The sequence below is a fragment of the Octopus bimaculoides genome, chromosome 23, assembly GCF_046866305.1.
Source record: "Octopus bimaculoides isolate indiv1 chromosome 23, ASM4686630v1, whole genome shotgun sequence".
Taxonomy (NCBI): domain Eukaryota; kingdom Metazoa; phylum Mollusca; class Cephalopoda; order Octopoda; family Octopodidae; genus Octopus; species Octopus bimaculoides.
The window spans coordinates 34,376,341-34,436,340 of NC_142950.1; the positions used below are offsets into that span (position 1 = coordinate 34,376,341).

At 37.6% G+C, this 60,000-nt stretch overlaps 5 protein-coding genes across 5 annotated transcripts in view; 3 read left to right on the top strand and 2 right to left on the bottom strand.

The window, feature by feature from the left end:
• LOC106875494 (bone morphogenetic protein 7) overlaps positions 1-5,187 on the top strand; it is a 26,268-nt gene extending 21,081 nt beyond the window's left edge. The window contains exons 5-7 of the mRNA XM_052975888.2: positions 465-659; positions 1,146-1,213; positions 2,212-5,187. Of these exons, the coding sequence (XP_052831848.2) occupies positions 465-659; positions 1,146-1,213; positions 2,212-2,472 (524 nt within the window). The 3' untranslated portion in view covers positions 2,473-5,187. The remainder of the gene's footprint in view (positions 1-464; positions 660-1,145; positions 1,214-2,211) is intronic.
• Positions 5,188-8,343: 3,156 nt separating this feature from the next.
• On the top strand, positions 8,344-16,412 carry LOC106875493 (uncharacterized). Its single transcript, XM_014923662.3, has 7 exons — positions 8,344-8,712; positions 10,080-10,264; positions 11,144-11,391; positions 11,601-11,842; positions 12,498-12,728; positions 13,196-13,321; positions 14,418-16,412. Exons 1-7 carry the CDS (start codon positions 8,448-8,450, stop codon positions 14,696-14,698), a joined length of 1,578 nt encoding a protein of 525 aa, XP_014779148.1. The 5' UTR covers positions 8,344-8,447; the 3' UTR covers positions 14,699-16,412.
• Positions 16,413-18,736: 2,324 nt separating this feature from the next.
• On the top strand, positions 18,737-21,769 carry LOC128250596 (uncharacterized). The gene is made up of 2 exons (XM_089340523.1): positions 18,737-20,274; positions 21,511-21,769. The coding sequence occupies exon 1, from the start codon at positions 18,990-18,992 to the stop codon at positions 20,259-20,261; it is 1,272 nt and encodes a 423-aa protein (XP_089196649.1). The 5' UTR covers positions 18,737-18,989; the 3' UTR covers positions 20,262-20,274; positions 21,511-21,769.
• Positions 21,770-22,449: 680 nt separating this feature from the next.
• On the bottom strand, positions 22,450-37,456 carry LOC106875488 (bone morphogenetic protein 7). Its single transcript, XM_089340522.1, has 7 exons — positions 37,339-37,456; positions 34,444-34,900; positions 30,652-30,835; positions 25,493-25,644; positions 24,843-25,037; positions 23,767-23,834; positions 22,450-23,377 (listed from the first exon to the last, which is right to left on the bottom strand). Exons 2-7 carry the CDS (start codon positions 34,865-34,867, stop codon positions 23,117-23,119), a joined length of 1,284 nt encoding a protein of 427 aa, XP_089196648.1. The 5' UTR covers positions 34,868-34,900; positions 37,339-37,456; the 3' UTR covers positions 22,450-23,116.
• A 3,447-nt stretch (positions 37,457-40,903) lies between these two features.
• Positions 40,904-60,000, bottom strand: part of LOC106875491 (uncharacterized) — a 38,327-nt gene continuing 19,230 nt past the window's right edge. Inside the window, exons 3-4 of the mRNA XM_014923661.3 lie at positions 53,563-53,739; positions 40,904-45,657 (exon numbers count right to left, since the gene is read on the bottom strand). Of these exons, the coding sequence (XP_014779147.1) occupies positions 45,299-45,657; positions 53,563-53,739 (536 nt within the window). The 3' untranslated portion in view covers positions 40,904-45,298. The remainder of the gene's footprint in view (positions 45,658-53,562; positions 53,740-60,000) is intronic.

The window sequence follows — 60,000 nt, forward strand, 5'->3', positions numbered from 1 at the left end:
TTTTTTTTTTTTTGGTGTTGGGGGTGGTTCTTTTTATTGCTTCCTCAAGAGAACAGGTGGTGTTCATCACCTTTTTGCACTCTCCTACAGAGAATGATGCTTGAAGATCTGTTCAAATACACACACACACACACACACAAACACACACACACATTCATGGTTTTGCCTACACTAGTCAACATATAGAGACAGCTCAATAAGATCAAGGCAGATTGATAATTCGATGTTTAAAAACTAGTTTTATAGAAACTTTTTTCAAAATTCTCATGGGACTGAACCTGGAACCATATGGTTGGGAAGCAAGCTGCTTGCCACACAGCCATGCTTGTTGTTTAATTTTTTTTTTTTTTTCGGAGCTATTTTTTTTAGACCTTTTATTTAAAAAAAGAAATTGTCTTTTCCCTTTTTGATTTACATTTATTGACCCATATTTACTTTCTTTTCTTTTCTTTCCATTGTTGTAGGTCAAGAATTAAGACCCAACCATATCGGTATTGTAGGACATAGAGGAGACCCCGATAAACAGGCCTTTTTGGTCTGCTTTTTCAAGATGAGTCAACAGCTTCATGTACGACGAACACGTTCTGCACGCCGGCAAATGGATACTCGTACAGCAGTCTCACATCGGGATGATTCTCACTGGACGTGGAGACGAACACGTTAGTTATTTATTTTCTATGCCATGTTTTTCATTGAGGTTACAGTCATGTGACAAAAGTCATATGGTGGCCCATTATTTAGACCAGAGGTTCCCAACCTTATCTTGGGTTTTGTAATCTTGTGAGCTACATGGCACTCTCAATAGTGCCAGAGCACCAAAAAGCATCCAGTACATGGTGTAAAATGGTTGGTATTAGGAAGGGCATCAAGCCATAGAAACCATATCAAAGCAGACACTGGAGTGCGATGCAGTCCTAGAACCCAGCAGATCTTTGTCAAACTGTCCAACTCACGTCAGTACAGAACATGGATATTAAATGACAATGATGATGGTCTATTGAAATATTGGCAGTGGACAACAGAAGTGGATTGGTCAGTTGGTCATGTGAGCCTACCATCCTATGATAATAATAATAATATTGGTGATTATCAATGTCTTGTTCTACACGTTTCACTCTCTCTCTCTCTCTTCTCTTCTCTTCTAGGACGTTATGTACGACCAGTCTGTCGAAGAAAGACGATGTATGTTGACTTTGAAGATTTAGGCTGGCAGGTGAGATTAAAGATTTGTGTGTGTCTGTCATTAACCATTAGTCTTCTCTTTCAATATATCCAACCTTCTAGATAATTTGGTGCCTAGAGGAGTGATACCAATCCATTTTAGCTTGGCATCATGATCTTTTAGGTTTTATGGTTAAGACGTTTGCTTCCAAACCATTTGGTTTCTGGTTCAGTCCTGCTGTGCATCACCTTGGACATGTAGAAGTCAAGGCCATGGCTTCATCAGATATATCAAGGCTCGGGACTTAAGTACATGGTCAAATTGTCCTCCATAATTTAATGTACTGGGTGAGAATAATAATTTAAATGGTATGATAAATGAAATAATTGATATAACAAATAAAATGTAATAGAAACCATGCCACATGTGAATAACCACGCTGCATGTTAGTAACTGCGCCACATGTGAGTAACCAATCCATGTATGAGTAACCACGCCACGTGAGTAATCATGTTACATGTTAGTAACTATGCAGCTCTTCTTCAAAACCCTGCTCTGACTCCCTTCTTGTGTACTTTAATCTCTCATCCCCTAGCATAATGCTGACCCCCACCTCCCAATCTCCCCTGGGATTTGTAGATTTGTGAGATGCATGGTGATCTCAGTAGTGCTGGTGGCACAAAAAAAAAACCCCGATTCAATGCATGTTTCAAAGTGGTTGGTGTTAAGAAGGGTTTCCAACCGTAGAAACCCTGCCAGTGTTGACACCAGAGCATGATGCTGTCCTTGGACTCATGGGATTTGGTCAAACCATCCAACCCATTCCAGCATAGAATATGGACATAAAATAATGATGATGATGATGATGATGATAAAGAGATACACCTGTTATCAATATTGGAGATTGATTTTGTCAAGTATTTCTTTCCTTTCTTTCTCTGTCCACTACAAATTTCTGGCCCCTTTCCTATGTAAGGAATCAATTAAAAGACATAATTATTTCTTCATTTGCCTTTTTCTTTATTTTCTCCTTTTTTTTTCCCCCACAGAGTTGGATCATTGCACCTGAGGGTTACTCTGCATTCTACTGCGACGGCGACTGCATATTTCCACTCGGTCTGAATATGAACGCCACAAATCATGCCATTGTACAACTGTTGCTTCACACAGTGAAATCTCAGACAATGCCTAAGCCATGCTGTTCCCCTACCAAACTGAGTGCCATCTCTGTGCTCTACTTTGATGATAATTCCAATGTCATTCTCAAGAAATATCGAAGTATGAAGGTGAAGGCTTGTGGCTGTCACTAGTGTTCACCCCATACCTCTACGTCTTGTAACACTGTATTGCACACACACACACACACACACACACACACAGAGACACACACACACATTCATTGGACTCCTGCTAGCCGAAAGACATTGATGCATGTGTGCATGGGACGGCTGAGTGCACTTGCAATGCCACTGTCCTGCTTTTTATTTTTCTTTTGTGTTTTCAATTTGAGTGTGCAACAAATGTTGCACATTTGCAGGTATCAGGATTTAGTATTTTTTTATGTACAGTCTCTATGGACATATGATGAATGAATGTGTATGGCTGTGTGTGTGTGTGTGTATGGCTGTATGTGTGTGTGTGAGTATGGCTGTGTGTGTATGCTTGTATATATCTGTATACCCCTTTCAATTCATGTTACAGTTGGTAAGGTCTTCAAGAATACTGCTGAAAACAACTAAACAAGAACAAATTAGAAAATATACAGTGTGTGTTTGTAGCACAACATACACACGCATACATATACATACATACATACACACACACACATACATATATATATATATACACACACAGGGTAATGCATAATAAAGTAGCCCAGGTTTTGTAGCACAGTGTAAATACAGAAATAAATTTACACAGACACAAAAAAGTACCCAGCCTTTTCTTTGTGTCAACGAATTATTTCAAGCTCTTGCAACTGCTGTTCAGAAGCCATGTGCAGTAATTTACTTGTTTGCTTTTGTCATCCACTTTTAATTGCGGTACGCACGTGAAATGATATGGCTTCAATGTTAGACTTTCCAATACCTGTTGGCTCGACCTCCTGCGTCAATGTATGCATCAACGTTTTCTGGACTTCTAATAATCCTTTTGCGAATGTCCCAAATAACTTCCGATGTTTAAACTGGAGGATATCGTTGTTTTGGGGGCATTGTACAATAACCCCATAGCGTGCCACTTCTTAACCAACATCCGTATCGTTCTATTTGTAGGTAAGCCTTTCCTTGGAAACTTGACTTCAAAATTTTCACGCGTTTGCTTAACAGAACCCATTCTCACCTATGCTTCCATCATCTCCATCCTTTCCATTATTGAGTACATCATCTTACAGAAAAGACTAGAGATATTCACTCGATGCAATCTTATAATCAACTAATGTGGTGAGGACAATGTAGCCAACGATCGACTAGTGCACCACCTCCGTTCAGCAGTTACAAGAGGTCAAAATAACTCAATGATGCTTGCAAACGAAAGGCCGGGTACTTTTCTGTGTGTGTAAATTCATTTCTGTATTTACCCTATGCTACAGAAACCAGGCTACTTTTCCATGTACCACTGTATATATTACGTGTATGCATCACATCACACATTGTATACACAAACATGTATGTATGTATGTATATATACATATATATATATATATATATATATATATATATACAGTTGGACAAGAAATAGAAAGTCCTTGGTACAGTATTATATATTTGAAAAAATGAATAGAAAAGGCTTTTCTGGCAATGTTTCCATTTTCGTAATTAGGTGTTTATATCTAATTATTAAAATGGAAAAATTATCAGGAAAACCATTTTCATTAATTTTTTCAAATATACATACATACATACATACATACACACACATATATGCACATACATACACACACATATACATACATATATGTGTATGTGTGTACATAACACAGACAGACAATCTTCCCACTGAAAGCTATTTCTTCTTTCTCTTTACTAATCCAGAATTCTTCAAATGCTCACACACACATACCTTCATTTACACTCATACCTTCCCTCACACTCACACATACCTGTAATTCCCTCGTACAGTAACATAAGAACTTTGTCACATTATCACACACATGAAGGTGTGTTTAGTTTGCTGTACAGAACAATCTCAGTAGTGTGAATTAACAACTGCAACATGAACTACAACAGTTACAACAACAATAATACTAGTAGTAGTAGTAATAGTAGTAGCAATAGTAGTAGTAGTAACAACAATAGCAACGCTGAACAGCAGCAGCAACAGCAGCAGCAAGAACATTAACAACAGAATTTGATATTAAGGAGAATGCGTGTAAGATTGTTAATAATGTGTGGGTTGTCTGAGAGATTTCTAACATTGTGGGAATGTGTGGGAAATTGCTGATTCTGTGGGAAATGTGTTGGTGAGAACATCTGGAAGATTGCTAACACTATGAAGATAGTTTAGAAGTTTGTTAAAGCTGTGGAAATGTTTGGTAGTCAGTTATGCTCTATGGGAAAATATCTGGAAGGTTGCTAATGTCGCAGAGAATGTTTGAAAGGTTGCTAATGTCACAGAGAATGTTTGTAAGGTTGCTAATTTTGCAGAGAATGTTTGAAAGGTTGCTAATGCTACGACAAAAGTTTGGTAGGTTTTTAATGCCACAGAGAATATCTTGACAGTTGCTAATGCTGCAGAGAATGTTTGGAAGGTTGCTAACATTGGAGAATGAGTGCAAATGGAATATAAAAGGACTAGAGAGAAAAAAAAATCATTTAAAAATAAATAGTAAAGCTCACCCTACCAAAAAAACCCCCTCAAACAAATGACAATATTGTAATAGCAATACCAAAACATATTGATTTGTATATAATTATGACTCCTCTCTCTCTCTCTCTCTCTCTCTTATTTCCTCATCTTAACTGTTTCATATATTTTGTAACTTTTATGGTATAATATTAACAATAAAACAAACAACACCAATCAAAGACGATGATGTTTTATAATGATTATAAATACATTTACATCTATACAGCCACTGATAGTGCTATATCTGCGTTGTTATTATCACATCTTTGGATCTACTGTACAAATGGTAGCTTCAGTAGTGCGAAATGATATCACATTTTCTGAAAACACCCTGTATTGTTATTTCTGAAGAATGTTTGTAACTTTGTAGGCAGAAAGAATACTAAAGCGTGTTGTGAAATGTTTCTTTTACTTCTTTGAGTGCCATTAAAGGTTTGTAGATTCGTTTATCAAAGCGAAACTCAGCAGTAATTAATGGTGTGGGATGGGGCTTTCTTTCAGTTCCTGGAAAGCATCTTTTTATTGATTCAAGAAAAATATCAATTTTCCTCACTTACAACAGCTGAATCCAAGAGAGAAAAAAAAGTAACAGGAAAAAAAAATTGCAGAGAAATATTACAGGAAGTATATGTATACAAATGTATATATATATATATATATATATATATATATATATATATATATATATATATATATATATATATATCATCATCATCATCATCATCATCATCGTTTAACGTCCGCTTTCCATGCTAGCATGGGTTGGACGATTTGACTGAGGACTGGTGAAACCGGATGGCAACACCAGGCTCCAGTCTAATTTGGCAGAGTTTCTACAGCTGGATGCCCTTCCTAACGCCAACCACTCAGAGAGTGTAGTGGGTGCTTTTACGTGTCACCCGCACGAAAACGGCCACGCTCGAAATGGTGTCTTTTATGTGCCACCCGCACAAGCCAGTCCAGGGGCACTGGCAACGATCTCGCTCGAAAATCCTATGGGAGCCAGTCAGGCGGTACTGGCAACGGCCACGCTCAAAATGGTGCATCTCATGTGCCACCCGCACAAGAACCAGTCCAGGGGCACTGGCAACGATCTTACTTGGCTTGCCGGGTCTTCTCATATATATATATAGGTATGTATGTATGTATATATGTGTGTATATGTATGTATGTATGTATATATGTGTGTATATGTATGTATGTATGTATATATGAGTGTGTATGTATGTATGTATGTATATATGTGTGTATATGTATGTATGTATGTATATATATGTATGTATGTATGTGTGTATATATTTGTGTGTATGTGTATATATGTGTGTACAAAGTATGGAGGTTTAGTTCACAGGTGATCTAAACGATTAGGTACGCTAGGTAAGCAAAATAACACTGACATCTCATTTTAACAGATATATTTACCAAAATTACATAAGAATATCTGGAAATACTAAAAAGTAAATTTATTCAATAAAATCACCATTGGCTTCAACCACAGCCTCCAGACAACTTTCGAATCTCCGGCAACTCTTCTGGACAGTCTCCTTGTTTAAGTTGGTGAATGTTGCCAAAATCTTTGCCTTCAATTCATCTTTGGTATTACAAGGAGTTTTATTGGTCTCTCACTCAACTGCATCCCACACACAATAATCAAGGGGGTTGCAGTCTGGAGAGTTAGGTGGCCAAATGTTAGGGGTGATGTGCCAATGGTTGTTCTGTGTGTTCATCTGATCCTGGCTAAAATTTTTCTTGTCTGAGAAAAACCAATGCATGTTTGGTTGGAGGGGATGCTTGAGTTTGTTCAAATTCTTCATAGTGTGGTCTTTCTTGTTCTTGGTGGCTTGGGATAAAAAATGGCCCTTTAACCTCTCATCACCTAGCATAAAGCTACTTCTCTCAATACTACCCTCCCTCAGTTAAGGAGGTCAAGTTTTGCAAGTTACTTGATGATCTCACTAGTGCCAGTGTCTTGTTAAAAAAAAAACAACAAAAAAACCCACCTAGTGCACTCTGGGAAATGGTTGGCATTCGGAAAGACAGCCAACCATCCATAGAAATCAAGTCAAAGTAGACAGAAGAGTTGGGCATAGTCCACTGGCATGTCAGATCCTATCAAGCTGCCCAGCCCACACTCACATGGAAAACAGATGTTGAACAACGAAGATGCGGATGGAGGAAAGACGGATGGTGGAGAGTAGGATGTCAGTGTAAGATATTTTTATGGAATTAACTTTGCTTTAGCATCATTTTCGAAGGTAGGTTTTGAAGAATTCTGCAAATAAGGTGCAGGTATGGTAGGTATGGTAAAAAGCTTGCTTCCCAACCACATAGTCCCGGGTTCAGTTCCACTGCATGGCACCTTGGGCAGGTGTTTTCTACTATAGCCTTGGGCTGACCAAAGTCTTGTGAGTGGATTTGGTAGAGGGAAACTGAAAGAAGCCTGTCGTATATATATATATATGTGTGTGTGTGTGTGTGTATTTGTCCACCTGTCCGATGTGCTCATGTCCCCCATAACTTAGCAGTTCGGCAAAAGATACCGATAGAATAAGCCCTGGGGTCGATTTGTTCGACTAAAAACCCTTCAAAGCGATGCTCCAGCATGGCTGCAGTCAAATGATTGAAACAAATGAAAGACTAAAAGAATTGGGCAAATGAAGCAGAAAAGCGAAGGAGTAACAGAATATAACAAAGATATAGAATAGCTGTTCTTGTTTAACCCCATGTCGGGCTTGGTCTATATAAGTAAAGGTATCGAAACCATGATCATTCTGACTTTCATTTAGCCCCCTTGGCTGTCGTTAGTGAAATTAGCTTTGTTGCAAACATTCATGGTTCCAGTCTGAGACATTCTTCCTGTAATCTCTGGGGCAGTGACAGGAGGACTGCTCTTCTTTGCCGAGGTAAGTCATAAAATATCAAAAGAAAAGAAAGACTACGTTATTCTATGTATCTTTTTTTTTCTTTAAAGACGACAAAGTGTGATTTGGGGAAAATTTGGCTGCTATTTTTAGGTGGTGAAGGGACCGTATAGAGAGGTATAATTATTCGGCGCTGGAATAGAAGACATTGGGAGAGATGAGAGGGGAGAGAACTAGATCGATAGATAGAGACATGTAGGTAAAGAGAAACATAAAGAGAGGGGGAGGTAGGTAAAGAGAAACATAAAGAGAGAGGGAGGTAGGTAAAGAGAAACACAGATATAGACACAAAAAGAAAGAGAGAGAAGAAATAGAAGTAAAGAAAAACAAAGCGAGAGAGAAATTGAGAAATGCAAGGGAGTGAACTGTTGCCTGACTAATTCTCCCGCCAACAACTACTTCACCTGGTCAGGTGTCACATTTGTGTTTACCTTTACACGTCTTGACACTCTTCCTGTTTACCTTTACGTATCTCGACACTGGTCCCGTTTCAAGGTTGACGGTCACCTCCAGACAAAATGGTTGTCTCATTTACTGTGTTGTTACTATGTTTAGTCTGGTCACATGCAGTCGAAGGTTCGAAAACAGACAACGGCAAAAGACCACAAGAGGTTACCACGTCTCTCGGCTCTGTAGTGGTGGTCGGGGCTGGAGTTGCCGGATTAGCAGCGGCCAGGTCCCTCACCAACTCTGGCCAGTGGGATGTTACTGTGTTAGAAGCACGAAAGGAGCGCTATGGGGGTCGTGTGTGGACCGACCGCATCAACTTTGACCGTGCAAAAGGTAAGAAGAAATTGCTTCCGCTTCATGTTTGTTGGTCATTTGGTATTTTAATAGATTTAATTAAAGACAGTGAACTAATTATAACAACGGGCAAACAAATCTATACAACCTTCTTATGTAAAGCAGATATCGCTATTAAGGAAAACTACCATTCCAGTATCTTCCTATTTTAGCGGCGTAAAATCGTGTTACCTTTTAAGTGTTTTTCTTCTGTCACGGCCAGAAAATTACCTTTTTTTTAAAAAAGTTTGTTACTGTGTACTTTTTTCTAAAAAGTAAATTAGTCAATAAAATAAAATTGTACAAACAGTTCTTGTTTTCCATTTAATTTGTCTTTCTTCCCGTAAGTTTCTGAAAAATGGGTATTTTTAGATGAAATTTTCTACTGATACCTTTCCGATGGTTTGAATTAGGATTATATCGGAATTTAATGTGGTGGGGGAAAATAAAATTACTTTCTCTCCAGCTAGTAATCTAATAACTACTTAGTGCTGAACTTGCTAGAAATAACAGCCAAATTCTCACATCATATTCTACTAGCTTTAAAAAAAAGTAAGGTTTCTTTTAATAACCTAATCCTGGTGATCTTTGATTTTAACGTACCATTTTCACTTTAAAATTAAAGACTTCTTGTAATGTCAGATTGTTTCTGGGGGGAGGTAGGGGGAAAGGTGGGACGAGATGTCATAACAAAACGACCTTTAAATAAAGACAGTCAGTTTGACCTGGGATTTAATAATAATGACAACCCTATACAATAACGTCGGAAATTCTGTTCTGCCCAAAATGCTTATTCCTTCGAGTTTGCAGGTTTTGAACAGGATTGTGTTTTTCAATATTTTGGTTTTTGCTTCCTACCCTTCCAGAAACCTTTTCATTTTTAACTTTTTAAATCCCCCGCCCCTGTAGTCTTGTGTTTTCGGCACATCAATCAAAAATAAGTCTTTAGATTTTCTAGTGTCACATTCCTGACTAAAATAAATTCAGTTTCATAGAGTAAAAACCTGTTTCTTTCTTCTCCACAGAAAATCTGAAGAACTCACTGTAAGAAATATTAACCATCAACTAACTTCACTTAAAGTAAAATATATTCCATTTTAAATTCAAATTACGACAAACGTAAATAAACAAACGAAGTTTGCTTTTAGAAGCTTTGAGATGTCTTAGAAAGTTAAAGAAGTGATTTTAAATTCTCAATCGCAGAATAATGCTAATAATATAGCCTGAACAGGATAAAATACCCCTATTTTGCAGAGAAAAGTGTAGGGGGCTAGCTGTGGCCACCTACACTTTTCTCTGCAAAATTAGGGGTAGTTTATCCTGTTCAGGCTATAATATTCCATTTTCTTTTTTTTTTTGGTTAATAGGTCTTGAAGCTGATCTGGGAATTGTTATGTTTGATGATGATGACCCTGAGAACATGCTGAGTGAATTTTTGGGTCCATTTGAAGTGAGTCCAAAGCGTATTGAATTGAAGCAGTTGATTGATGGTAACACAAACAAAGTCTACCGTGATCTGGAGTTTGAAAATCTGGCTCAGATCCATCAACAGGTGAGTTATTTGTTACCCATCGCAATCTCCTATACACTAACTACCGAGACATTCAGCTTTGATAACCCAAGTAGACATAGACCAACAAAGTGATTATTTCACAGGTTACACTCAACCTAAATATTTTCCTGCATACTTCGTATCTCCCCTCTGCTGTCGTATACCCACTCTACACAACAAGGTCAAGCTAACATACCTTGTCACATATTAACATGACATACCAACGACAGGGCTTCTCTATGGTTGCTCGACCTGCTAGAAATAGCAGTCAAGTCTCCTTGATCGCACCCTACCATTTTTAGAATAACAAGTATGGTCATTGCTGGAATGCCTGGTCAGTTACAGTTAGTTGTATGTCTGTCTGGTCAGAGTTGACTTGATTTAAACCACAACATACAGTATGGCATAGCTGCCGTATTCCATCACTTCTATACTCTATAACAATGGTTCTCAGCCATTTTCCCCCTCCGAATCCCTTTCATTCCTATTTCACTAACTTGGACCCTGATAGCCATTCAATGTTTAAAAAATCTTAAATTTTTACAATACTTTTTACAAACAGGGAGTCAGTCAGTCAGACAGCACTGGCAACAGCCATGCCCTCAAATGGTGTTTTTTATGTGCCAGTGACACGGGAGACAGTCAGGTGGCACTGGCACCAGAAGTATATTATTATATTATGAACTACTATTAAAGACATGTAGTGGTCTGTAAATAATTCTTCCAAATTTTGGTTCAAGGGCAGCAGTTTTGAGGGGAGGGGAAGTCAATTACATCGACCCTCCCCCCAATGCTCAATGAAAGACTTTATGATGTTAATTACATAATCACTGTGTAATCCATTTCCTATAATTGTTTCTCTTTTTCCCCCTTCGACAGCTTTTAATGGCTGCCGTGCAGACTTCCAGTTCACCAACCAAGGACGTTTCATTGCAAGAAGCCATTGACAATTTATATCGACTGCAACCAGTTTTCAAAGAGACCCTTCCACCAAACGTCTTCACTACTTTGACTTTAGCCAGATACAATCTGGCCCCAAAGTTAATCTCTTGCAGGTCCTTGAAATCTCGCTTTAACTTGCTCCCTAATACAGTTATTGAAGAAGGGTTCCAAGAAGTCCTCGACAGGTAACATCTTCCTTTTTTGATTCGTTAATTATTGACAGGGCCATTTGTATATTTGTAGCAGAGATGTCTGACTGATTCAATCACCCAGTACATTACTGGTATGTTCCTCTCTCATTCCCATGTAGCCCTTTCTCTGCTCTTTTAAATAAATCAGATGAATCCCTTTTCTTCTTTTACTTTTCATGAAAAACATTGTTTAAACATTTTAGGTTGGTCAGTGGTGTTGAGCTGGAAGAAGCACCGTTAAATCTGGAGATGAATAAGGTAGTTTCTCAGATCAAGATAGCCCAAGTGGACAATACCAGTAAGGTTTTGGTCCGAACCAAGGATCGGCGCCAGAAGAAAGCAGATGCAGTCATTGTTGCTGTGCCATTAGGGGTTCTCAAAGCCTCCCGAATAGCGTTTGATCCTGTACTACCTGTTGAAAAACGTGTGGCTTTGAATTCCTTAGGTAAGGTGAAATTTATGACACAAAACAGCTCATTCATAAAAGCAAACCTTTTAATAATAATAATAATAATAATAATCCTTTCTACTGGAGATATAAGGCCTCAGATTTGTGGGGAGGGGACTAATTGATTACATTGACCCCAGTGTTTCACTGGTACTTAATTTATTGACCCCGAAAGGATGAAAGGCAAAGTCGACCATGGCGGAATTTGAACTCAGAAGAGATTGCCCCCCCCCCCCCCCCCGTACTTGTTTTTTAAAGTCTGGTACCTATTATCATCTGTCTTGCTGAACTACTAAGTTACAGGGATGTAAACAAACCACCATCGGTTGCAATGTGGGACAAACACAACACTAAGACACACACATAGATACATACATTAACACATACACACTCTTATGAGTGGTTTCTTTCTGTTTCTGTCCACGAAATTCTCTCAGGGGCTATAATAGGAAACAATTACCCAAGATGCCACACAGTGAGACTGAACCTGGGACCATGTGGTTGGGAAGTAAATGTCTTACCACATGCCACACCAGTGTAATTATGATTTGTGTACATGTGAATCTGTATTTGTCATCTAGTTTCCATTCATGATGTATTAAGTATAATCTTTCTTTCTTTTTTTTCTTCCATTTCTTCACCCAACGTACAGAGGTTAGCAGTGTGAATAGTGTTGTCTTTAAATTTGCTTCAATATTTTGGCCGAGGGACACAGAACTCTTCCATTTTGCTGTATCCGATATGAGTGAAATTGGATTGATGACCACTTGGTTAAACACTGGCTGGTTGTCTCGTCGTAAGGATCCATATTTGACCACCTTTATCCAAGGCAATACTGCTACCAAGTTTGGAAATTACTCTGACACCCAACTTAAAACTATCGGTTTGTATCTTAAAACTATTTATTCATATCAAATATCAAAGAACATGGGATCTTCTGTGTTTTGTCTCCGTCTTACGAATGAGTAACTAGTAACTCTGTTACTTCAAACCTTATTTCCTTGAGGAAATCTTAAAGAAATTTATTCCAGTTTTAACTATTTTATAAAGAGAATATTAGTTCTTGTTTAACCCCAGGTCAGCCTCAATTGAGTAAATTCATGATTCATGATCAGAGGTCTTCTGTTTGTGACACTTCATCCTGTTTTTTTCTTTTGTTATTGGTGGGAGTGTGATTAAGGAAGATTTGGCTGCTATTTCTAGCAGGTTGAGTGATTACATAAAGGCTTTTTTGTTTGCTTCAAGGTGTTGGTCAAACAGTAATGTTGTTTGTGTGTCTGACTGTCTGAAAGACAATAACTTCCATACAAAACTCCAATAACTAACAATTCTCTTGACTGTTTCTTCTAGCACTGGAACGGTTGACAGCAATGTTTCATTTGAAGAATTTGTCCAAAGATGCCATCTTGAGTGTGACATCAAGTAACTGGGCATCTGATCCTTTCAGTCAGGGACTTCTCTCTTACCCCACCATTGGTGAGTATTCTCATGTCAATTTTAGTTATCTAGATGTGTGCGTGTGTGGGACATGATAGCCTCATCTTGTCATATGATGGCCATTTCACATTCAACCTGATTAGTTTAATTTACTTTCATCATTACATGTGCATGAATAGTCACTATGCAGCCATCACCATAGAATTTTATAAAATACAAATCAGATCAAGAAATGAATAGTGAGACATCAGTATGTCTTTGGATTTAACCCTTGCGTTAATGTATTTATTTTGAGATGCTCTGTGTTTCTTTCAATTATTTTAAATATAAATAAGAACTTAGTAAAATAACTTAGTTAACATTAAGCTGGTGTTAGGAACATAAATTGTGACTAAGGTTTGGTGGAAGATTTTAATTCAAAACTTATGAAAACAAAACATTTGTGCTACAGAGCCAGAGACAGTTTCAGCTGGGTTGGTATCAAAAGGGTTAAGTGATAAATGCTTGCACAACTCTTTTGCCACTCTCTCAGTCACCAATGACAAGCTTTGCAAGATATCAGGTCCTATTTTAACTATAAGACTAGAAGTCTTGCTGCCTCCATTGAAATGGCGCCAATCTGTAAAAATGTTTGTTTGCTTTAGTGAAGAAACATCACTAAGTTTTGTCTCCAAAGATTTAACATATACACCACCCATTACCCCACCTCGCTCTTCTCCATGTGTTAATGGTGTTGACTCATTTCACAGACCTTTGATGGCAGAGTTTTTTTTTTATATTTATGTTCTATCTTTTACTTGTCTCAATCATTGAAAAGCGGCCAGTCTGGGGCACCAGATTCAAAGGTTTAGTCTAGTGGTTCTCAACCGGGATCCATATGACCGTTTTGGGGCTGTTGTAGAAGACACTCGCTCAAAGTGCCACACCATGGGACTGAACTTGGAACCATGTCGTTGAGAAGCAAACTTCTTACCACACTGCCATGCCTGTACCTATTTCTTTTATTATTTAAGAATAATTTTTGTTATAACGTTGTTGATGCAGGGTTTTTTTTGTTTTTTTTAATCCTTTTCACTCAGCATTCTATATCAGAAATATTGTTTCTCATTTTCATCCTTTTCTCTCTGACCGAAAGGTATGTCCCAAACCCAGTGGGACGCTGTCTCCAAGCCTATCTGTCCTCACATCTACTTCGCCAATGACTATACTGACTCCACCAGATTCGGGACCATCCAGGGGGCGTTTAGATCTGGACTCCGAGCAGCTGAACACCTCATGCAAGGGTGCCGTGGCAATGTCCCAGACCCCAAAATGAGATATTTAAAAGAGCCGAAGGGATCTAGAAAAAGAGGTCACGGAAAAAAGCAGGTCAGAGCAAGCGTAACGGTCAACAGAACCAAGAAAGAAGAACTATGAGCTATTGTTGATGTTTTAGTATGAGGTGATGGCCAGAATTGGAACTTACTAGTTCTGTGTTATCTTTGTGAATTATGTTACTGATTATTTGATATGTAAATATCACCAATGTGTGTATATACATATATAGTGAATTTGTGTGTGTGTATATATGTATATATACTAACTTTGTCTCTCTCTCTCTCTCAATATATAATCCTTTTTTTTTTTTTGGATGGTGAAATTCAAAGCACATAATGCTATAAATAAAAGCATATAAGTATTGGGTGGGAAAATCCTCTTGGATAGAAAAAGTCTAAAGCTGTCTCAAGGATGATTTTTTTTACACTTGTTGAACATGGAGGAAGGAGCAGTACCCATAGCTTTTGCAGACCCTGCTTGACCAATAAGACAAATGCCATTAACGTTCTTTTTTGAACCTTTCTAACTCTAACAGTTGCAAGGAGGAAATTTGAGAGGGTTGGTACTCTGGGAAAGAAGGTTAGGGGTGTTGTGATTAGCGTAGGGCCTGGGAATTTAGACCCAACAAGGGTGATAAGAAAAGACAAGTAGAACGGGAGTACCTGAATGGAGATGGCATAGCCCCAGTTAGCTCTGAGGAGCAGAGGCCATTAGAGAGTAGCAGTAGGAAAAAGCAGAAAGAAGAGGTAGTGTGTCTGTGAGCCAGAAACGAGGGCATATTATCTGTGAGTGATTTTTATGCCAACCACTTGGATGACTCTTTTTCTGGTTGCAGTTGAAGATGTTTGAGCGCACTGTGGCCTCAACACAGTCTATTACATAAGTTTGCCATTACTCTTTTTACTCATTTCAGTCATTTGACTGTGGCCATGCTAGAGCACCGCCTTTAGTCGAGCCAATCGACCCCAGGACTTATTCTTTGTAAGCCTAGTACTTGTTCTATTGGTGTCTTTTGCCAAACAGCTAAGTTACAGGGACGTACACACACCAGCATCGGTTGTCAAGCGATGTTGGTGGTGGTGGTGGTGGGGGGGGAACAAACACAAACATATACATACACATATCTATATATATACATACATACATACATACGATGGGCTTCTTTCAGTTTCCGTCTACCAAATCCACTCACAAGGCTTTAGTCGGCCTGAGGCTATAGTAGAAGACACTTGCCCAAGGATATAAATAAATAAATATTCCAGTATTAAGAATGAAGACTTGTTTACATTCCTTTGTTTACTCCATTTACTAAAATGTATCAGGATGTTTTACATGATTTATTTATGTATAAAAACAGCAAGCTGGCAGAATAGTTAGCATGCTGGACGAAATGTTTATTGGTATTTCATCTGTCTCTATATTCTGAGTTCAAACTTCGTTGAGGTCGACTTTGCCTTTCATCCTTTCGGGGATTTGATAAATTAAGTACCAGTGAAACACTGGGGTTGATGTAATCAACTTACCCCTCCCCCAAAATTCCAGGCACAAGGCCTTCAGTAGAAAGGATTATGTATATACCAGTAGCCCTTAAACATGTATTGGTATCCGTGTTACATTCCTGAAGTATGCATCAAAATGTGTGTTGCATTCCTTAAATATGAATCACCATCTGTGTTACATTCTTTAAATATGTATCAATACCTGTGTCACATTAATATGTATCAGAATCTGTGTTACATTCATTTACTTGTCTCATACAACAATGTATCATTTATATTTTTCTAGAAATAAAGAAATCATCGTTTTTAATAAAGCTTCTACTCTTATCTCTTGCTATTTTTCTCTTTATACGACATTAACCTATTAGCTTTTAAACCAACCATATCCGACCAAAGTGTTCTGCCTGTTTTGTGTCCGAAGCAGTCAGATCCAGCCTCTCACCCCTACCTTAAAAATAAACTATCACATCATTGAAATTTCAAAGCTATGAGATAATACATTAATATATACGATGTGTGTGAGGGCATACCTACACAAGTGTGCCCCTGCTGACTTGCGGCGGGGGTTCCTCGTAACTCCCACTAAAATGAACATTCTTTAATGAAATATTCTACAGATATGTTCCTGATTATTTCGGAATTTCTTTGTGAAAATGTTTTTCTGTGGGTGGAGAGAAGAGTTTCGAAAATTTACATGAGTCAGTTTGTTTCCTCATAACTTTACGGAAAATGGATATTTTTTAATGAAATTTTCTACAAATACCCTTCAGGCAGTGTAGACTCCGATTATATTGGAATTTAATATGAAAAACAAAAAATGGTGAGTTCTCACATACATACTAACAAACATCACAAAATGAAGCTTGAAATTACGAAAAAAATATTGATTTGTGTCAGTATGTTGTGTGCATTCTCAACAATTTTATTTTTCATATTAAATTTCGATATAATTCTAATCTAAACCGCCTGAATGGTATTTGTAGGAAATTTTTATAGCAAATAAAAAAATACCCATTTTTCTGAAAGTTATGAGGCAACAAAGCCGACTTGTGTGAATTTTCAGAAACCTCCCTCGGAAAATTGTTTTCCGCAACAAATTTCGGTATAAACGGAATTTCCACCATCTAAATCATATTTGTAAAAAGTTTTATTTGAAAATCACAATTTTCCTGGAAGTTATAGGGGAACAAAGTCCGGGGGTGAAGTGGGGACATTTGTACAGGTTTGCCCTTTGTCAGTATGTATGTGTGCAACCATCAATTTTTTCTCTTTTTCCTTTTTATTTTTACATTAAATTCCGATATATTTTTTAATCTACACAATCTGAAAGATATTTGTAGAAAAGTTCATTAAAGAAAGCATTCAATTTTTCTGAAAGTTACGAGGAAACAAAGTGTAGATGGAGAGACACTTGTGTGCCATTTATTTCATTCAACCTCAGGTGTGTTTTTTGGGGTTGAACAAACCGACTACACTGTATTTCGAACCCTCAATGTAGATGGACGAAACTAAACATTGTAAAGTGGTTTTACTTTGACTTACCTTCGTTTCTTTCATTCTGTCATCGACTTGTGATAAAAGCCTCCTAATTCTGAATCATTAATGTCGTTAACTCCTTTGGAAAGTTGGTACGAGTCCTAAATATCGGCCTTTTCCGTATAAAGTGTCTTCGGCGATCTTTACCAAAGATCGGCCTTTTCCGTAACACCTGCACGATCTTCGTTACGGTGTTAGTGTTTAGGGTTACGGTTAGGGACGAAATTCCCAAACCGAAACCCTAAAACCCAAACCGTTACCCTTACCCTAACAGTAAACCCTTGAAAACAAATCGCGCTCTCTGTATCTCTTTCGGTGTTATGACGTTGTTTCTCTCCAACACTTATTACGGTAAAGGCCGACCTTTGGTAAAGATCGCCGAAAACACTTTTTACGGAAAAAGCCGACATTTTGGACTCGTACTGTAAGATCGCCCGAATATGAAGAAATAAAAAATGCGCCGACGAACGGGGAAGAGATGAGAGGACTCGGATCATTCCCAAAGTGAATTTTCCAAGTCGTCTCCCGTTCGCCAGCGCGCATTTTTTTGCCTTTTTGGTTACTGGAATGGGTGTAAAGCAATGTGTAAGAAACGAATATGAAAAAAAAAAAAAAATGCGCGCAAAGCAACGGGAGGGTGGGGAGAGGACTTCGGAAAATTCACAAGATCCGAGTTTTTCCCTCGTAACTTTTAGAAAAAATGGAGGTTTTTTTTCAGTGAAATTTTATGGAAATACCTTTCAAACGCCATACATTACGATTATAAAGAAATTTGTGGGGAAAATCTTTTCCAATAAAATTTTATGAAATTTCAATGAAATACCTTTCAAACGGCATAGAAATTTGTGGAGAGAGTCTTTTCCAAGAGGGTGGGGAGAGGACTTCGGGAAATTCATAAGATCCGAGCTTTTCCGTCGTAACTCAATAGAGAGTGCGCTAAATGTAAAAAAAAACCTCTTTCCATCAGGAAGGGTACATTTACAGAATTTATTTTAATAACATGAACTGTCTGTATAAAGAATCAAATGAAAAAGAGTGGAAAGTTTTGTAAATAGGGGCAGGGTAAGGTTGAATATTTAAGAGAATTTGCAGCGTGTGAGATGTTTGTAAGCAATTCCAGAACAACAAAAGCCGTTACTTTCACTGCAAAATTTAAATTTCGTTTGTGTCTAAATATTTTCGTTCTTTGAGACAGCAAAACCCTGATGATTCCGACAATCTCATGGTCTACATCGGTTAAGAATTAAATTGGAAACAAAATACTGAAGTGTTACCTCCCTTGCAGTTGCTAAGAAACTATCTTACTGATGCTACCACCAGGTGGCGTTAGTTACTAACAACAAAAATATTTGAAAATGGATTCGTTTGAATTTTCAGAAGAAGAAATAAGAAACGAACTTGCGCGGTTTGGGATTAAGGATATCGACCAGAGTACTTTACGTGAATTTCGAGAAGACCTTCTAAATTTGATGAAAGAAAGTAGTTACAATTCTCTTCAGAATGTTGATAAATCCACTACAATTTCCCCTTCTTCCAGCAACTCACCTGTCACTTGTCCAAACTTGTCTCCGTCGTCTCCTCCGGAACCCTTTTCTATAACTTCTCCAACGTTCACATCACCAGCTGCCAAGAACGTTGAAGATGCTAAGTCATGTCTAACTCACACAGGTAATTATTGTTCTGTTAATTCCATGGACCCGTCGTCTGTTACCGTTTCTCACAATCGGCCCCAGAATACAGCTGAAAGTTCCGAACACGTTGCTTATAGAAGCTCTCAGTTGTTCAACAGTGCCAATAAGGTAGATGGTCACTCGGAAATGACACTTAGCCATCAATACACACACACTCAACAGCCACTGACTAATCGATCGGAAACGGAACATGAAAAACAGGAGAATCTCCTTCGAACTTTCACCAGAAAAAACATTCCGCAGGTAAATAGTTTTGATAATCCCAAGAACAAAGAAAACGCTTGGTCTCGTCATATCGCACCTTCGTCATCTTCCTCCTCCCTCTCATCACAAGAATCGGTCCCCAAACCATCACAAATCGCTTCCATCGACACCGAAAAACCTCCACTGCTAAACACTTATGTTACCAAGAGGAAGGTCTCCCGCAAAGGCCCCGATGGTAAACGTTATATCGACGAAAGTGAATCTGTGTGTAGTACCAGTACCACAAGTAGTATCTGTGGCAGTTGCTGTAGCAGTATCGTTGACCCTGCTGAGTACCAGAATCGTCTGAGAGAGATAACAAACAGAGACGGCTATTTCTATCCGAGATCCCTAAGTTCCTGTGATAGCCGGCCCAAGTCCACGATTATAGTTACTCCAACACCGCCGAGGTTGAAGAAAAACAGAAAGACAGACCCCGTGAGCAGGTTCCGTGAATTTCAGAACTACTGGAACTTGCACAAGCCTCCCGGTGAAAATAATCACAACGCCCTTCGGTGGAGCATTAAAGAGAAAATTGCCAAACACGATGTCATTGGAAGCCGTCCACGGAAAACTTTCGTGCCCAATAATTATGTGATACCCTCACAAAACCCGAGACATTCTCTTCGATGGCAGATACGGACTGATCTTGCCTATGGTGTCATGCCAACCGTCGCCAGTTACGACTACTGAGGACGTTCTCTGTGTGTGTAGTTTTGCTTTTAATCAGTTCATTATTTTGTATGATTAGTTGTACAAATTAAGTTGTTGTATATATGCTGATGTATGTATAAGTTAACTTATATATGTTGATGTATGTACAAATCTTGTAAATGTCTCTAGATGTAGAAATATCTTCACTAGAATGAACATACCTCTTCTCGCTCTTATTTCAACCTGGTATTTATTGTTCTATATTTATCAAATGAAATTATGCGTTAGCATACTGCAACACAACACCATTTTAAACTGACACGCACAAATGTGTATATGTCTCTCTCTATGTATATATACACACATTCTTTTGTTCTTTTACTTGTTTCAGTCATCTGACCGCGGCCTTGCTGGGGCATCGCCTTGAAGGGTTGTAGTTGAACAAATCGACCCCAGGACTATTGGTCTTCTTTACTGAACCACTAAGTTACGGGGACGTAAATACACCAACACTGGTTGTCAAGTAGTGATGGGAGGACAAACACAGACACACATATATATTTACAAAGAGCCTTTTTCAATTTCTGTCTACCAAATCCATTCATGAGGCTTTGGTTGGCCTGAGACTGTAGTAGAAGACACTTGCCCAAGGTACCACGCAATGGGATTGAACCCAGACCCATGTGGTTGGGAAGCGCCTATTCACATACATACATGGCAGACTTCAACAGTTTCAGTCTACCAGATTCTACTCACAAAGCATCGGCCAACATGAGGTTATTGTAATCAACACATGCCTCAAGTACCATGCAGTGGGATTGAATCTGTCGTGAACGAAGAACGAAGAAGAATTACATGCGCAATCAGTATATATGTGCAAGCAAACTTGTTGGGTACTCATCCAAGCCTGCACTCATGTATATATTTCTTCATATATATAAACTTTTACTTTCTATCTCATTGGCAGAATCGTTAGCACACCAGGCGAAATGCTTAGTGGTATTTTGTCTGTCGCTATGTTCTGAGTTCAAATTCCGCTGAGGTCGACTTTGCCTTTCATCCTTTTGGGGTCTATCTAATCAACTAGCCCCCTCCTCCAAAATTTCAGGCCTTGTACTGAGAGTAGAAAAGATATATATATATATATATGTATATGTGTATATATATATATATATATGTATATATAAAGTTGTTTGTATGCTGTAAATATGCATATATATATATATAAACATCTATCTATAGTCTGAATAATATATAGTCTATTGACTAATTTTTTTCTTCTCACTAGACCACTGGTAGCAAATAGAATTTCTAAAATTATTTGCTACCCTGAGATATATATATATATGTATGTATGTAGTAACAGAAAAATGAGAAAAAATAAGCTTGCTGTTTCCATCCGGAGAACATATTTTAGTAACACTTGGATACCAGTTATAAAAGACATCTAATGACCTGAACACTTCCTTGAGAATGGCTTAACTACTCTACTCTTTTCTTATTTATACTCTTGATTGACTTGGTTTAATAAATTATTGTTGATTGTGGGCTTGTTTAATTTTTGCTTTTCATTTGATTACTAATTTCTTGTCAATCGCAGTGCCAGTCAAATTGATGGCTGTCCCACACCAAGATTCAGTTTCTGTCTACCAAATCCACTCGCAAGGCTTTGGTCAGCCTGAGGCTGTAATCGAGGACACTTGCTCAAAATCCCTACACAGTGGGACTGAACCCATCAAAAAATACCTTAGGAATGAGAACCCAGGTTCGAAATTTCCCTGAAGAAGGCTGGAGGGTATATCAACCGAAACGTTGTGTTAACAACAAACAAGATGAGGACAAATATCCGTCAAATGTAAATAATATGTAGTAGGATGTTTGCTTCCCAACCACATGCTAATATCTGTCAAATGTAAATAATATAAATAATGTACATAATTCCTCATCTCTTAAATATAGAACTGTATTCCTACTACACAGCCACATTGTGTAGTTTTCCTAGAATTTCCACAACCTGTCTAGAAAGACCAGGTGATCAAAAATTCATCTATCGTGTATGGGATTATCTTTACCTAATACTTGAATATTGGAGGCTGATTTAATCAGCCATGTCTGTCCTTCATGTCTAAGGTCTTCTGTTTGTTAAAGATTTTAATATCACAAATTTTGTTAGCAATTAAGCAATTAAGATGATGCAGAAATAAAAACAAAGGCAAAAACAGAGAGGTTGAGGTGGTGAAGTGGCAGGGAAGGTAATTAATTATTTAATTATTTACAAATAAAAAAAGGTTTGTTTTTCTTATTTTGAGGCAGACTTGTTTTTGTTTTTGATGTTCTTTACAGCAGCTAAACCCTGTTTCTGTGACCAGAAGATGTGAGTCCATATGGTATGTGTATACTTGTGTGTATGAAGGTGTGAGAGTGTATATGTGTAGTGTGAATGTGTGTGCGGTATGTGTATAGTTTATTTTTTTGCATTTTATTGTTTTCAGCAGTATTCTTGAGGACCTTACCAACTGTAACAATGAATTGAAGGACGCATACAGATATATATACATGCATACATACACTCACACACAGACAGCCATACACACACACACAGCCATACACATTCATTCATCATATGTCCATAGAGACTGTACATAAAAAAATACTAAATCCTGATACCTGCAAATGTGCAACATTTGTTGCACACTCAAATTGAAAACACAAAAGAAAAAGAAAAAGCAGGACAGTGGCATTGCAAGTGCACTCAGCCGTCCCATGCACACATGCATCAATGTCTTTCGGCTAGCAGGAGTCCAATGAATGTGTGTGTGTGTCTGTATGTGTGTGTGTGTGTGTGTGTGTGTGTGCAATACAGTGTTACAAGACGTAGAGGTATGGGGTGAACACTAGTGACAGCCACAAGCCTTCACCTTCATACTTCGATATTTCTTGAGAATGACATTGGAATTATCATCAAAGTAGAGCACAGAGATGGCACTCAGTTTGGTAGGGGAACAGCATGGCTTAGGCATTGTCTGAGATTTCACTGTGTGAAGCAACAGTTGTACAATGGCATGATTTGTGGCGTTCATATTCAGACCGAGTGGAAATATGCAGTCGCCGTCGCAGTAGAATGCAGAGTAACCCTCAGGTGCAATGATCCAACTCTGTGGGGGGGAAAAAAAGGAGAAAATAAAGAAAAAGGCAAATGAAGATATAATTATGTCTTTTAATTGATTCCTTACATAGGAAAGGGGCCAGAAATTTGTGACACACACAAATACACACATGCAGATTCATGTACACTCAGATATACACATGGATACATAAATGCACACAGATACATATGCAGACACAAATAGAGACATGCATAGATGCACACACACAAATACATAGATACACGCATATAGATATATACATGTACAAACACAGATACATACATACACCATACACACACACACACACACAGTTACGCACATGTACACATGATGGACTCCTTCAGTTACTGTCGACCACTTTCACTCACCAAAAATGCAGAGAGAAACAAAAGCCTTACCTGCCAACCTAAAGCTTCAAAGTCAACATACATTGTATTTCTTTGGCAGACTGGTCGTACATAACGTCCTAGAAGAAGAGAACAGAGAGAGAGTGAAACATGTAGAACAAAACATTAATATTCTTTGCTACTCTAAGCACAAGGCCTGAAATTTTGGGGGAGGGGTGTCAGTCGATCAAATTGACCCCAGTATGCAACTGGTACGAAAGGCAAAGTCGACCTCAGGAGAGGGGAAGGCGTTGAACTAGCAGAATCATTACTGTGCTGAGCAAAATACTTAGAGGCATGAGTGTATTTGAAATGGAATAATTTAAGAAGAGAGTGGAGTGAACAGTGTGATTGCAGAATCCCAAAAGCACAAGTTCTGCTGGGGCTGGACATCCTACGAGATTTACAGACAACAGGTGGACCTGCACAATTGCTGAATGGTAACCAAGAGATCAGAAAAGGCCACTTTGAAGGCCTCCATGATGGTCATTTGAAAGGCCGACTGAATGGGCAACAGTAGTTATGTAATCCCTGTTGTGTGTGTGTATACACTTAAACCAAACATTACATGAAATGCAGAGCTAGCTCCTTTAGTTTCATATTTAAGACAAAAATTGCCCATTACCCAATGAGATTAAATCTGTGATATTTGAGGTGCCTCTAAATTACATATTCTTTTCTACTCTAGGCACAAGGCCTGAAATATTTTTGGGGAGGTGGCCAATCGATTAGATTGACCCCAGTACACAACTGGTACTTAATTTATTGACCCCAAAAGGATGAAAGTCAACCCCGGCAGAATTTGAACTCAGAATATAAAGACGGATGAAATACCGCTAAGCATTTTGCCCGGTGTGCAAATGTTTCTGCCAGCTCACATTAGTATTATTATTATTATTATCATTATTACTATTATCATTATATATTGCAATCAATCTTTGAATGAAATCTTTAGTACATAATGATTAATAGTGACTGCAGAATATTTTAAATTTCAGTGTAGTACATGTTATCATTGGGCCACTATATGACTTTTGTGACATGATTGTAACCGCAAAGTAGAACAGCAAAAGAAAATGATGACTAACGTGTCCGTCTCCACGTTGACTGAGAATCATCCCGACGTGAGACTGCTGTACGAGTATCCATTTGCCGGCGTGCAGAACGTGTTCGTCGTACATGAAGCTGTCGACTCATCTTGAAAAAGCAGACCAAAAACGCCTGTTTATCAGGGTCTCCTCTATGTCCTACGATACCGATATGGTTGGGTCTTAATTCCTGACCTACAACAGTGGAAAGAAAAGAAAAGAAAGTAAATATGGGTCAATAAATGGAACAGTAAATCAGAATGGGAAATAAAGGGTAAGAGAAAAAGACTAAAACATGAGCAGTTAAGGACTTTTAAAGCTCAACACTTTAGCATTTAAACTGGCCATATCCGGCCCAAATATTCTGTTGTGTGTGTCTGTGTATTTGTTTGTTTCCCACTCACCCATCACTTGACAACTGGTGTTAATTTGTTTTTGTTTATGACCCTGTGACTTGGTGGTTCAACAAAAAGAGAATGATAGAGTAAGTACCAGACTTAAAAAATCATAAGTACTGGGGTTGATTCGCTTGGCTAAAACCCTTCAAGGTGGTGCCCCACCTGAGCTGCAGTTGAAAGACTGAAACATATAAAAAAATAAAAAGATGATTAAATAAAAGAACCAAAAAAAAAAATGTATGAAAATCCCACCTGTGCTCATGTCAGTGATTCTGAGGTAAAGACCCATATTGGAAGCTGGCATGATGGTCCAAGAGTCGGCAGCATTGGTAACATTCATTAAGATCCAACCTTCAAAGTCAGAAGACACCAAATGATTGGTTTCAGGAACCAAAATCTTGTCTCTGAAACAAAAGAAAAAATTCTTTATTAAAACACAAATGGTTGGAAGCAACATTTTAAAGGAAGAACAAACGAGAAGCTGTGATGTACATGCCTTTCTTCTTCCAATGAACAGTATTAGTAACATGAGAGAACTAATATAAGCTAGTCAGGTAACTTTGTAATTAGTCAACCAGTGAAGTACCCCCCACAATGAACTCAACCCTTTTACTTTAACATTGTAGGGGCGGGGTTTTGATTTCCCAATCTCAAGATGGTAAAAAAAGTTCCCAACTCAAGGGTGTTTAGTAGCTCTGGCTGGATATGTGGTTCTGAATTATACAAAAGCCAAAAGACAGAGACAGGTGAGGGAACAATAGACAGGTGGATCTGTTTGATGCTCAGCAAAAATGCAAGAAGTCTTTGATGTTTCAAGCCTACACTTTTCTGGATATCTCTACTGATGAAATCCTGAAGTTCAGCCTAAACTAACAGGCTGACTGGCACACATACATACACATGCATGCACACACACACACACAAGAGATACACCAGCAACAAACCACAAATATACAGACACTATGAAAGGAGCACTAAAATATACACATACCAACACATGGACACTATCAAAAGGGCACCAACCACACACAGACAAACATTATTAACCCTTTTGTTACCAATCTGACTGAAACCACCTCTGGCTCTGTAGTACAAATGTCTTGTTTTCACAAGTTCTAAATTAAAATCTTCCACCAAACCTTAGTCACAATTTATGTTCCTAACACTAGCCTAATGATAACGAAGTTATTTTACTAAATTCTTTGTTATATTCAAAATTAATTGAAAGAAACATAGAGCATCTCAAAATAAATATGGTAATGAAAGAGTTAAAGGAGAACCAACATATGCACTCACACACTGTTATCATACAGACCTATCACATTATCCCAAATGCACACAGCCACACACACATACTAATACCCCCCCCCCCATCAGATGATAAGGCTCCACTGCACCCATCCCATTCCTTGTCTTCTAAGGAATCACAGAAGCCACAGACCATGATATAGAAACTCTTTCAGCCTCTCTCTTTCACACAGTTACACACAAACATAAACATATGTAGCTGCACACCCACACAGATACACAAAGCTACACACACATACATACAGCCCCCACACACATACAAACAAAACTACACACTCACACAGACACACAAAGCTACATACACACACACTATGTTTTCCAATTATAATTTCAGACATGTCTTATTAATTAACACAGACATACTTTTACAGATGGAACTACAACAGCATGAAGTGCTGTCGCCAACACCACTGTATACACTAACTTATAAAAACAATATCCAAGTTACTCCTGGAATGTACCAAACTTCCCAAGACACACCATTCTACAAGACTCAGTGGAAAATGAGAAAAGAAGAGCGAGGGTGAGACAGAGGATGGGTGGCAGTTGTCTGTCTTCCAAAGCCATATTTCTAATATTCTGTCTATACGTTTTGGTTGTTGGAAAATAATTATGAATTTGAGGAGGTTTGATAAAATAACATTATTATTATTACCCTTGGTGTTCAGGGAGATCTTCGACAGTGGGGTTCTTTGATTATCCCTAGAAGTCATTTTGTATCAGGAGAACTACATCTCTATCTTTACCCCACTTCTTTTTTGTTAACCTTTGTATAATGGGTGTATTTCCCTTCCTTTTCATTGTATACCGGGTATACTTACTCTTTTTTATTTGCTTATTTATTTATTTTATCATTTCATTATAAGTAAACCCCAACACTTAGGAGTAAAGATTATTTGCCAACATAACATGACAGTCCTGGTTTAGGATGAATGTTGCTGTAATTTAGCCCCAGGAGACATCGTCTCCAGCTGGCTATACAACAGGATCTGTGTCCTTATATTTTCAAACAAGGGAATCTAGCACCCCCACTCAGCTCAAAACAATATCTGTGTATAGTGATTTCCGGGTGCTAGATTCCCTTGTTCGAAAATATAAGGACACAGATCCTGTTGTATAGCCAGCTGGAGATGATGTCTGCTGGGGCTAAATTACAGCAGCATTTGTCCTAAACCAGGACTGCCATGTTATGTTGGCAAATAATCTTTACTCCAAAGTACTGTTGCTGAATATCTCTTGTTGTGAGATCTAAAAATATTAATTTCCCCCACACTTTGTTCTGTATTGTCCCCCTCCCCCTCCGTCCTGGTGGCAAATAAATGAAGTCATTATTATTATTATTATCATTGGTTTCAAATCTTGGCACCAGGCCAGCAATTTTAGGGGAGGGGATGAGTGAATTACATTAACCTCAGAGTTTAACAGGTACTTATTTTATCGACCCTGAAAGGATGAAAGGCAAAGTCGACCTCAGCGGAATTTGAACTCAGAATCTGAAACCAATATCAAAAATTTTAAGGCAGTGAGCTAGCAGAATCAGTAGAGCATCGGATAGAATCTTTAGTGTTCTGTCTTTTTATGTTTAGAGTTCAAATTTTGCTAAGGCTTGATAAAATAAGTACAAGTCAAGCATTGGGGGTCAATGTATTCGACTAATCCCTCCTCTAAAAATTGCTGGCTTTGTGTCAAAATTAGAGAGAAATATTACAAATTTTAATCACATTAACATGTGTGAACGTGTATTTTAAAACGGTTTTCTTTTAAGTTAGCAATCAAAAACTTTGAAGTCATAAATAATTGGAGAGGATTTATTTCTGGTTACTGCAGGGAAGGAAGAGATATTTTTAGACACAAGAAAGGAAAACTTGCATGTTGTGGAGTCCATTCTTAATCCCAGCAATATTAAAAAGGAAATGGTACTAATTAAGAATTCAAAACTGCGTCATAAAATTATTAATAATAGTAAATTCAAATTATGATAAATGTAAACAAACAAACGAAGTTTGCTTTTAGAAGTGTTGAGATGTCTTAGAAAGTTAAAGAAGTGATTTTAAATTCTCAAACGGCCGCCTACACTTTTTTTCTGCAAAATAGGGGTAGTTTATCCTGTTCAGGCTATATTATTAGCATTATTCTGCGTTTGAGAATTTAAAATCACTTCTTTAACATTAATAATAATAATAATAATAATAATAATAATAATAATAATAATAATCATGATGATGTTGATAATAATAAGAATAATTTTTGTCACAAGGGCAGCTTGGGGGAGGTGGGGCAAGTCGATTACATTGACCCCAGTGTTCAATTGGTACTTAATTTATGGACTCACAAGGCTTTTGGTTGGCCTGAATCTATAATAGAAGACATTTGCCCCAAAGTGACATGTGGTGAAGAAATTACTAAAACAGAAAAAAACAGAAAGCCTGAAAATGCCAAGCAAAAAAAAAAGGGGGAAAAAAATTAAGAGCAAAAACAAAACCAAAGAAAAAAAAAACCTAAGTGGGTCATGGTCGGGGGGGGGGGGGCATGGGCTCAGGGAAGAGTTCAGAATCTTGAAAATGTTCATTGCTGACATCATGTGAAGTTAGTTAATGAATTGTGACAGATCAAAGAGTAAAAGATGGGTGCTGCAAGAAGAGGAGAGGGAAGAGAAGGAAGGGAGGGTATGTATGTGTGTATGTGTGTGTTTGTGTGTAGGTGTGTGAGTGTGTGTAGCCTGCTGGGGTTGGGTCTTTATGTAGGGGTGATCATGAGTGTGGAGTTGTAGAGGTTTATCTATATAAGTGTGCCTACATATGTGTGGAAGTGAGGTGATAACAGGAGGAAATGATGATGGGAGGAGAGAGAGAGAGAGAGAGAAAGAGAGAGAGAGCTGTCTTAATCTATGTATGACAGCTTCAAACAACCAAACTAAAAGTATATACAGACATATGTAAGGAAAATGGTGGTGGTGGTTGTGGTGGTGGCTCCAATAGAAATCAATTAAATCCACAAAAAGAGGCATAGAGGGGGGGGGGGGCAAAACTGGTGGGGGTGTGGTGGGGATGGTGGAGGATGTGAGAGAAGGAAACCAATGAAAAGTGCTGAGTATGCAAGTGTGTGCTTGTGTGTGTGTGTGTGTGTGTGTGTGTGTGTGACTGTCAAAGTTGCTGAATAAGAACAATTTGTTATCAACAAGTCTTGAATCAATAAATCAAATGTTGTTGTTATTCTTTAGCCCTGGGTTGATACTGGTTGAGCAAACCAATGATCATAGGCTTTCCAGCTGTGACCATCCTGTTTTAAGGTAAGATGGTCACAACTGGAATGCCTATGAAGGAGTTTCTCTGTGGTTTCTAGATCTGCCAAAAACAGCAACCAAATTTCTTGACACCTATATGAACAACATTAGCATCTTCCCAACCTTTCAAGTTATCACCAACCTCTCATGATTCTAGCATCAACAAGTGGAGATATCCAATGGGTTTATTTCCTCCATTTTCTCCCCACACTTCTGCAGGTATTTTGTCCCCTCCTGGGACCTTTCTACCTGTGACTTGCATGGTTGCAATCAATATACTTTCTCCACATTTGATGGCTCATTCTTCGATACATCAACCGTGTGGTATATCGCATTTTCCAAAGTTTACCAATTGATGTGTCTTGGTTCACTGATTAATTGCTGGAAGGGATCTGCGAAACAGTTTGGTACTTGTCCCCTATTCTCAAAACATTGTTGATTCACCAGCTGAGCCACAACCCTCTTATGTACAACCTACAGTGCAACACAGAAGCTACACACATGACTGAAATTAGCAACTTGATCTCTTTGTTTTCTCACCTTCTTTCATCTTTTATCTGTTGCCTGTTTTGGTCATTAGGCAGTGGCCATGCTGGGATACCACCATAAAGAATTAGTAGGAAAAGTCATATTTTTCACACCACATTGTGAAAGTCTTGACACCACCCACTACTATTTGTAGGGGGTGGTATCAAATTTTAATGACCTTCCCTCCTGATGTAAGTTAGAGGATTGCCTCCACACGAGTGAGTGTATATAAAAGTTGTGACACGAATCCAGTTCAAGTGATGATGGGTGTAGAACCGATGTCAATACTTACTGTTCATCAACTCCCTGTTGGATGGTAAACACCTCAATACGATAAGTTGTATGGCGACCACGTCTGTCCTTGCTTTTATACAACCTCAGTTCGGCCCCTGTCACTGTCTCTTGTGGGGACACTTCTCCAAAGTCAAAGAAGAAAGTTCGATCCCTTTCATGGCGAAGGAAATGGATTTTGTGCACTGCAAATAGTAATAACAACAATAAGAATGGTTTCAAATTTTGGCACAAAGTCAGTAATTTTGGTGGAAAGGGGATAGGGGACAGTCAATAACATTGACCCCAGTGCTCAACTGGTACTTATTTTATTGACCCTGAAAAAAATAAAAAGCAAAGTTGATCTTGGCAGGATTTGAACTGAGAACATACCAAACCAGAAGAAATGCTGTGTCTTCCACAATAGCCTGAAGCTGACCAAAGCTTTGCGACACAGGATTTGATAGAAGCAAACAGAAGGAAGCTTCCTTGTATACAAACACACACACTAATGCCTGCTTTTATGTTCAGTTATAATAAAAAAAAAAATTAACATTAATCTGATGGGTTATTCTATACTTTTGTTGAGTACAAATTTATTATTTTTAAACAACAATATTACTGACAGTGACTTTGAAGTTTTGTGTTACTTAAACAATTGTTAGACTACCTATATAAATATATATATATATATATATATATATATATATATATATATATATATACAAAATGGCTGATAGTTAGCAAGGTGAGACACACATAAGAAAGAAGAAAGCAAAGGACCACTGATGAGGTCACAGAAGTGTGATGAAAGAACTCTGGCCGAAATAGGATTAATGTAATATAATGTAATATAAAGCTGAAGCAAATTAACACCAAATATACAGTGCGTGTGTTTTTATTGGCTAAACTGGCAATATGACCATCCCCAAGTACAACAACATATATATATATATATATATATATATATATATATATATATATATATATATATATATATATATATATATATATATATATATATATATATATATATATACCCACTACACTACACACAAGGCCAGGAATTTCATTGGAAGAGCAAGTCAATTACATTGACACCAGGGCTCAACTGGTACTTATTCTTTTGATCTCTTATGGATGAATGGCAAAGTTGAACTTGGCAGAATTTGAGCTGAAAATGTCTAAAGTCAAAACAAAATAGCACTAAACATTTTTTCTAGTGCAGTAACGATCCAGCCAGCTGATTGCCATATAGTGAGTAACTATAGAGAAACTTCTTTATTGGCTGGTATGGATCTTCTTTTAAAAAGAGGCTGGATGGAGTTTGGTGAGAGAGAGTTTTGTTGTTATATTATTAGGTAAGTCACTTGATAAACAAATGAGTTTTTGTGTGTGAGTGTGTGGGGTTATGAAAACATACAAAAGAGAAATAAAAAAATGACAAAAACATCCAAGAGGGTAAGATTTTGGTGAGGGAGATTTGCAAATTACAGTGAGTAAATTGTGGAACTGTTTAATAACATATGTAATTAATAAAAAAAATTAATTATAACGACATTTGGCAGTAAGTTACACCAAACACTGCTTCTAACAGTCATGACTTAGTGATACATGATCACACACACACACGTGCTTATGCATGTGCACAGATACACATGTGCGCACAGATACACATGTGCGCACACACACACAAAGAGTGCGTGTGAAACTTCCTTACAAACTGGCAATATAAATTGGTGTTTATATTTAAAGAGTTATAGATCACAGATGTTGAGGCAGTTTTTTGGGGCCTTGACTCTTTCTGTTCTATGTCAACTCCTTTTTATTTTGTTTACCGTCATCATCATCATCATCATCATCATCATCATTATTTAGCAATTGCTTTCCACGCTGGCATGGGTTAGATGTTTCCTCTAAACATAGAGGAGACAAACAAGGACAGGCAAAGGGATTAAGTCGATTACATCGACCCCAGTGCGTAACTGGTACTTTATTTATCGACCCCGAAAGGATGAATGGCAAAGTCGACTTCGGCGGGATTTGAACTCAGAATGTAACGGCAGACGAAATACCGCTAAGCATTTCGCCCGGCGTGCTAACGTTTCTGCCAGCTAGCCGCCTTGAAACTTTTTGAAACTATTTTCTGTTGAGGTCTGTCAAGTTTATAGAGGCAATGTGACTTGCACAAAGTAACAATTCTATTTTTTGGTAGATTTTACTGGAATAACGACCATGAAATTTAATTTCACAGTCAAAGAGTTAACTAATATGTCCTCTCTCTTTTAATCCTTTTGTTGCCATATTTCTGTTAAAATATGCAACTTTAGTTTAATTTAATTATGAAAAGAATGAAGAATTTAAGAAAACAACTTTGACACAAATTAACCTGGTGCTTGGAACATAGATAAACATGAAGTTTTGATGGAAGGTTTTAACTTATATCACATTCAAACAGGAAATTTTGTATCATGGAACCAGAGGCAGTTTCAGACAGAGTTGGTATCAGGGAGGTTAAGACGACAGAGAGTGACTGGAGGGAAATTTGGCAGTGGCTACATAGAAGTTCTCACTTTGTCTGACAACACATGGCCTCTTTCTCTTGCTCTTGTCTTTGTACATCTGTATGTGGCACCCAACCAACCAACCAACCAATATTTATGTTGGCTGTCTGCCTGCTTGATGGCGAATTAACCAAATTTACAGGATATAATTCCTCTACTTAGAGGTAATCTGAGAGAGAGGATATCCTCTACTGATGTTATATACGCAGTATAGGAGCATGTGTGTATGTGTATGTGTGTGTATATATATATATATATATATATATATATATATATATATATACACACACACACACACATATATATATTTATATATATATATCTACTGCAATGCTGTCCTATGTATATATATATATATATATATATATATATATATATATATATACGTGCCTCTGTGCGTGTGTGTACCACATTCCAACAAGTCAGTGACTGGTTCATTGCACTTTTGACAGCAATAGTAACAAGGGAATGCCTGTAACTAATGGCAGTGTCTGTAACTAAGAACGAAGCCCAATTTAAGCTCGGAACATAAAGATGAATGAAATGCCGCCAAGCATTTTGCTCAGCATGCTAATGATTCCGTCAGATCGCTGCCTTGAATAATAACAATAATGGTTTCAAATTTTGCCACAAGGGCAGTAATTTGGTGGGAGGGGAAGAGTTGATTACATTGACCCCCCCCCCCCCCCAGTATTCAACTGGTACTTGTTTTACTGACCCCAAAAAGACAAAAGGCCAAATCGACCTTGGCGGAATTTGAACTCAGAACCTAGCAACGGGCAAAATACCACTAAGCATCTTGAATAATGATAATAATAATTTTATTCCGAAATATCATATCAGACAATGGATGATTAAATTACAACAGTTATTATAGTCCATTGTTTGTATTATAGTGTATTGTGTCATTCAAAATATTTTATTCTTTATTATTATTATTATTAATAATAATAACACCAGCACAGGCAAGGTTAGTTTTGGCATGGTTTTTACAGCTGGATGCCCTTCCAAATGCCAACCACCCTGCAGAGTGGACTGGGTGCTTTTTTATGTGGCAGCAGCACTGGCAGACTCACCAAGAAACTTGCAAGACAAGGAATATAACCACACATATATATCTATATAATAATAATAATAATAATAATAATAATAATAATAATAATAATAATAATAACAATAATAATGATAATAATGATAATAATAGTAATAATAATAATAATGATAATAATAATAATGAGTAAATTACTCACCATGGTTGACAAAACTCATGATAACATCAGAACTGTTGAGTTTAGGCATTTCATTTTCTAAAGTTCTGCTGAAGAAGTGGGGATGTTCATCCTCATCATCATCTTCAATGGATCCACTGGCCCCTGAACCATGCAGCTTATTGTACAGATCGATCATGAAGCGGGGAGCAGAAGTCTCCTTACCGGGAGCTCGCGGTTTCGGTTTGTGGTGTAATCCCATCAAGGTGAGTATTTCTTGTTGAAATTCCTTCTTCACACGATGTGGGATCCGGCTGACCATCACGGACTGTTCCAGGCCATTGTCGGTGTAGAAGCCCGTGTCATCCATTCGAGTGGTCCATACGCAAGGAGGGTGACACAGCAAATAAGCCAGCAATACCAGACATAACAAGTGACTGGTATAGGCAAAGATGTCGCCTGTCATCTTTTTCTTTTATGTCTTGAATTTGGAAGACACCTGAATAAATAAATGATATTCTAATTACTTCCCATTCTATTTACACAGAAACTGTGTGCGTGCACACACACACACACACACACAAAATACTACTAATAATAATAAAAATAATAATGATAATAATAATTGGCTTAGAGGTTAAGGTGTTGGATTCATGGTTGTAAGATTGTGGTTTTGATCCTTGGACTGGGCACTGTGATGTGTTCTTGAGCAAAACACTTCATTTCACATTTGCTTCAGGTTCATTCAGGTAGCAAAAATGGGCAATCCTGCAACAGACCTGTACCCTATCCAGTGGGGAATAAATACGCTACAGAATCCAGGAAGCCAGCCTTATGAGCCTATGGCTCAGTATGACGTTTGAGCCTTTATATATATATATATAAAGGATAGAAGGGTAAAGACCCCCTTCAGTCACGAATGACCAAGGGATTGTACCTAGAAAGTTGTCCCTCCGAGGCAAGTCCAGGCAAGGTTGTTTGTGAAAGACCAGCAGTTGCCCATGCATACCAGCCTCCCCCTGTCCGTGCCACTGATGTTGTCCAAGGGAAATGCAAGGCACCACTAATGTTGCAACTCATTTCTACAGATGAGTGAACTGGAGCAACATGAAATAAAATATCTGGCTAAAAACCCAATGCAGCCTGGTCCAGGAACTGAACTTACAACCTCAAGATTGTAATCCTGACACTCTAGCCACGATCCTTCCTTTACATACACACATACACAAACAGGTGTGGGTGGCCGTGTGGTAAGAAGTTTGCTTCCCAGCCACATGATTCCAGGTTCAGTCTCACTCTAGCACTGAACCAACCAAAGCCTTGTGAGAGGATTTGGTAGATGGGATCTGAAAGAAACCTGTTGTGTATGTGTGTGGACATCACTTCTCTCTGCAAAGGCCTGCTCACATGTCTAAATACATTTGATAAAGACACAAATGTAATACCAAGGTAACACGGCAGCTACTACGACAGGGTGGGCGATCCTCTTTACCCATATTCGAGTTTGAAACCCTTCACTGACACACTAGCGTAGCTGGGGTGGAGGCCGTAGGTGCGGTCCGCCCCGGGCAGCACTTTTGGGTCTGCTGTAGGCAATGTGTGTTGTTTGTGGGGCCCGGGGGGCGGCAAACGGAAGGGCCGCCACGGGTGACACACACTCTAGCTACTCTACTGCACTGACGAATTCGTTAACCCACCCCCACACGAAAGCAACAGGTTGAGCTTTGATTAACGCTAAAACAATTATTGAATATAAGTCCCATGATTATGAATTCGCGAAAGTAAAGAGCCATTATTTTTATTAGTAAAGATACGTCTCAGCAAGATCCTAACGTTTTTGTGATTCGGCCCTGTTACTAAATAAGTTTCTCCGCTTAATAGAAATAGCGGTAAATGTCCAAATTTACCAAAATAAATATAAACGATTTAATATACAATATATATATTAAAAAATATATTGTTTTTCGCCAAAAAGTTTTGAGTTAAATCGTACAACTAGAACAGTCTAGAAGTGAAGATCTTTGTGGGAGAATAACCAAAGTTCACAGAGTGGAATGAAAATAGATTTATCTTAAATTCCTTAACCAGCAGGATATATATGTGTATGCGCGTGTGTGCGGATCCTCGCCGTTCGCCGACAAATTACCTGCTCCTGAATTAATTCATAAGTGGCTGAGTATTCCACAGGCACGTGTACTCTTAATGTAATTCTCCTATTGAATTAGAGGTATTAATGTACCCGATGGAATTCTATAGTTTCTGTCCGTCCAATTTCACTCAGAGTATGAGTGAAGACAATAGAATCGAACCCGATATCTCGTGGTTGTGAAGCGAACTTCGTAACCATTGGGCCACACTGCGGCCTAAAGTTGCGTGTGTGTATGTCAAAATATATACAGAGAGAGAGAGAGAGAGAGAGAGAGAGAGAGAGAGAGAGAGAGAGTGTATTTATTTTTGTGTTTTATTCTTTAAAAAAGGTTTATTTCGAGAATTTCCCGGTTCAATGCTTTTTCTTTCCCAGTGAAGTGAAGTGCAACGAAGTTTCCAATCAAAAAGATCGTCGAAATTTCAATGAAGTTGGAAACAATGATGATAATAATAACAAACATGATGCGAATGATGACAATTATAAACCGATGACAGATATTGTTGTTTAGCTTCATAGCTTGGAATTAAAGACAGTCCAGCCGTGTCCATCGCGTCTTTTTAAAGACTACAACATCAGATATATCGTTGTTTTATTTAAAAAGCAATCGGGTTTCATTTGAGGGAGATCTGGCTACTATTTCAGATCGACGGACCACGAGGGTCAGTTCCCGTTGTTGTTGTTGTCGTTCTTGTGAATGAAAAAGACACACACTGCACACAAAGTGTTGCACAAAGACATTTAAAAGACAAACAAACGCATTAGTAAAGATGTAGAAACTTCATACAGACCTACACATACATAAAGTTGTTGTTGCTGTTGGAGCACTTGTTTATTGCAGCTGCACCTGTACCATCCACCAATGCGTCGTTATGTGATGCACCTTCGCACTTCTATATCAACAACTGAGCAGAACCAGCCTCGATTTCGACTCAGCTTTGATTGATTCACTTATTTATTATTATTATTATTATTTAGTTTGTTGATGTTGGTGGTGATAATAATAGAAGGTAACATAGTACAGAGAGGGATGTAGAGGAGGGAGGATGTGACATTCGCGATGCCGGGGGTAACAGTAGTAGTAGTAAGGAGAATAGGAGTAATAGTAGGAGAAGATGTGTTATTAGAGGTGTTTGACGGGTAGCTAGCTTTAAGAGGGGTAACCCTTGGTGACGGTAGTAACAGTAAGAGTAGGGGTTATAACGGGAGAAATACTTAATGTGATGGCGGTGGCGGTGGTCACGAAGAGGCTGTTCTGGAGTAGGAGTTAGTAGTCCTGAAATAAGGGGGTTGGTTGCAGAGCGGTGGAGTTGATAAAAGAGATAGGGGGGGGGGGGTGTTAATGATATGTAAGAATAATTGGCGGGAATATACGAATATTTTATAGCAAAATTTTGTTGTTTTTGGAGAGTCATTTCTCCAATAATAACGATAATGGTTTCAATTTTTGACACAGGGCCTGCAATTTTAGGGGAAAGGTAAGTCGATTACATTGGCTTCAGTACTCAACTGGTACTTTATTTTATCGACCCCCGAAAGGATGAAAGGCAAAATCGACCTCAGCGGAATTTGAACTCAAAACGCGAAGGCGGACGAAACACCGCTAAGCATTTTGTTCGGCGTGCTAAAGAATTCTGCCAGCTCACCGTCTTCGTAGAAGTTGTGGCGAAGGTAAAGAATACGCACACCCGGCTGTTAGGGTTAGGGTTAGGGTTACGCCGAATACGGGTGGTATGTGTATTCTTTACCTCTGTCGAAGTTGTACTCCGCTACCCTTTTCCCACTCGCGGTACTCTTATACGCTTTTCAAAATTTGACGGTACACCTGAACTAAAATTATAACTAAAAGCAATAGCGGACTGGGTCTAAAAAAATTGGTTGCCAGGAGACTAAGGGGGCTCATCCGCAACTACAAGGGGCCCCACCTGCAACTACAAGGGGGGGGGGGCACCTGCTACTACAATGCTAGCATTTAATTTTTTTTTTGTTAAAAGTATTCTTTTCAACTGTCTACAAACACAGCCAGGCTGAAATACCAGTGTGTTGCGGTATACCAGTTGTGGAGTACTGATATAGAGGGACGGGAACAAGTGGACAATCTCTCTTATTTTCTTTTACTTGTTTCAATCATTGGACTGCGCCCATGCTGGGGTACTGCCTCGGTGGATTTTACTCGAATGATTTAACACCTGTACATATTTTTTTTATGAAGTCTGGTATTTATTCAATCGCTCATTTTTTTTTGTCGAACTGGTGTTGGTTTGCTTACGAGGGTATAAACAAACCAACACCTCTTGTCAAATAGTGGCTGACACACACACTCACGAGTTTTTACCAAAATTATTTAAGATTTCTTAAAAGTTATTAACGATCTAAATTTTTTTTTTTTTGAAAACCAGCCGAAACGTGTTAACAACAAACAAAATGAGGACAAATATCCCTCAATTGTAAATAATGAACCAACATATTTATTGACCCAAAAGTTATCAAAGAAGGCGACATTAGCAATAAGATAATCACAGAAGCACGAGGAGGTAAAGATTATTAGAGTTATCTCCCTTTAGCCTTTAATATTACGAATTTTCCGGCTCCAGAAAACAGTATTCGAAACCTTTTGGTGTAGAAATCAGATACATACCCACGGGCATATGGCATGGTGACATGGTGGTTAAGAGCGCAGGCTACTAACCCCGAGATTCAGAGTTCGATTCCAGGTAGTGACTTGAATAATAATAACAACAACATCGAAAAATACCTTAGGAATGAGAACCCAGGTTTGAAATTTCCCCAAGACACCTGATGAAGGCTGGAGGGTATATCAGCCGAAGCGTTGTGTTAACAACAAACAAGATGAGGACAAATATCAGTCAAATGTTGTTGTTGGAACTCCGTCGCTTACGACGACGAGGGTTCCAGTTGATCCGTTCAACGGAACAGCCTGCTCGTGAAATTAACGTGCAAGTGGCTGAGCACTCCACAGACACGTGTACCCTAAACGTAGTTCTCGGGGATATTCAGCGTGACACAGTGTGACAAGGCTGACCCTTTGAAATACAGGTACAACAGAAACAGGAAGAAAGAGTGAGAGAAAGTTGTGGAGAAAGAGTACAGCAGGGTTTGCCACCATCCCCTGCCGGAGCCTCGTGGAGCTTTCAGGTGTTTTCGCTCAATAAACACTCACAACGCCCGGTCTGGGAATCGAAACCGCGATCCTATGACCGCGAGTCCGCTGCCCTAACCACTGGGCCATTGCGCCTCCACCAGTCAAATGTAAATGGTGTACATAATATTCAAATATATCTGCTCGAAATTTCATTACCGTTAATTGTGGACAGCAGTTTTATATATCAATAGTGGATTCGTTTTGCGATATCACTTTAACCCTCACACTGTTCATTGCACTTACTCTTGAAAAAGTTACGTAAAGCTGGTCATGAAACATTCTTAGGTGAGTCAAATTCTTCATTATTGACAAAGCTTCAATGATACCAGTTTATGCTTTGAAAGCTGTAGATAATTGTTTAAGAGATATTATGAATAGTAATAACAGTTCAATCAGTTCTGGAAGTTCAAATTATTTTTCTTAGAGAATTCCCCAAATACTGGTAGTTGGTTTGCTTCTGCAGTAATAATGCCAGCAGCACCGCCATTGTCATCCAGATGTGGGAAGAAGGATTTCATTGGAAATTTGTAGAGATTCAGAAACTGTTAGCAGCATCAGTTTCTTCAGATCCTGAAACATTTACGTAGTTGCCATTGTTTTCTGAAGGCGGTGAACTGGCAGAATCATTAGCACGCTGGGTGGAATGCTTAGCAGTATTTCGTCTGCTGTTACGTTCTGAGTTCAAATTCCACCGAGGTTGACTTTGCCTTTCATCCTTTTGGGGTTGATGTAATCGACTTAATCCCCTTGTCTGTCTTTGTTTGTCCCTTCTATGTTTAGCCCCTTGTAGGCACTTTATGTTGCTACAGTTTACTCATCTGGTAAAAATGAGGATTCTTGCAATGGACCGGTGTACCATTTAGGGAGGAATATACCAAACAAAGGAACCAGGAAACTGACCAGAAGCTCCTTACAGAGTAATGTGGACTAACCCTACAGAAACAGTTTTGTGGGGTATTTTTTTGCCAAATGTTTTGCAAATGAGGAACCACTGGTAAGTGATACACGAATTTAAGTCTTCAACAGATCTGGCTACACAGTAGTCATAGTGGTGGTCATTATGAAGAGAGAGGGAGAGAGAGAGAGAGAGATACTTATGATATTTGAGGAGGTAGCAAAAGATGTTGGAAAAGAGAGTGAGAGGTTGATGGATGAAGAAGTTGAAAAGTTAAAAAAAAAAGAAAATAAAGAGAAATAAAACAATTTTTTTTTAATAACATTTATAAAAATATTTACATATTCATATTAATTAATCAAACTGGATTTGTGTTGGAACCAGTTGAAAATGATTTCATTTGAAAAACAAAAATGAAAAGATATAACATATATAATCCTTTTTTTTAAAAAAATATTTTGAAAATTACAAAAAACATACAAAACTTGCGCTGTGGAATATATAACACATATATCTATATTATAATATATATATATGTTTTATATATATATATATATATATACACATATTATATGTATCAAAAATGTATGCTATATAATTAGATATAAAAATGTGTGTGTGTGTGTGTGTGTGTGTGTGGGTGTGAAGTACTTCTCCAAGTACTGCAAAGGTTCTCTGAGGATCACTGTGTCGAAATTTCTGGATGCTAGCATGAAATCATAATACAGGAGAAACTATGAACACTATTATTGTATGTATTTAAAATACATACATACATACATACATACATATATATATATATATTTATATATATATATATATATATGTATATATATATATGTATATATATATATATATATATATATATATATATATATATATATATATATATATATATATATATGCGTGTTTGTGTGTGCGTGTAAATATATACACAGGCATATACTATGATGTACAAAGACACATACATTGTTGTGTAGATATATATAGGATGGGCCAAAAGTCATGCACCAAAACATTTTATTTATATTATTGTTATTATTATTATTATTATTATTATTAATTTTGTTCATCATTTATAAGTACGTGTGTATTCATCACTATTTTATTTATGTTATTCAATTTCAAAAAAAAAAAAAAAATGAAGCATGTCTTTGACAATTCCAGGGTGTTGCGTGACTTTTGGCCCATGCTCTATAACCGTATAAGTGACTCAAAAACTACTACCATAACCAATGCTTTCCCTTTTTTAACAAAAGGGACAGGCAATGAGCCTTTTAATTACTCAAAGATCCCGAAAGATGTGTACAGACAATGTTCATAGTGAATAATATATAACCCCTATTATAGCAGGACTGAAGTACAGTACATTTGCATGAGCATGTGTGTATGGGAATGCATAGATGTATGTGGATATATGTTTTTGTGTACGTGTATGTGTGTGTGTAAATATTTTCTGTTGCCATGAACGTGTTAAGCTAACACTGTATTTGTTAAAATTCCTTCCCTCTGTGCTGTCTTCTTTACTGTTCATTGTATTTATGCAAAATGTGCAATATATATATATATATATATATATATATATATATTACTCATACAAACATACATACATATATATGTGTATGTGTGTGCTTGTATATTTACACAATGTAAATTCAATGAAGAATAGCCGAACAATACCGAAGAATACATACGTATGTATATTTACATAACGTAAATACAATGAACAATCAAAAAGGACAAGGGAGATTATATATACATACATACATCATCATCATCGTCGTTTAACATCCGCTTTTCATGCTAGCATGGGTTGGACGATACACACATATACACACACACACACACACACACACACACACACACACTGTACACATATAAACATATGTAAATCTTGGAATGTAGTAATATCCACTTTTGTGACCAAATTCAAAAATATATTTGTATGTTATATATATATAAATGCTTACAAACACACATACATATATATATATATATATATATATATATATATATATATATATATATATATATATATATATATATTGTTACATTTGCTGTAGAAAACTCTTTAATAAAAAAGTTTTGGACGTGAATAAATCCCCAATCTCTTCTTGGGTTTTCAAATTATATAATTATATAGATATAATTATAATTAAGGGTACTGAGAAACAGCACCTACATGCTAGAGATAGATGTCAAATGACTCAAAAAACCACTCCAAATTATACTCCATTAGCACAAGTACCCTTAATTGTATCTATGTTAATTTTTACCTATGTGGTTTTTATTACATGCTGGCCACTGACAAGATCATTGATTGATTTTATCCTTAATCATGTATGCATATATATCATCATCATCATCGTTTAACGTACGCTTTCCATGCTAGCATGGGTTGGACGATTTGACTGATATATATATATATATATATATATATATATATATATATATATATATATATATATATAAGTTATGAGGGGTAATGGTGTCAAGAAGACCCAAAGGTGTCAGGTAACACTGAGTAAGTGCTATGGACAGACCATAGTTAAGCTCCAGGTTCGATAATGATGTGAATGAAGAGTCCAACGTGGGTCGTGTATTAGCATGCATATATATAATAATTAACAGAATGAGATAAAAAAATTCAAGGCTGTGAATAGTTTTCAGAACCTTTATAAGACCTCTTTATATATGTTCTGAAAACTATTCACAGCCTTGGGTTTTTTTTATCTCATTCTCTTAATTATTATATATATATATTACCAAGCAGTCATTGAATTGCATTGCTTAAAAGTAGACATGCCCCATATGAGGTATGTCTGGTCTATCAGTGTTTCGTCAAATTTAACTGATTGACTACAGACATGTTATATGTGTGTGTGTGTGTGTGTGTTTAAGTCATGCAGGGCTGAATCATTCACTGTTTAAGTAAAAATAGAAGCACTGTAGAATATAATGAGTCTTTTGCTTGTACACATTGTTTGTATGCATGTGAGTGTATATGTGGCCAGCAGGGTCTGATGAGTTGCCTGTATTGCCAAGTGCAAGACTAGATGTGAAACCAAAGGTAACTTTCTCACCAGCCATAACCAACGACTACATACTACATAATATATGTATGTTTGTGTATGTGTGTGTGTGTGTATATATATATATATATATATATATATATATATATATATATATATATATATACACACACACACGTGTGTGTGTGTATATACATGTATATATCTATGTGTGTGTGTTTAATTATAAGATCCAAGGGTCGAAGTGTAGGAAGTTTGTAAGCTTCGAGCAGTCTGTGGTAGGTGTAATAAAACAATGTTCAGGAACAATAGAAATTTACTGGTGTCGATAGTTTTTCCCATGTTAAAGTCTGATAAGCTGAAAAAATTTTTTATAGCTCACCGTTAGCAACTTTAGTTGCTATCAATGCAAATAAGGATCCAAATTGAGGGAGTGGAGCAGGTAAAATCTAGACTACATATGTTTCCTAGCTAGCAGATCCTCTGATGTAAGCATTACTTAATGAGCTAGCTACTCATCAGGTTGAAGATACCTTAATTGTATGAAGGTTACGCTGTCGTTAAGGAATCCCAAGTTAAACTCATTGAGGATATAATGTAACAACAACAATGTAACTTTCTTATAATTAAAGTATCTCTGGCCTGATGATTAGCTAGTGGAGTACCCCTCATTGAGTAATTATTACATCAGAGGATCTGCTAGCTAGGAAACATATGTAGCCTGGATTTTACCTGCTCCACTCCCTCAATTTGGATCCTTAAATATATATATATATATATATATATATATATAAATGAATACACACATACATGTATGTGAGTATGTATGTATATTATATATATATATATATGTAAACAGCAAATTGTTCCTGTGGTTTTGTCAGTGAACATACTGGAGTGATTCTTACACTTAGGTATTGGCATTTGTTACACTGTTAATATATCTCTCTACACAGCTCTGTGAATATTGAGTACTTCAATTACTAACATTTTTCCATCACTGTGTGTATGTCTGTCTGGCTATATATATATATTAGTATGTGTATATATATGTGTATGTGTGCATGCAATCATTGCTGTTGCACAACTGAAGACTTGGTCTTTTGTGTTACTCTCTTTCTTCAAGATGCAGTTCAATGATTGCTTATTTTTTTTGTTTTTGATAATAATAATAATAATTATTATTATATTATCATAGTCTGTTGTTGCTGTTTGATCTATCAGCTTAGATCAATCAGATGTATGATGAAAAGCATTCCAGCTATGACCACCCTGTTTTGTTTTTTTTGGTTATCAATTTTCTTTTTTCCAGATGATATGGTTTGATACGAGGAAGATTAGTTACTGTTTCTAGGAGTTTGTGCAAACACATAGAGGGTCTCATGTTTGTCAAGAGTTTTTTTGTTGATATTGTGTGCACATAGGTGCGTGGGGATGTGTGTGTATATGTGTGTATATGTATGTATATGTATATATATATATATATATATATATATATATATATATATGAAATCATGTGTATATGTTCATATAAGCATCTATGTGCTCACATACACACGTGTATGTGTGGGTATATATATTATGTATAGATACTAATATGCACATGGATGTACATGGAGGCACACATGTATTCATTTTTGCACACATATCTCTTCTTGTCTTTATTCGCTCGATGATGGAAATTCACCGTTGGCTTCAAGCTGTTTGTTAAATTCTGGACTCATATTGGCATCGACCACCATGGCTGGGTTATCGGCCATGTAGTGGGCTCCCATGATTTCCTCGTATGAAGGTGGCGGGTCGCAGTAGGGCGGTGGTGATATAACGGATACACTTGGGTCATGGTTGTTTGTTCGGTTGTCCTGACCAGATGTTGGCATTCGTTTGACACAGTGGTAAGACAAGGCGCCACCGATACAGAACAAGATGAAGCTGAGACCACAGAGAAATGTTCCAGTAAGGATGCTGCTTGGTGAAGTCTTTATTACCAATATTAGGATTCCTATGTTTATGAATATGGCTGTTAAAAAAGGAAAAAAAGGAAAATAGATTAGAATAGAATTAAATATTTTCAATTAAAGAATGTTGATTTTTGTAGAAAGAATGGAAAGAGATTAGTTGGATACATTGACTGCCCTCCGCCAGTACTAGACTGGTACTCTATTTTATCTCCCTCCCCATCAAGGTGGTGGTGGGGGCAGTGAAGGGCAAAATTGATGTTGACAGGAATTAACCGTTTAGCATTCAGCTTACTCAGTCAAATGTAATTCTTATTTATTCACATTGGTATCAATTAATCATGCCTAATCTTGTAACTTTGAGATTTCGATGGTGTGATTGCTTATGTTAGCATTATATTGTCGGGTGGGTGTGAGAGGCCAGATCTGGCCAGTTTGAAGATAAAACAGGTGGATTATTTTGGCTGGATGTGGCTGGTTTAAAGGTTAAAGGGTTAAGGGTTTCTTTGAAATGTAGAAAATCTACCCCAGAACTAGAAAATCTACCCTAAATTCCCTCTCACCCATGCAAGCATGGAAAAGTGGACATTAAAGTGATGATGATGATGATGATGATGATGATGATGATGTAAGTTTGAAATATTTGAAAGAGCGGTCTTTTAGTCAACTGATAAAATCAACCTGACTATACTGTACGGTGTGGAAGAGAATCAGGACAATTGAGTACCACAATGTACTCTCCAATGTACGAGGGAGTTAAGGCAATAGAGTACCACCTTAGAGCCTCCCTGAAGCAATTCCTCTTAATCCTAACTCATCAATTAGTTTCTTTTCTTTCATTACTTATATATAACCATACACCTGTAACCATACGATCATTGCTGTTGTTTTTCGTTTAACCCCAGGTCAGTCCTGGTTGACCAGACTTATTTTATCAAGAATCAAAAAGGACAGTCAATGAACAATTACCACAAGGCATTTTCTCTGCTGTTGAGTGTTTGACTAACTTATACCAGTCACCTTCAGCTGTGGTGAAGAGTGTGACCTGACGTGGTGCTGACCTACTTTTTGAAACCACAGAGATTGAGGTGGGACGGGGGGGGGATGAGGTGATACAGGTTTTTTTTTTTCACCTGAGTGATAAAGACATGTCCGCCAGGTATAAATCATAATAATAATAATATTGATGATAATAATAATAATCATCATCATCGTTCTGCTACATCTAGCATTAATCACTCACACACACACACACACACACACATATATATATAGATATCACAAACTTATAATCATTTGTCATTGCTGTCAAATAGAATATTTATTTTATAGTTTCCCATTAAAGTTGCATACTTACATGCTACACACACACACACACACACACACACACACACACACACACACACACACACAATAGTTTGTTATAACATTTAAAACAATATGCAAATATTTTTGTTGCACTCCTGAATAAAGACAGGATTATCATTGTTACTACTACTACTACTACTACTACTACTACTACTACTACTACTACTACTACTACCACTACTCATAATAATGAGTGACATATAAGGAGATATTAAAGGACATTTACATTCATCATTATCCATTGTCCATTAACATCCGTTTTTCTGTGCTGGTATGGGTTGGACAGTTTGGCAGGAGCTGTCCAGACTCCAGTGGACAGAGGTGAACACTCCTGGTTTGGGAAAATCAGAAATATGGAGAAGCTTTGGAATTAAAGATTCTGGAAAATCCATGTTGTACCTGTCTATCTCCTAGTTGTGTCTGCTGACCTACAGGTGTACACTGAAAGTACGTCGATGACAGGGTGCTGAAATGTTCTTGGCTTTAAGGGTATCATGAAAGGCTGGTTGGATGCCCAACCTTCCAAGGTCCTTTATAAGGCTTAGAAAAACTGAAGGACCACTGCAATAAGTGCCTGAATCACTTGCAAGGCTTTGGTCGGCCTGAGGCTATAGTAGAAGACACTTGCCCAAGGTGTTACACAGTGGGATTGAACCTGGAATTATGTGGTTGGGAAGCAATTGCCTTAGCATACAGCCACCCTTCTGCATATTTACACACATTATATATATATATGTGTGTGTGTGTTACTGTCTCTTTGCTTTGATTCTATGTGACTGTTGTAAACAAATGCCACCATCATGCAAGCAGTGTCGTTTGTTTCCAGTCTTCCACAAAAACATATCTGGCCATGGAGAAACACTGCCTTACTTAGAAACAGGTGAGGGTTGGCGAGAGCATGGAAAAGTGGACATTAAACAATGGTGATGATGAGGATGGTTTGTTTATAACCCAGTTTCTTCAGCTCTGGATGTCAAACTAAAAACACTATTCAACAAACATGTCTTCTCTCACCCCCACCCCCTGCTGGCGCATCATGGATCCTTTCATAATCTCTTTGTGTCCTCTTACTGTGCCACATTCACACCCAACATAAACTAGATTTGTGATAGGACACATTTGAAATGTGTTTCCATTATATATATATCAAACTTACTATTTCACCGGTTGGCAGTCATTTTCTGGTTTAACAAGCTTTCATCAAATCACTTCAGCCCTCACCAACAAAAGCAGTCCACCTCTTCTATGTATATATGTATATATATATATATATATATATATATACACACATGTATACACACACACACACACAATGTAGAAGTTGTTTAGCCCCAGGTCAGTCTCTATCAAACAGGTCTATGATGAAAACTATTTCAAGACACTCCTGTCTTATGCATATCTAGGACTACACATTCTAATGTGTCCAATTTCTTGTAGACTGAGCTGCCACATGGAAGCTCTCTTACTGGCTCATTGTCAGTGTAGTTGGTGATGATTGTGGTGGCGGCGCCAGTAGTGATGGTCATGATGATGTTGGTGATAATGGTAGTGGTAGTTGTGGTGGTGATAGTAGAGGTGCTGGTGGTAGGTGCTGGTTGGTTGGTTGGTTGGTTGGTAGCAGTAAACATACAGGTAGAAGTCGAACTAGTGTTGTTGTTGTTGTAGTTATTAAATATTTAGTAAAAGTAACATTTAGGTCAACAGTTCTAATATAAGATGGTGGAAAATGTCATTAGCAAGATGCACACACACACACACACATACACACACACACACACACACACACAGCAGAAGCAGTACACCTTTATATCTACTTGACATTAGGTAAGCCTCCACATGGTCGCTTGATTTGCTAGAAATAACAGCCAAATTTTCCTGCACTCATAACCTACATTTAACCCTTTTCTTACCATATTTCTGTTGAGAAAGACTGCCTTTGCTTTCAATTAACTTAGAATGCAATCAAGTTAAGTCTTCGACTAGGCATATATATATATAGGAACAAATATCGGAATTCAGATAATGGCAGTGGGCAGATGGTAAAAACAAAGAGCTCGCGGTCTAGAATACGCAAGTGTACTGTTGCTGAATATGTCTTGTGAGATTTACAAATAGTAATTTTTCTACCGTATATAAAGTCATTAACTCATTTTAATGTTTGTTCTATGACCAATGTTTAATTATCATTGCCTCATTTATTTGAGCACCTTCTTTTTTTTTAGTCCTATTAACTCTTTGTCTCTTTTGAAAGAAACAATAATTATTTTTGACATATATATATATATATATATATATATATATATATATATACATACAACATGAATACTTTTTGTCTCTTGTTCTGTAACTAATACTTCTTTATATATATATATATATGTGTGTGTCTTTGTGTCTGTGTTTGGGACATGCTCAACTGGCTAAAGTCAAACAACTGACAAGCAAATCTGTGGTATTGAGCAGAATATATTTGCTGTAGCCCATCTTTTACACCAAGACAAAACAATGTACATGATAATACTTCTAATTAGTTAAGATGAGAAGCCATGAGAGCCACTGCCTGGTACTGCATCAGGGCATTTATTATTATTATTATTATTAAGTTCCGGGGTCAATGTAATTGACTAACCTCCCCTCCCCTCTAAAACTGCTGGTTTTGTGCCAAAATTTGAAACCATTATTATTAACAATGTTGTTCTTGTTGTGGATGACAGAATTGGTATTGCGCCAGAAAACTACTATGCAGTATACACGGTGAATGTTTAATAAGTATTGAGAGGTTAAATGCATTATTTTCTGACAAAACAACTTTCAACAAGACATGCTATCAAGCAACTGACAAGAATAACGGTTTCACCAACACTATCTACCAACTACCCTAAAAACACAGGCAACAAAAATGTTATATGATATAACCCACCTTACAACATATGTGTTACAAAACATTCCACTAAAGTGCTCAACAAAAACAACATTAAAATGAACTGCAGCTATGTGGAAAAGATGTTTTGTGTCATTATGAAGCACAATGCAAAATATTGCAAACAAATGGTGCTGGCATGCAACTGTTAAATAAATAAGAATGTCATCTCCTAAAGAGTAACACCAAGAGAAAAGCATTGCATACTGTGCTGATGTCTTTCCCCACCAACAGAAACACATCTGCAAATTACAGAGGGCTTGCAGAACACGCTTTCAGAAGTTTCCTGCACTAGCTTAATAACTAATTCAATCATTGCCAACTGGGAAACACCACAGTAATTTCTAAGTATATTTGGAAATTGAGAGAAAAACCATGGACATTTCATGGCAGTTCTTCCCCCAAGCCTTTTCTTTGTCTGCAGACAAACTTTATAAAGCAATAACAAATTTTTTTTCCTGTCTTTTAAATTTTCAGTGTTAGAAAAGATATAACGATGTTGCAGAAGTGAGGCATCAAATATCTCAATAGACAATAATGGTTGCTAGGTAACAATTAAAATCATTGTATACTAATGAAAAAAGCTGTTACTGACTCAAGAGAGTTAACCAAGCATAAAACGTGTGTTAGTGTATCAATAAACATCAATATGTATCTATAATTTATCAATAAATAATGAAACAGAGCAGTAACAAGGGCAGTGGAATGGGAGAAATATAACGATACAAGTCTAAATGGCTTGTGGGATAGAGTAGCTGTTACATTACTTTAGCTACTGAGTTCAAATCCTGCCAAGGTCAACTTCCTTCTTTATCCTTCAGTGAAGTACCAGGGTTAAATTAATTGTCTTTTACTCCTAAATTTGTGGCCTTGGCCTAAGACAGAAATAATATTATTTCTATCAATATCTAAATTATTCATTCAGGTATGGCTGTGCAGTAAGAAGTTTGCTTCCTAACCACATGGTTCTGGGTTCAGTCCCACTACTGTAGCACCTTGGGCCAACCAAAGCCTTGTGAGTTGATTTGGTAGAAGAAAACTGGGAAAAGCCCATCATATGTATGTGTGTGTGTGTATATATAAACATACATATATATCAATTTGTGTGCGTCTGTGTTTATCCTTTGTCACTGCTTGACAACTGGTGTTAGTATGTTTATGTCCTCGCAACTTAGTGGCTCAGCAATGTCTACCTCTCTGTCAATCTGTTACTCTCTCTCTCCTGTCAGTGTGTGTATCTTATTTCACCCATTTTGTATTATATAACATTTGCACATTTTTTTTTTTTACACTTATAAATTAGAGACAAAATTATATGCAATCTTGGAAATGTAAGCCGACATGTGCAACCTACATATACTGAATAGCAAACAACCATACACATGCATTCATTCATGCATGCACAGCAGCATACAAAAACACCATTGTCCTTATGACACAAAAGACAATATATTTAACCACCTTTACTACTCCTTCTCGCTCTTACCCACAAGGACAGTGGCCTAGTTTGAGGAGCACTGGGATGGAACCTTTATTCCACTTAATGAAATTCAGTGAACTGTTAGTAGTTATGAATGCTGACAGTTTCACATAAAACCACTACAATTTACTAACAGGTGTCAGATCACCATTGAAGTCTTATGAACACTCCTTGCTTTCATTTGTTAACTCAACAAAAAAAGTAAATCTTTATCTTCTGTAATCAGCCTGACTATTGTAGTAATCAAATTTCCCCTGACAAACTTCTTACCATCCTCAATACTTTACCAAATCCAGCCAATATATTCTACCAGTTCAAACCAGCTCAATCTGGTTACTCACACCCATCATAATGATATTGACAGCAAAAACCAGATCACTACATTTATCAGAGTAAAACTTGTCTCAAAGCTGAACTGGGAAAATTAAGTGGAAAGAAAAAACAAAAACCCCAGAAAATAAATATCCTTTTCTACTCTAGGCACAAGGCCCGAAATTTTGGTGGAGGGAGCCAGTTGATTAGATCGACCCCAATATGCAACTAGTACTTAATTTATTGACCCCGAAAGGATGAAAGGCAAAATCGACCTCAGCAAAATTTGAACTCAGAACATAAAGGCAGATGAAATACCGCTAAACATCTCGCCTGGCGTGCTAATGTCTCTGCCAACTTGCCACCTAAACCCAGAAAATAAATGAAGATGAACTGCAATAGTTAAAAGAACAATAAATCCTTGGTCCTTGAAGGCTTTAGCTGAACAAATCAACCCCCAGGACATTTTTTTAAAGCCTGGTATTTATTCTATTGATGTCTTTTGATGAACCACTACATAGATAAATCTTGCAGCCAGGAATGAAAGCCCCCACCTCCACTTGGCGGACAACTATAGACTAGTGGTCTATTTAAAGCCAAACGCCTGCAACAGCCATTCTGAGTTCATTCAGGTGAGTGAATGATGAACAGGCAGGTGAAACAGGTAGAAAGTGGAGAATGTGGGGGAATCTATGTGAAACAACTTGTAATTAATAAAATAAAATAAAAATGTACATTATTTACATTATATACATTTGACGGATATTTGTCCTCATCTTGTTTGTTGTTAACACAATGTTTCGGCTGATATACCTGCAAAGTGGTTGGTGTTAGGAATGGCATCCAGCTGTAAAAGCCCTGCCAAAAGACCACAACAGAAACATCAGTTTTCCTCTGAAGTCCTTGACTAATGACCATCTTAAGATTTCATACTGGCAAACAGTTGATTTGAAATTATTTTCAGGAGACAGAGATGAAATTTCATCAAAAGAAATGTTAATATTTGATATTTGAGAGCAGCATTTGGGAAAAGTGTTTTATAAATGAAAAATATTCACATGAATTGTATTAGTATGTTGCCATGTGAAAGCTATAAATACCTAGGTATTGATGAATGGGTATAAATACCTAGGTATTGACAAAGGTACTGGGAATAAAATTGAAATTGACAAAGGCTGTAGAAAAAAAATCCATTCCATCTGACATGAAACGACAGCTTCTACAGGAAAATTGATGTTGATCATCATCATTTAATGTCTGTTTTTCATGCTGGCATGGGTTGGATGGTTTGACTGAAGACTGGCAAGCTGCACCAGATTCCAATCTGATCTGGCATGGTTTCGATGGGTGGATGCCTTTCCTAATGCCAACCACTCCAAGAGTGTAGTGGGTGCTTTTACGTGCCACTGGCATAGGTTTCACTGAGGTGACACTGGCATCAGCCATGACTACGATCTCACTTGGTTTGACAGGTCTTCTCATGCATGGTATATTAGCAAAGGTCTCAGTCACCTGTCACTGTCTCCATGAGGCCCAACATGTGAATGGTGCTTTTTATGTGCCACTGGCACAGGTGCCAATCAGACAGCTCTGGTATCAGTCATGACTACGATTTCACTTGGCTGACTTTGGCCACAACAGGCATCAATATTTCTCAGAGGTAGAAAAAGTTTTAAGCCATTTCATACAAACTTTGAGTATTACTCATACAGTTGCTGCTAACATAGATTTGAGAACAGGGGGTGCAGAAGATGCACTTGCACCCCCTAAAATTTTGTAAGTGCAGTGAAAATGCTTTGAACTTCCTGGGTTGGATCTGAGTTTCCACACACACACACACACACATATATATATATGGAGAGAAAAAATGAGAAAGAGAGATGTACTGACCTGTGATAATTTGCAAGAAGGAAGAGACCAGCCCTAGTTTTCTGGCAATTACAAGATGTTTGGTCCTCATCGGTCCCAGCAGCACTAACCACATCAGCATGATGGCAATGAGCAGGATACCAAACCCTGCCCCAGCAACTTCAAACAGCCGTGTAAATACTAACCAAGTAGGGGTCACTGAAAAATATAAATGGTGGTAGAAGTCAGAAACATAGGCTTGGGTGCAGGGGATGTAAGTGCATCTGCCCTGCCCAAATTCTTTGACAGGGGTCAATGCAGATGCTTTGAACATCCTCCTGAAAAACTTCATGGCCAAAACCAATGAGCATAGAGACATTTTTGGACAGATTTAAGGCATTACTTTTCCATTATTGAATTTTTTCTGATTTGGTTGAATTACAAATATAACAACATAATAATAATTATTATTATTGCTCCTGTTTATAACAAAAGAGATAGTATGGTGGACCCGTTTGAAAGGGCTAAAGACAGACACTTTCCTCTTTGGCCAAAGCCCTCATCAACTTTTTCAAAGTTTTACTTGAAAAGGAAGTTGAGGGTGGAGAGGGCAGTGTTGTCTTGTAGCAAGTTTGTTGAAAGTTGGGTGAATGTTGGAAGACTGGCCAGTGTCAATGGACCAATTCTGAGTGTGCACCTGTAAAAACAAAAAACAAAAAAAAAAGGAGAAGGGTTTTTGCTCTGTTTTTCAGGCTTAGCGGCATTTTGTCTGTCTTTACATTCTCAGTTCAAATTCTGCTGAGGTTGACTTTGCCTTTCATCCTTTCGATGATGGCCACAAATCTAAATTTATAACCAGGGTAGCCCACAGTCTACATAAAGTATCTTTGGATCATCGGACAACATGCCGTGCTTGAGGAGACCCATTGAGTCAAGTAAATCAAATCAAATCAAATCAAATGGAAATTGTAGTTGTGGCTGATGCCAGTGCCACCTGACTGGCTCCCATGTTGGTGGCACGTAAAAAGCAACATCCGAACGTGATTGATATCAGCCCCCTTGCCCCAACTGGCTCCTGCACAAGTGGTATGTAAAAAGTACCATCCGAACGTGGCTGATGCCAGGCCCACCTGACTGGCTCCTGTGCTGGTGACACGTAAAAGCACCCACTACACTCTCAGAGTGGTTGACATTAGGAAGGGCATTCAGCTGTAGAAACTCTGCCAGATCAGATTGGAGCCTTGTGCGGCCTCTTGGCTTGCCAGTACCCAGTCAAACTGTCCAACCCATGCCAGCATAGAAAACGAACGTTAAACGCTGATGATGGTACAAGAGCTGTATATGCATGTGTGTGTGTGTGTGTGTGTGTGTGCCTATGTGTTTGTACTCGAGGTCAAAGACAAGGATACAAAAGAAAACGATGGAAGGCATTGTAACCATTCACTTATCACCAAGTACAAAATAAGCATATGGGTTTGTATGGACATGTATGAGTGTATGTATTCATGTGTGTGCTTGCATATTTATGAGTATATGTATGTACACACACACACTCGTACACATACACACACAAGTGTGTACTAATAAATGTGGATGTGTGTGTGTGTTAACCTAAAGTGTTTAAGGTCACAGAGTATGACGTCAATGAAATCTTTGTAATTGTCCACTTAAATTGTATATAATACAAATACATATATATATATTTATATACATACACACACATGTGGTTTTGTGTGTATGCATATATATATATATATATATATATATATATATGTATGTGTGTGTGTGTGTGTGTGTGTGTGAGTGAGTATATATATACACATATATATATATAAATGTGTGTGTGTACGCATGCATGTGTGTGAGCGTGTGTGTGTGAATGTATAAAGTAACCAAGGCGTCACAATGTGGCTCCATTGAAGTAATCTAGCCGACTTTGTGACTTTCTGGCTTAATGAGTTTATGATTAATTGAGAAAACATTAATTATTTGTGGAGACATTTATTTCAACAGTCAACAACTTCAGACAAACAGGCAGGTGAGTATATAAGTAGAGACACAGGTAGTTAGATAGAGAAATAGGTAGGTAAATGAATATGTAGACAGGTAGATATATAGGTAGATAGCTAGATAGATAGGCAGGCAGAGAGAGAGAGAGAGTGAGTGATAGATATATATATATATACAGATAGGTAGGTAGACATGTATACATACATGTGTGTGTGTGTGTGTGTGTATAGAGAAAGAGAGGGAGAGATAGATAGATAGGTAGGTAGACACGCACCTATATATGAGAGAGAGAGGGGGGAAGAAAGAGAGAGAGGAAAAGAAAGAGAGAAGAATGAGAGAGAGAGAGAGGTTAGCAGGTAGGCACATGTTATGAAGAAAGAGAGGTAGATGGACACAAATAAAGAAATAAAGAGGTATGTAGACTATACATAGATATACACACATACACATATGAGGCCTTAGGCTATATATTCACACACAAACACAGCTAGGCCACTTTGAATAAAGTGCACAGTCTTGCTGGTGTTGAAATTTTTTTACTATATATATATATATATATATATATATATATATATATATATATATATATATATATATATATATATATATATATATATATATATATATATATATATATATATATATATATATATATATATATATATATATATATATATATATATATATATATATATATATATATATATATGCCCATGGCTCAGTGGTTAGAGCATTGAGGTTACGGTCATGAGGTTGTGAGTTCGAATCCCGGACCGGACTGCGTGTTGTGTTCTTGAGCAAGACACTTTATTTCACATTGCTCCAGTTCACTCAGCTGTAGAAATGAGTTGCGACGTCACAGGTGCCAAGCTATATCGGCCCCTTTGCCTTTCCCTTGGATAACACTGGTGGCGTGGAGAGGGGAGGCCGGTATGCATGGGCGACTGCTGGTCTTCCATAAAACAACCTTGTCCAGACTTGTGCCTGAGAGGGTAACTTCCTAGGTGCAATCCCATTGTCAGTCATGACCGAAGGGGATCTCAGCATATATATATATATATATATATATATTGGGTCATCCCATAAATAATGTGGGTTTTTTTTATACTTCTTTTATTTTTCAAAATTAGGATAAAGTTCTTTTTTAATCTAAAATATACTCATATACTCATTTTCTACAATTCCCTCTCATCTATCTGGTAGACTTGCAAGGTCCTCTTCCAAAATTCACTTGTCCATTATGAAAAATACTCCCCCAGTACTGTTCTGACGTTGTTTACAGGATTCATATTTTCCCCATCCAAATGATTTTGAAGACTGTAGAATAAATGATAATCAGATGGGGGGGGGGGGGGGGGCAATGTCTGGTGAATACAGTGGATGGGACCTTGTTTCCCATCCAAACTGCTCAAGCCTTTGGAATGTCATCCTAGTTGTATGTGGCTATTTATCTATTTTTTCCATGTTAATTGTTAACAAGGGAAAAATACACACACACACACACACACATATTGAGGTCATAATAATAATTAATCATAAAAATGTAAAATGATTTTTTTAAACATTGAGCATCTCAGAGGGTCCATCTCAGTAAACTGAGTAAAATAGCAATCAAAGGGGTCAGTAGGGAAACAATAGTTGAAAAACACCGTCTTAAAGCATAATCTACTTTGCTTTTAGAACTGCCAAAGTACGGAGGCTATAACTCCATTCATTGATTCTTCAAAACATACCAGTTTTACCATAGATCAATATGTTCTGCCTAGGATACATCTCTCTAGCTTTTGCCCATCGACCTCGTGGGACTTCTAATCTATTTCACTCTACTCTTATTTCCACCTTCATGCCTTTGATTATACACAGTTATCGTCTTTTAATCTGTTTCTATGAAGTAATTCCATTAATTAAATCTAGTCATTGCATTTCTGCCGGGCAGCCAAGCCAAACGCCCTCCCTCATGCCAGATTGACACTGTTGGTTTCTGTCTTCACATCTTTCATTTAATGCGGTGTTTCTCAACCATTTTGTTTTGCCTAGGGTTTGATTAGTTCGACTAAAGGCAGTGCTCCAGCATGGTCGCAGGTCAAATGACTGAGACAAATAAAAGAATATATACTGGGCAAAATGCAAAACAGTTTAATGTAAAACGTATGGAAGTTAGTGAGAAGCATTACAATCAAGTTAAATGGAAGATATCGATGACAGTAGCCCTGTGACATTTAACTACTAACGCAGATACTTCACAGCCAGTGACTATAAAACCATCTTCATACATGAACATGTCCAACGATTTCTTATGTATGAATAGATCAGGTCAGGACATTTAGTAACTGAAGTATTTTTAACCTGATCTAAATTGATATGAGTCTTTATGCTCAAGTGAGTTTTTGTTTTCAGAAACAGAGTTACGTAGCAGCTTATTTACCTGAGAAATCACATTTATTCATTGTCATCCCAGCAGATGACAATCTATTAATATCTACATTAGTCTCTTTTTTGCCTAATCGCGAAAAAACCTGATAGTTATCTCAATTTACCACTAACGATGTGGCTATCCAGAGACGTGTGTACCTCCAGCTGAACTAACACAAAAATCACTGATTTTATATGAATGTAATTAAGACAAAACCCAACCCCAAAGACAAAAGTACAAAAAATAAATATCCAGACAAACACAGTTACAAACAAAAACAAAGGATAAAGATCCTTTCTGAGTCACATAGACTCATAGGGCCACTTTCCTGGATTTTCTGGTGGCTATACTCCTCACTGGGTGGAGGCACAATGGCCCAGTGGTTAGGGCAGCGGACTCGCGGTCATAGGATTGCAGTTTCGATTCCCAGACCGGGCGTTGTGAGTGTTTATTGAGCGAAAACACCTAAAGCTCCACGAGGCTCCGGCAGGGGATGGTGGCGAATCCTGCTGTACTCTTTCACCACAACTTTCTCTTACTCTTACTTCCTGTTTCTGTTATGCCTGTAATTTAAAGGGGCCAGCCTTGTCACACTGTGTCACGCTGAATATCCCCGAGAACTACGTTAAGGGTACACATGTCTGTGGAGTGCTCAGCCACTTGCACATTAATTTCACGAGCAGGCTGTTCCGGTTATCGGATCAACTGGAACCCTCGACGTCGTAAGTGACGGAGTGCCAACAGCAACAACAACATATATATATGTATATATAACTGGCACTTTATCAGTTATGATGATGAGGGTTTCAGTTGATCCGATCAATGGAACAGCCAGCTCAAGAAATTGAAGGGCAAGTGGTTGGGTACTCCATAGATATGCGTACCCTTAATGTAGTTCTCAAGGAGATTCAGCGTGACACAGAATGTGACAAATCTGGCCCTTTGAAATACAGGTACAGTTTATTTTTTTGCCAGTTGAGTGGATTGGAGCAACGTAAAATAAAGTGTCTTGCTCAAGGGCAGAATGCACCTTCTGGAATCGAACTTACTCTCTTACGATTGTGAGCCAAACGCCCCAACCATTAAGCCACATGCTTTCATATATATTTATATGTGTGTGTGTGTGTGTGTGGGGGGGGTTGTCTGAGGAAGGTTATGAAAGTTAAGAAAAAGCACACCTTTGACAAACTCAAAAATACAGCAGGTATATTATATTATTAAGTGTCTACCTGTTCTGTTGCCTTATATGGGGTTTGCTGTTTCCTATGATTTATGGACCCTCCTCAGGCGACTTCCGTGTCCCCGCATGACGCAGAGTATATGACAATCACCTGCCATATGAATTGCGCTTTATAGCTGCTCTCTTTGGCAGCGCCAGTTCCAGAGCCATAAAATAAAGTAATATTACCCATGTTACCCACTAGGGTTCTCTGTAACCTTGGTTACATAATATTATACAGTCATACAAACATACTTATACACACACACAAGTGTACATGTATGTCTGTATGTCTGTATATATATATATATATATATATACACACACACATATATATATATACACACACACAAATATATATATACAATATAAATATATACACATACACACACAGACACAAATATATATATATATATATATATATATATAGAGAGAGAGAGAGAGAGAGTGAGAGAGATAGCATAGTTATATATGAATAAGATAAAGCAACAGTCTGAAGGCCACCTTTTTAAAAGAAATAACATCGATCTTTTGGAGGTCAAACAAAGTCGAGAGACTCATGGACAGTTAAAGGAACTCAGCTAAATTTATTTCACTGGATACACTGACCTTCCTTATGAGTCACACATCAAAGTACTCATCTCCATACCTTCAATGTTTCTCCTATTCTCTTTCATGTGTGTATATGTGTGTGTCTGTGTGTCTCTCTCTTTCTCTCTCACAAACTAACAGGGGGAAAAGCAGAAATGCTAAGTTCTGAATAGCAACTGAAGGAAGTCTCAACTATGAATAAATATATAAACTTCAATATATATATATATATATATATATATATATA

Excerpts from the sequence above, each read along its gene's own strand:
- LOC128250596 (XM_089340523.1), top strand. The coding sequence starts at position 18,990 with ATGGATTCGTTTGAATTTTCAGAAGAAGAAATAAGAAACGAACTTGCG.
- LOC106875488 (XM_089340522.1), bottom strand. The coding sequence starts at position 34,867 with ATGACAGGCGACATCTTTGCCTATACCAGTCACTTGTTATGTCTGGTA. Across the intron at positions 30,836-34,443 it reads CATGAGTTTTGTCAACCATG|TGCACAAAATCCATTTCCTT; the intron begins GTGAGTAATTTA and ends TACTATTTGCAG. Across the intron at positions 25,038-25,492 it reads AATCACTGACATGAGCACAG|GTCAGGAATTAAGACCCAAC; the intron begins GTGGGATTTTCA and ends CCACTGTTGTAG.
- LOC106875493 (XM_014923662.3), top strand. The coding sequence starts at position 8,448 with ATGGTTGTCTCATTTACTGTGTTGTTACTATGTTTAGTCTGGTCACAT. Across the intron at positions 11,392-11,600 it reads TTCCAAGAAGTCCTCGACAG|GTTGGTCAGTGGTGTTGAGC; the intron begins GTAACATCTTCC and ends TAAACATTTTAG. Across the intron at positions 11,843-12,497 it reads TGTGGCTTTGAATTCCTTAG|AGGTTAGCAGTGTGAATAGT; the intron begins GTAAGGTGAAAT and ends CCCAACGTACAG.